Source organism: Lupinus angustifolius, chromosome LG06 (genome assembly GCF_001865875.1).
Source record: "Lupinus angustifolius cultivar Tanjil chromosome LG06, LupAngTanjil_v1.0, whole genome shotgun sequence".
NCBI lineage: Eukaryota > Viridiplantae > Streptophyta > Magnoliopsida > Fabales > Fabaceae > Lupinus > Lupinus angustifolius.
Genome location: NC_032014.1, coordinates 6,560,851 through 6,621,798, shown reverse-complemented (window position 1 = coordinate 6,621,798; position 60,948 = coordinate 6,560,851). Strand labels below are relative to the sequence as shown.

The window sequence follows — 60,948 nt, the reverse complement described above, 5'->3', positions numbered from 1 at the left end:
AGAACAAAGATCTTCCTCGTGGTCCAGAACCACCACGTGAACCAAAATCACGTGCTTTGCCATGATTACCACAAAAATTGTCTTTGAAGCCTGAATTACCATGAAAGTGGGATTGAAGTCCCTTATTACGTCCCCTAGGTACATAAGGTGACATAGGAGATCTAACAAGATAATGTTGCATTTGAGAGTTAATAGATGAAGGACTAGAGGGAGATGCAACAACAATATTAACTAAAAGTGCATCAGAGATTGATTTTGTGTAATTTCTCTCTAAACGAGCTTCAAAGGTTAGAAGATAGGATTGTAGAGTATTAATTGAAGGAATATCGTCTTGACTTTCAATAGTGGTGATTAAATTGTGAAATTCTTCACACAATCCATCAAGAATGCAATCAATGTGTTCAGCTAGGGTTATAGGAGATCCGTCAAGATTAAAGAATCAACAATTACCTTGATCTTCATGAGATACTCTGAGACAGTGCTAGAACCCTTAACATTTGACTTTAATTGAACGTTAAGTTGCATACCTTTGGCCTTTGTTTGAGCGTGACAATATTCACTGATATTGTGCCATAACTGAAAGGATCATTTGATAATGTTCTTCTGAGCTTATATAAGCTGAATTGACACGATAGAGAAGACGATCCTCTTGTCGTAAGTACATTTTCTGGAATATTGTCACCAGAGACAAACCTAATTACACAGTTTCATGTGAGAACATCTACGGTGAATTGCTTCCACACAAGAAAGTTATGTTCAGTGAGTTTCATTATCAGAAGATGAAGAATGAGAGAAGGAGAAGAAGTGCATAGAGGAGAAGCCATGGATGGAGGAGGAGAACCAAGATCTTCGATGACATGAGCCATTAAAGGCATGATACCATATAAACCTAAGAGAGAAGAGAAAAAATGTAACTGCTCTCGAGAGAAATGTAACTATTTTTGTTACAATTACTTTCATATTTTTATTATGAGAAAACTTAAATGAATTACAAGAGAGAGAACTACTATTTATAGAGTTCCAAATAAGGCAAGACCATTTGATAAACTAAACAGAAAAGTACAAACACAAAAATAAATATAATCCTAACAATGTCACTACCAAACTAACACATTGTTATTATATAACAGCGAGTTCTAATAATAATGATTGATTTGCAAGTAACATATATCACTTTCTCATAAGAGTATTTGATAAGAGAATATATGATTGAAAATAATTTTTGAATACGAACTTGTTACCCATCCTATAACATTGTAGATATATGTTTGTGTATGGACTATGGAGGTATACTTTATGTCAATGTAACTTAGATAATAATGTGTTTGAGTAAATAATTTAGTTAAGTGTATGTTCCATAAGCTTCTTTTAAATAAGTTAAGAAACTTATTTTATAAGTTTCTATCACTTATTAGAACAAATTAAATTATAGGAAGTTCATAAGCTATTTTCATAAGTTGATTTACAGAGGATGTTCTCACAAGCTAAAATAAGTTTCTTACGCCTTTCATAACACTCATAGTGTATGTGCATGTAGATATGAATCATATTCAAGTTAATGTATGCAAATGTGAGGAATGTGTCAAGTAAATATGAAGATTAATAGTAAAAGTAATGAAGTCGTTTCTTCATATGGTTCTAATTCTAACCACAGCAATGCCCTGAGCTTGGTATCAGTACCTCATATGGTGAAACTCCAACACCACATCTGTTCCTAAGTTTAGGAGATCAAAATTCTAAGTTGTATATGTTCACACTGTTTTGGTAATTAAGATATTTGAGTTGGTTAAGTCCTAGCCCCTGCATATAGTACCTTGCTAATGAAGAAAGTTCTTTTCTGTGGATCAAGAGTATTTGGTTGGAGCCAAGACTTGCAAGCAAAATGAACATTATTTTCAATATCTATACTTTCCAAGTAGAACTCACTGTCATAACCATTAATGACAGTGACAGTTCCAGGAACCCCAAAATCTGAGTCAACCAAGAATTTTACATTATAGCTGTTGAGATTTCCGTAAGGTCCAGATTCAACTCTATGGTATTCAGACCACTCCAACACTGAAAATGCTTTGTAGGTTATTTGGAAATGCCTTTTTATTATTATTGACACTTCTCACAGTAACCACACCCATCAGCTGAATGCTATTACTTCTAGCCTTATCAGAGATGGCTAAGTCCATGGGTTCAATCTTACTGAGATCTGCCACGGTTGGTGCATTTGGCTTCACCTTCTTTTCAACCCAATTTTTGTGATACTCAGTGAATTGGAATGACTAAAAGAAAAAATATTGGTGTTCTTGAAACAGACTCGAATGTAGTTTGTTACGTAGCATGGAAGTATCCATTAGCGTTATACTCTTTGTCCCAGCCATTTTGGTCACAAGAATAGAGGAGAATATGACACTGTTTTAGTAACTTTTTTATTTATTACCAAAATAATCCACCTTTATGTAAATCGTTATAAGATAGACATTTTCCTTAAAAAAAAATTCTCTCAGTTCCACCAAAATCGGCAACCTTGTAGGAGATTATATTTTTTAACATTTTCCTATGAAACTTGTTAATAGGGAAAGAGTTTCCTTCTTTATTTATTATTCCTCCCAACTAAAATAGTTAACAAGGTTGGAAGTTTATTTTTTTAATAATATTTACTCTAATCTTCAATGAAATTGAAGATTTACTTTTTTTTTTTTATTTCCTGTTGCAAACACAAGTAGATTCTATCCAAATTGTAATGCTAGTTACAAATCAGCATCCACATACCTCAAACCATTTATATTTCAAAATCACCATTCATAAACTTTTATAGCCCAAAATTTATGGCATAATTTATGACAAAATTAAGATTTATTTACTCAAAGAGTAAGTTTTTTAAACTTACTCCAAGACTAAGACAAAGTTTTTTAAACTTACTTACTTATCATCCTAGAAATATTTTAGAAAAATTAAGTGATTTAGATCTAGTCACTAATTAAAACCATTAAATTTCCCTATAATTGATAACTAAGATGTGAATTAAGTTTAAAAAATTTATTTTTGGAATAAGTGAATCCCCTTCCCTTACTCACCTACATACTACTTAAAATATCTATACTATTAATAAAGGGAAAACACAAAATAACCACCTATCATGGTGTAATTTGTGTTTTCCTATTTTGCCCTCAATATCTTTTTATTTCTACCAAAAAAACCATATAATATTATTTTCTTATTTTATCTTTATTATCTTCTTATTTTAAAAGTGTATTTAAAAAATTGAATATTAGACCAATTGAATAAATTCAACCGTAAATTTAGCGCAAAAAATTATATTTGAATTTATAAAATACAAACTATACATTACAAACGATAGGAAAGCGAGTTGACAGGCACGACAGTGCATGTCAACACGCTAGTTAATTATAAATGTCTTACATGTTATAAACTAGTTTATTTATTATATTATTATAACAATGATAACCAATTTTTTTATCTCATCTGGTAGGATCGATTGATTACATAAATCAAACGACTGCATAAAACTATATTATAAATTATGTTCATTCACAAAACATTAATATATAAGTCTTCACCATGTTTCTATAATCTTTCTTAATCTCCCTTTAAATTTGTTTATTATATTATATATAAAAGGAAGAGAAAAACAGATCAGAGTATTGATATTTTAGAAAGAAATATAACTATTAGATTGATGCCTTCAACAATTTTTGTCTTTGTTAGTTCAATAAGAATATCCATTTAAAAAGACAAGAAAACACAACTATTTTGATACAACACTATTTTTTACATGAGACAATTCTGTCATAGTAGGAATATCTATATTATATTGTGGCTAATGATAATTTTCTCTGTCAAACATGTTTTATGATCTAATAATTAAAAACCTAAAATAGATCAAACAAAACTTTCCAAAAGCCCCAGTTTGATGGGCTTTCTACATAATTCATGGGCTTAGATCCATCAGAAGAAAAAAAGAAGAAAGAAAGAGTAACAAGTGTTCCTGCGACGAATCAAAAACCTAGGTTGGTGTTTTCTGCAACAACAGCTTCCTTCAATGGCGAATAGTAGGTGCCTCCTCAATTCTTTAACGCGCCAAGTTACAACCTTTCTCTTCAGAAACACATACCCATCTCTTCAATCATTCTCCGTTTCTTCTCATTTTCCGAATCCATCAACACCTCTTCCTATTTTCACTAGACCCATCTCTGCTTTTGCACAATGGTCACACCTACGTTACTTCTCTTCCGATAAAATAATCGATCACAGCAACAAAATCGAAGATGAAGACGAAGACGATTTTGAAGATGAGGAAGATTATGAAAGTGGAGAAGAGGGAGAGGATTATGAAAGTGATAATGAATCTGTGACAAGTAGAAAGAAGGTGTATACGGAAGAGGAGAAGGAAGCTGAAGCATTGGCTATTGGGTACAAAGTTGAGGGACCCCTTCATAAGGAAGATCGTGTTTTTAAGCCCTATGAGCCTGTTTTTGCTGTTGTTCAGGTTTTTTATTTGAAAACTTGCGTTTTTGTGTATATGATTGTTTTAAAATATTTGTTACTATTGGTGATTGAGCTTTTCTTTTATGTGGTATAGATTGGGTCGCATCAGTTTAAAGTGAGCAACAGGGACAGCATTTTCACTGAAAGATTGAAATTTTGCGATGTGAATGATAAGGTTGGTGATCCTTTTCTTATGCTTACGTACATGTGTACTAGCTAACAACTAGTATATGACTGTGATTGAGTTACGAGTGGGAGAGTGATTTTAAGTTGAAGTCATGGTTGTGGTTATGATGCCTTTATCACAATTACGGGGAAACGTTGTTAATGCAGCCATAAGTGCGATACAACTGTGGAGACTACCGAAACCACAATGCTTAACCCCAATCTAAAAACTTTGTTGGAGGGTGCTTTGCAAAATGCTACTCATCCTGTTGTGTCTGTTGTTCAGTATATTTACTTATACTTATATCTTGTATTTAGTTGTCTTGTGCTGCACAATTTTTAAAAACTTGTATCTCCCCATCTGTGTCATGCTGTATCCGTGCTTCCTAGTCGTGTATTTCATAATCTTGAATCTAGATAAGAATAGAGTGATATTATAAACTTGAAACTAGATAAGAATAGAGTGATCTTATAAACTTCATGTGTCATAGCAATCTCTTCAAATTTCTAAATGTTAGTTCTTATTTCAACAATTTTTATGTCAAATGCTTGTTCTGCTTACAACCCATTTACTCATTTAGTGAAGAGAGGTTTTGTTGTTACTGTTTCACAATTGCTTCATACCATTTTAATTAATAGCTCTTTAAACTACTCTTTTTGTCCTATTTCTAGACATTGTGTGTAGAATATTTATCAGTATAGTATGCCATGAAAATCATATTAATCAATGGCATATTTTTTGTTTGGAGTAGAATCTTTTAAACTGTTTAATTGAACATTCCATTGCACGATTTGTCCATTGCAGCTGATTCTGAACAAAGTTCTGTTGGTTGGCTCAGATAGTCAGACAATAGTTGGTAGACCAACAGTGCCAGGTGCAGCTGTTCATGCTGTTGTCGAGGAGCATGTAAGTGTGCATTGCTGAACTTTCCAGTTCGATTAGATTTCTACAAATTTGGTATGCAAAACCAGTTTTCTACCTTTCTCATTGTGGGAGCTGAAATCAGTTGATGGATAGGTATAGAATGACCATTCCTCATTCTGCTTTTAGCTGCATACTTGCATCTGAGATGCAATTGCTTTTCTTTCCATTCATACATTTGTTGCCCCCAATTATAATGGAATGGAATCAGAATAGTGATTAAATGGCATAATTTCTTTTGGTTGAAGAAAATGAAAAGAATTAGATGATACATGTAATTCATGTATATGCATACAAATTTCCCTCTAATAATATGATAGCCTGTAAGCTTTTATTGCATATTTTTTGGTTGTTAACCATGGTATTTGCTTATAACTTGTAATATTTTTTTCCTTTTCACTATTTCATTATAACTGTTATGTTTCTGTTATCTGGATTGCTATTACTATTGCTTTTCTAATTGCATGTGTGCCCATTTTCCTTTTATATTAGGCATTAGATGCAAAGGTAATTATTTTCAAGAAAAAGAGAAGGAAGAATTACCGAAGAACCAAAGGGCATCGCCAGGTGTGTTGGAAACCAATTAATTATTATTCAGATGTAATTCCATAACAATTTTTGTAATATTACTTATGCTTGATTATCATCTCCAGGAATTGACCAAGTTAAGGATAACCAATATTGAAGGAATTGAGAAACCTCAGAATGTAGTGGTTGAAAAGCCTTCAAAAGCTGCTAAAAAGGAACAGGAAAAGGTTGCAGTCACTGCATAAAAAGGATGTTCCACCTTGGCTGTTAACAGTAATTGCTATCTGTGTTTCTCAGTGATTTTGACGTTTGGATGCACCATGTAGTGAGCATGATTGTATACCTGATAAGGTCGTGTTGCATCTGGTAAATCGTGTTAGGCGGAAAATTTCTACCATTCATGCTTTAGGCAGGTTTTGTAGGATTTTTTACAGAGTTGTTCCTTTTGTAGTGTTCTATTTAGTTGTTCAATGTTTGAACATAAATCCATTGATTCTTAAACGAGTTTCAAGATGTCAAAAAATTCTTTATTGATTCCTGTCATTTTTATTGTTAGTTAAAGGCAAATACGATACTATATCATGCATTGTATCCATTTCTCACAGAAATAAAGTATGGGAAAAAAGGTATCCTGCTGTGTTTTTTGTATAGCAGACAATATCTTGGTATCTATATGGACCAAAGTACAATATCCGCATTTATGTATTATTGAAATCTGTTATATATATATAGAAAGATAAATTTATATGAGAATGAGGGATGATTCTTAGCCTTTGGGGATGTATCTAGTGCAGTAGTACTAATGTACCCATATGGTGCTCCAAGAGTTAGGTGTTGCTCATGCCAGTATGAGACAGAAATTGGGGTATGAATCTATTTACAAACATTCCACTGTCTCTAATTTTTAATTAAATATAGCTTTACTTATAACTGAAGGCAACAATTTATGCATTATAGTTGTACTTTAGGTGAATATTTTGGCATTCTAAACTCTTGAGATGGTGTTGGGAGGGCTTCCTAGTTAATAACTTTGTGCAAAGCCTGAGCAATTAATCTCACAGCAATCTTTCCAGGAATTCCTTGGTCAAAGGAATAAGGATGAATATACACATTGTGATTGATATTATTTTTCTCCAAAGACTTTGTGATTGGTTTATTGAAGGAAGGATTATGCATAAAAGTTCTACATGATGTGCCGTTAATGAGTTGGTAGTTTATTTATTTTGGAATGGCAAATACTGGAAAGAATTCTGTTCATGTTTTTTGTGCTGGATCAATTTAGGCATCCTCCATTGTCTGAACATAAGAAAACGAACTCCTCCCAGAGGGAAATAGAAAAACAAACTGCAGCATCGGGAAACAGCATCAATTGGGGTAAAGTATTAAATTGGATGAAAATATATTTAAGTTTAAGCAAAAGTGCAGAGTTTATGTTGCAGGCATATTATATATTCAGTAGCTGTTTTTAATTATAAGGCTAATGTAGGAGTGGAAGTAGAACTGTGTATGCAAAAATTGTCAAAGGAGTCTATCTATTGCATCATCTGAACATGATCTTTGATTATGACTGAATCACAAGACCTCTATGTATCACAGTTTTCAATCATCAGGTGGGAAATCCTCATCCGAGGCACTTTCCAAGAATGAACCCAGAGTTTTCCTTAAAATGCTGAAAGTTTTATCGTCCTGTGCGACAAAAAGTAATCGATAAGAAATGTTTGTGCCTGACTGAGCAATCTGTGAGATATGACAGTTGACATGTATAGATAAAATTGTGCAGAAAATATAGATACTGTGTACCTGTTTCTTCCTTTTCAGTGACTCTTCCAATTGGGCAATCTTTTCTTTGCATGTCTTTTCTTGGTCGGATATTATACTTCTTTCTTTCTTCCCTGAAAAATGCACCAAGTTAAAAAGAAAAAAAAAAGTTGAAACTTAAACAAAGTAGTATATTCAGTTGCGGTTGTTTTTTCTGTCCATAAAGACGGATGAATTCCAGTAGCTTACTCAGTTGTTCATATCTGCTGAATAACTTTCCCTTCTCCTCTTCAAATTTGGAGATAACGTCTGTCAAACTCAACGAACAGCTGTAATTAGCATCTAACCAATGCAGTGTATGTTTATATCATCTAAAACATGCGCATGTTCATTCTGGAAGTTCAAAGACAAGATCTAGAGTTTGGGATGGTATTGATTAGAACAAACTCAAGTTGAAAGTTTTGCAAAACAATCAGCTTATATTATTCAGACTGATTTCTCTCACTTCTTAAATTGATACGTGTTACCAGAGTAAATTCCTCAATCTGCCTAGCTATGTGTTATGCATAAGATCTTCGCCTAGTCTAGGAATTATCTTCTGTTACGAAGGGGCAGTAATCAAGACACTTCTGCTTTGCAGGTTTGGAAACGTTTTTTACTTCAGGAAAATAATGGTTTTTTCTTTAAGTTGAAGAAATTTTTGACTAAAAGCTGTGTTTGTATACAAGATAAGTTAATTCAAACTAAAAAAAAAAATAGAAGACTGGGCAAACCATGAATGTGCAGGGTCAAAAACCAAAAGTAGTAATAGAAGAATCAAGTAGACAGCACTGACAATGAATATATACATACCCTCAATCTGTTAGATTGTTCGTGGTTCCATTTTCTGGAACATTCCTTATGAATGTTAGTGGAATTTTGCGTCTATATACAAGGTGTTTATTTTGAGCATCTTAAGAGAAAGTATGCTGAGATAACCAGACGAACTAAAAGATAAACACATTATGTAAATTAACTGATGAAATAGTCCCAAATTTTATCAATTTCAAACTTCCAAGTTGTAGGAAAATAGACTCAAGCCTAAATATAGTGAATAGTTTTAAAAACTAGTTTTCTCAGCCATATCACTTGGCTTGAGTGTATGTTAGTGGAATTTTGCAACTTCCGGAAAATGCTAAAGGAGAACTGTTTTTCATAATCATAATCATTATAGTACAAAGTTCATAACAGATTATGCTAATTAGTTCACCCATGATAAAGCTACAGAGAGTGAGTACCTTTCAAGGCCTGCAGAGAAGTGGCTTTCTCCTTGGAGAATTTCTCATGAAGTGCTTGAAACTTAGCAGTTTCGTTCTTCAAGGAATTCTCATACTGCATGCTCGAAATCAGAAACAAAAATAAAAAAAAATCTTGGGCAACACATAATGAATAATACAATGCACAAACCATTGTGCCATCTACAAACCTCTTTGGAACTCTTTGAAAGCGCCTTAGCAAAACTTTGCCTGACATTGAAAGATCCTCAGTTCACTCAAATAGAACAAATTAGAAGTGTGTTTTAATCAGAGTTTTAGGATTTCTAACATATTATATATTAGTGATTACCTGTCTTTCTCAAATTTGGACCTCATTTCCTCAATCATAGCCTTGATCTCAGAGGATACACTACAGCAAACAAAACACCAATCACAAAAAAATGTCATATGTAACAAATTTTATAGTTCCGTTTCAGGAAATTCTCTCATTTGAATTCAATTTTATAAGTCAATAATAGAATATTTTTCTAGAAACCCTAAACCCTAAACCCTAAACCTCAGCGGTCAGAGTCGAAAATCAGTAAAAAAAGAAGAAGCAAAATCTAGATCCTTCGAAGCATCGCAAACATTATGTCCTTTGCATTCTAAATTTTGAATTCCAATTACAACGTTCAAATTTCAACATATAGCAAAACGATTAAGCCTAACGTTTCAGATGCGATTGAAACGCAAACACAAATACCTGGAAATAGTCTCTTGATTCTTCTTCTGGCCATCTTTCTGAGCCTTATCTTTGATAAGCTGCAGCGCCGACACGATTCCTTTGATGTCACTGCGAAATTTTGAAGGCACAATTCGTATTGCGTAAGAAATTTTGATTATGAATCCAACAAAACAAAAAGAAGTAGAAATAAGAAAAACTGGAAGACGAACTTGGAGAGATCAAAATCGAAATCAAAGTTCTCTGTTCCAGATCGGTTCTTCTTGTCAGATTTGGTTCGATCGGTTTCGGATCCTCTCTTCTTGGACTTGGTTGCAGACATTGCGAGTGAAGCTCAGAGAAGAGAAGGTTTCTAAGTTAGGAAAGAAACGAGCGTTTGCGCGCGCTCAGATGGCTGTTCTCAATTTTCAAAAGTTTCATGTTGGTGTCTATTTATAATTGCATTGCAATTGCAAGTATTTTTCTGAAGTTTTTAATATTAGCAAGAACGTTCCCTCACTCTTTTCCTTTTATTTCGGAATTCGTGATTGCTGGTTCAAATAATTGTTATTCCTATAAATCTAAGTGAATTCTATCAACTTCTTGTTGTTAACTTGTTTGAAGTTGATTCATAGTTTAGAATATATTTTTTTCTTGTATAATTTTTCATAGTTTGATTTTAGATTCATTCATTATTATGAAAATACTATAAATTCAGTTGTTCATTATTATGAAAATACTATAAATTCAGTTGCAAAGAAAAAAAATAACTAGCATATTTGGCAAAATCATAATTCCCAGCTTTATAATCAAGGTATAGTGATCAACACTCTTCCTATCAATATTATTTGCTTTAAATAATTGAACGGTTGAACTTAGTACAGTATATAAGATCTAATAATCCATGTATCATTATATTAACACTTTATCAGTAACAATTGTCTGAGTAGAAGTAACTGTTGACAATTCTTTATATTAAGATTTAATATGTAATCATAGATAATGTTAGTGTTTTTTATGTAATCATCCACCGTTTATATGTTAATCATTGACTCTCAAACAAAAGTATTACAAATTAATAATAAATAATTTACTAACGATAATACAATATATATTTTAAACTCTTTATACTAACCATGTAAAATTTCAATATGAGTGTAATAGGTATTCATAATTAATATTGAGAATTATACAACGTCATCTACAATTCATTTACTATTATTATTTATTGTTATGATTTGTAAATAAAACCCTTTACATACATATCTCTCTCAGCATAAGTATTTTTTATCTATTGCTGTCGAAGTTTAATTCCATTTCTTTTCTGTTGTTGAAGTAAAATAAAATCCTAAATTCCTTAAAGCCGAAGAGTAAAGGAAGAAGAAATAGCATCACAAAGCAGTTTATAGCACTTCTATTTTTCTCCCGCGCAGGCATTTCCTTTATGACCTGACCTGCAAATCAAAGATCTGAATCTGATCAACATCTAAATAGAAGAAATGTCGAGTTGGTTCGGTTCATCGTCTCCCGCTTCCATCAACATGATCGTCACCAATACTCCCTCGCAGGACCTCGCTCTCACCAACTCTGCCTTCTGTTCCCCCTCCGATCTTCCTAACTTCTCCGTCCCCGGTTCCAACAGTCTCTACCTCGCTCTCGTCGGCGATTCCTTCGTCTTCTCTCTCTCATATCCTTTTATTTTATCACATTTCCATACATTTCCTTGAAGCATAGAATTTATTTGTAATTTTGTTGTGTTTAATTATGGAAATGCTGATTAGTGGAAAATTGGATTGGATTGATGGTTTGTTTATTAATTTGTGGCCTTAACTGAGACATACTGGTCATGAAACCATACAAAGTGGCCAAATCGCGTTGAATTCCATTCAACGTCGTTGTGTTAAAGTTTCTGCTGCTGAATCCATCCCTGTCACCAGGTTTGTTTGTTTTACTCACTTGTGTTTGACATATTATTACTATTACTAGCAGGGTTGGATCTGAAATTAGCTACAGAGGGCAGCAATTATGATAGTTTGGAGTAAACCTAGATTTTACTCCTCTGGATTCTGGATTTGGTTCTCATTTACATCATATTGGTACCTAAATGACAATTAATTTCATTAGTTTTGTCTAGTTGTGATCAATTTAGTGGAACGTGAAGGATCTCTTTCATGTTGTTAATTTTTTATAAATGGTGAAGCAATGTGATGTTAAGTATATATTTGGAGGACCAAAATGGACGTTTTCTTTAAATAAAAGTTTTGAACTTTTAATATAAGTTAATCATATATACCTATGTTCAAGTTGAGGACAATCCTCTGTTTATATGTAAAAATGAGTGAATCAGATTTCCACCTTTGTTAACTTAACGGCTATATAATTTCACAAGAATAATAGGGGGCAAATTACAAATTAGTGCAAAAGCTTGTATGTTTGACATTATTGCAAATACTGCTTACATGCATTTAATATAACAACAACCAAGCCTTAATCCCACTAGGCAGGAAAGAATAGGGTTGGAGCACAGCAACTATCCCTTTGAATCTACCTGAGTATTAGTGTTGACCTATTTTAGATTCTTATGATTTGTATGTTGTTTTAGATTCTTGCCACCTGACCACTTCAACCTAGCAATGTTAACCCTTGAGTTGGACTTCATTAAAAGGGGGAACAGGAGTGAACAGGTAAGTTGATTTGAAAGAAGTTCGTTATGTTATCGGTAACATTTTCCAATTGGACCGTTGGAGTGCTTCATCTTAGAATTGCTGGTGCTGCTTTTTCTTGTAGATTGATGCTGTTCAACTGGCTAACCAACTTAGGAAGAGATTTATAAATCAGGTATGATCTTTCACAAGGCCATTTATGCCCATTAGTTATAGCTAATTCTGATGGTTTGCCAGTTATTGTTTATTAACTATTGGTTACCTTTTGATTAATTAAATGCTTGCTATATGTTTCTGGCTATTAACTCAAGTGCAGAGTCTTATGGTTGCTAGATGTTAATAGTACTAATCGGTGAGTTATATTCTAAAAACTTTTTGCCTAGATTATTCACTGTTGGACAAAAGAAAGGAAAATGTATCTGGTTGTTGTGCCGCTTCTTTTGTTATTATTTGTATAAAAAGTGTCTATCACTGCACTTGTCAGAAACAGTTACTATATAAATACGTAGTAATATGGTTAAATAGATCAATAAGCTATAGTTACTCTAAAATGTTTATGCCAAGGCAATTATTGCTATTTTTATTTGATTTTGTATGATAGCTTTTCCTTTGTAGTTTGTAAGTAATCAGTAATAAGTAAATAAGTAATAAGTAATGCACGGATCTACTTAGTTATATTTCCCCCTACATCTTCAGTAGGAGAAAATAATATTCTATTCTGGTATTATGTTTCATAGCACTTTTATAGTATTCCCTTTCATAGTATTTTTACTTGAATCATAAGTTAATATAGTTGGATGAGACAACACATTATTGTGTTGTTCATCAGATTGCACATGATCTTGTTGTTTTGATGTCTCATGCATGTTATTATGTTTCTAAGCTTTGTCTCTTATCACACACTCTTTCAATGATTTGTCAAATTATTTCCTAATTCCTAGGAAGGTTGGGAACATTCTGTATTCTAGTTGCTTCTGTTACCTCATATTATATACATTTTTTTTGTTTGATGTACTATACTCATGTTTAATTTGGATCTTATTTTATGCAGGTTATGACAGCAGGGCAGAAAGTGTTATTTGAGTATCACGGAAATAATTATAACTTTACAGTCAGTCAAGCTGCTGTTGAGGGACAAGAAAAGTCTAATTCTAGTGAAAGAGGGATGGTTTCAGGTGACACATACGTTGTTTTCGAAACAGCACGTGATAGTGGAATTAAGGTGATTTCCTTATTTGCTTTTGACATAAACTGGTTTGCTCTGTTCTTTTCTTGTACATTTTCAATTCTTACATAGCTTAACTATCCTTTGATGCTTAATTTCCATAATTGTGATTTGGTGATTGTTTGGTTAACCTTGATTTTAGAATATTCATTTAAAAAAATCAGGTAATGTCTTCTACATGTTCAGGAAAGCTAAATCCAGTAATTTAGTACTGATCAATATTATATGTGCTCCATGTGAGATAACAGTCAATACTTTGCTAAGTACAATAATCAGTTGTTATGATAACTTCTTAAACTGTATTCTATTAACTGCACTTATTCTTGCATTTTTATTGGTTCATGCTGTTATTTGCAGATTGTCAATCAGCGAGAGGCTGCCACTAGCAACATTTTTAAGCAGAAAGAGTTTAATCTTGAGTCTCTGGGCATTGGAGGCCTGAGTGCTGAGTTTGCAGATATATTTCGAAGAGCTTTTGCGTCTCGTGTTTTTCCTCCCCATGTTACATCTAAGTAATAAATCAGATACTTTGGCCCATTTAATTTGCTGGTTTTATAATGTATCATGTTCTTACTTGGAAGCATTTGATATTTCAGATTAGGGATCAAGCATGTGAAGGGCATGCTTCTTTATGGGCCTCCTGGAACTGGAAAGACCCTTATGGCACGTCAAATTGGAAAAATTTTGAACGGGAAGGAACCAAAGGTTTACAAATTACTCCTTGCACTTATGTAATAAATTTGAATATCTAGTTATATACATCTACAAGAAATTATTATGTATGGAATTATTTTGACTCTGTAATGCTGAGAAACTGAATTAGGCTGAGAGAAATTTGAAGAAAGAAGGAGAAAGGGGTCAAGAGAATCTAAATCTAAATCTAAATACTATTCATGTTGTCTGAAATCAAAGTTGCAATGTTTTTGTAGTTTAGAATTAACAGTAACTACATAAATCTAAACCTCAACTGTAATTACCCACATCTAACATAACCTGTTAGTCTTGACTCAAGCTGTTATAGAACTTCTAATTATAACAGAACTGTATGTTGTTTTTTAAACTAGCACCTAGGTAAAATTTAATGAGTGAAAAGCAGCTCATTTTACGTAAACGCTTAATCAACATACTCTAACAGCAATAATAAGCAATTAATAGGGATAAGCCATCCATTGTTTCTTTTTGTAAGATTAATGTTTTTACCATTTGGTACATCATACATTTTCTACCATTTTCTTTCTAGTCAGATTTGGCAAAATATGACTGTTTCCATGTTGTGACAAATGATGATTGTTTCAAATAAGTTATTTTCTGCCGTAAACTGACATCTTAGAGATGTTGACCACTATTTACTTTGAATTAGTTGGTGTTATATAATGAATCCGGGCTTGATATGACAATATTGAATCCCATTGTTTGTACTTCGTAGTCCACTCATGACTCTTTCTTGGGATGTGGCTTGCATGCATCTTATTTGCATTGATGTATCTTTCCCTTAGCTCATTTCAAATCTCACCTTGCTTTTATCTCTTCTACACTTACTGGATTTTGTGTCACTGTTTAAACTTTTTTGTTTGTTGGAGATTCCTTAACTAATTGACTTTGTTTGAATAATTTTGAAATTGGTATATGGAAAATGTGTAAATTTGATTTCTATAGGTTGGGATTTGATAATGATCTTTTTGATAGTTGATGAATCTTAGTTCTTTTCTGTGACCTGTACTAGATTGTAAATGGCCCTGAAGTTTTGAGCAAATTTGTTGGTGAAACTGAAAAGAATGTGAGGGACCTTTTTGCTGATGCTGAACAGGAGCAGAGGACCCGAGGTGATGGATATATAAGCATTGCATGTACTTTAAGTTTAAATTTCTGATAATTCACTTTTTTTTTGGTTCACTATTTTTCCAGGTGATGAAAGCGATTTGCATGTTATAATCTTTGATGAAATTGATGCTATTTGTAAGGTGTGGGATTTCTCAACTTTAGATCAACACGAATAATCCATTACCTTGCTATTGTCAATTTGTTGTTTGACATTAATATGCAACAGTTCAGTTAGCCTTAAATGATGGAATCTTTATCTTCTATCTGTAGACTGTAGCTTAAACTTTCATTATTGCAGTCACTATCAATTTCCGTGCAAAATTTGTTTTCATGTACTAAACTAGTTGAAAATGTGTTATCATTTGTTCTCTGAGCCTGTACATTAGCGTGATCATTGGGAATATCATGACATTTCAATATGGGGCATGAAAATATTGCATGTATTTCTCCGTGATGACAAGCATTGAATTTGAAGATTATTGTGATTAAAGGAATTACATCCATAATGACAATACATATAATCACCATGTTCCTCTTCTTGTCTTGTGCAGTCAAGAGGCTCGACTCGAGATGGTACTGGAGTTCATGATAGCATTGTGAACCAGCTTCTTACCAAGGTCAGTGAATGTACTAAATTATTGTTTTTAATGAAAGTAACAGTTTTCATATAGTAGTTGTCAGTTAATCTCAGAAACTATTTGCTTGGTTTGTAGATCGACGGTGTGGAGTCTCTAAATAATGTTTTGCTTATTGGAATGACCAATAGAAAGGACATGCTTGATGAAGCTCTCTTAAGGTCTCTACATCTTCCTCCCTGTTCTAGATATTTGAATATTATTTATGGGAAGTATAAATGTAGTCAGTCAACAAAGATATGCTATTGATTGTCATTCACTGGAATCATGAACAATCTCTTGCCATTTTGATTGCTTGCTATTGATTATAGTAGCTATTTTTGAATGTGGTGCATACCTTTTAGTTATTTATCGTCTGATTATGTTTTGTAGACCAGGGCGGTTGGAGGTCCAGGTAGAGATAAGCCTTCCTGATGAAAATGGTAGATTGCAAATTCTTCAAATTCATACTAATAAGATGAAGGAGAATTCCTTTCTGGCTCCTGATGTGAACCTTCAAGAGCTTGGTATGTGTTAGTGATTGTTAATCTAGTCTTATATATATTTTTGTATATACTTTATAAGTTGTACACTTCTCAACTGCATTATACGAATATTTCTTTATTGAGGGATATTGTATATAATTTATCCTTAACTCTTTAATTTGACAGTTGCATCACATGCAATCTTAAGTGGACTCTGGAAAACTAAAAATAATGGTTCAGAACTGTTTCATTTGAAAGCAGTCTATAAACCTGTGACTATATATTTTAGGTTTGAATTAGTTTCAAGTCGTCTAAGCATGAACCCACTGGACAGAACTAGCACAAACTTGGACATTGTATTTGTGGCAGAGCAAATTTGAAGTGTTCAATTCACTTCCATTGTTGTTTGGCAACACGATTTTTTTTTTTAAATTTCAAATAAGGTAGTGAGCAAAGGAAGTTTTTTGTTCAAATACAATTTGAATGAGTGCAAAATGCCTATATAATTTCCATTTTAAAGGTAGTGTTGACTTGATAAGAAATGATATACAAATTTTGAATAATTATTACCAATTTGGATGTTGTATGGAACTGAACGTTAGCAGCAAAAACCTAACAAGAAAATAAACTCATTGTATTAGAGATGAGAATTTTGCGTTATGTAATAGACACATTAGACATGAAAGGGTTAGGAATAAATGCATTTGAGAGAAAGTTGAGGTAGCGTCTATTATAGAAATAAAGTAATCCTGTTGGATTACAACCGTTGATCCAACAATTAATGGTTGATTTATTATACACTTGTGTGTATCTTATCAGAATCTCGACTGCTGATTTTTAAATCAATACTTAGATTTGCATTTTGTCTTCTAAATTCCACTATAGAGGAGCCAAATCAATCTTAGCTTATGTGGTTTAAGCACACATGTTTAGAAGTCAAAAGCCCCCGTAAGTAGAATCGAGTAACTCCACCCAAAAGCTAGCTGATATGAGGAGGATTTCCCTAGTAATAATAAATGTCTCTCGGATCATATTCTCAACCAATGTGGGATTTCATTACTTTAGCACAAACCTCCACGCCCGCATGTAACTCATCTGGAGAGTGTAATTTTGCATGCATGAACATTTGTGGGTGTCCCAACATTAGAGTAGAGACTCTAATACCATACTAGAATAATTGGACTGAACTCCACCTCAAAAGCTAGCTCATAGGGAGGGGATTTCCCAAGCCATTATTGATGGCTCTTCCCTCATATTCTCAACCAATGTCGGATTTCATTACTTTAACAAATGATTTAGAGGTCAATGGTTTGTCTATAGACATGACTTATGATAGCAAAGTATGTTGGATTATTTTCCATTTACCTAAATTAGTGAAAAAATAGTTATTCAAATTGCATCGGTAGAACTTTGAAGTTACAGGGTTTATAATGGGCTTGCTTTTTTTTGTTATGTGAAGCTGCTCGAACAAAAAACTACAGTGGTGCAGAACTTGAAGGTGTTGTGAAAAGTGCTGTCTCGTATGCTTTAAATAGACAACTGAGTCTAGAAGATCTCACTAAGCCAGTAGAAGAAGAGAATATTAAGGTGACAATGGAAGACTTTTTGAATGCAGTGCATGAAGTTGTCCCGGCATTTGGAGCTTCCACCGATGACCTTGAAAGATGCAGGTACTGCTTTCAGTTACAAGGCCTTAAATTTTTGGAAGTGGATTTATTAATTTCATTTTATTTATTATCATCCCATTAATCTGTGGAATAAATAGTGGAAATAATTTATTAAGCTGTGTAAACTAAATTCCTTCTCTTACATCACATAATGAGTCCATGATTCTTTCAACAATTCAATATTGTGTTGCTATTCCCTATTTTTCTGTTCTTAATGTTTCAATTATATGGGCTGAAATATCTGCTTATATATGTAGTTGATTGAAATATAAAATGTGGTAAATTGGGCCATAGACCAGCAATCTATATAGTTCTTGTCAGTCTTCGATATGTGTAGGCAAAATTTTGTTCTCTTGCTGGAGAATTCTCTTAAGTAGTCTAATACAAGCTATTTTTCAACCATGTGAATTAGCTAAACTACTACATATCGATAATGGACTGAAAAATGATGGGCAAGGTTCATATAGGCCTACTGTGTCCTCACTTTTTAACAAAGGACCAATAAACATATGCTGCTTCATTACAGGTTAAAATATGTGAACTCTTTACTTCTATGATCCATAAGCGCATTTTGGAAGAAATTTTTCACTTAATTACCCTTTGATTAGCCAAAAAAGGAAACAAAAGGATATAAAATTATTATAGATGTATGATAATTTTTAGGATTAAGTATGTCCTTGCATTGTGGGCCATATGGTTGACGAAATGACCTGAAGGTACGATGTATTTTGACTTTGTTTCAACTTTTGGTTTGCTTTATGACCCCTTCAAACACTTCATCAATCTTGTATAAAGGCGGCGCAATGCACAAGACTAAAATATCTGTTGCACCGAGGCTCACCCTCTACTTCTTCAATCTTTTATGCTAAACTGAAAATATCAGCAGTATTATTCTCTTCCATCTTATATCTTTATTATTGTGGCAAACAGGTAGTGCTTCCTCTTAATCGTACTAAAATAATAGAAGCATCAAAGTTAACAATTTTAAAGCTATATGATATATAATTTTCTGCAACCTCTTCTCATTATTTGAATGTGAAACTTCAAGTAATTTGATGGTTTGAAAGGTTTTGTGAGTTCTTTTGGATGGAGTTTGTGGAGGTCCCTTCTCCCTTTCAAAATTATCACATTTTGTTTGTGTGAAATTCAGCCATTTTATGATGTTTAAGTTGTTTCCAAAAGTAGTATTTTATGGTTTGTTGCAAATTGGAAATCTTAGTCTGTCTCAAAGTACAGTAGAAACCAACAAAATTGCTTTTATATGTAATTATTTTTTGTTGTTTGATTTATAGACTCCATGGCATGGTTGACTGTGGTGATCGACATAAGCACATTTATCAGAGAGCAATGCTACTTGGGGAGCAAGTTAAAGTGAGTAAAGGAAGTCCACTTGTTACTTGTCTTCTTGAAGGTTCTAGGGGAAGGTATGCATGGATTTTCAAATTTTAATCTTCATTTGACTTTTTAGATATGATGTTCCTAATTACTTTGTTGTTACAGTGGTAAAACCGCACTTGCAGCGACTGTTGGTATTGACAGTGACTTTCCATATGTCAAGATAGTAAGTTCTCTAATTATCTTGAATATTACTCTCCAGAAATGAGTATCGTTTCTAACCTTTATTTAATTATGGCCATCTGTGGTCTTCTGCACTTGGCTAGGTTTCTGCTGAGACAATGATTGGTCTGCATGAGAGCACAAAATGTGCGCAGATTATTAAGGTTTGTCTTAACTAACATTTTGAACATTTCTATTGAATACTGATTGTATATAGCTTCTATAAACTCAGTTACTGGCATTTGCACATGAGATTCTTTTTCTGAGTCAACAGTCAAGTTTATGCATTTCCATTTTTTTAATGTCTTTAGTACACCAACAATTACATCGATATAATTGTTATTTTTGTATTCTGCTAGTTAGTTTGATGTGGCATTTAAATCCCAAGGTCTAATGATTTTGAACAGGTTTTTGAGGATGCATACAGGTCACCATTAAGTGTCATTGTTCTTGATGACATTGAGAGGTAAGATTTTGTGATTAGTCTTTTATTATCCGTAACTGTAATTCCTCTTTTATGTATGACATTAATTGGCTCTTTATACTATAACGCAGGTTATTGGAGTATGTGGCCATTGGTCCCCGATTTTCAAACATAATTTCTCAGACATTACTGGTCCTGCTCAAACGGCTTCCTCCAAAGGTTTCTGTTTATCCTGCCCATCTTCAAATTGCTCTCCTATTTCCCTGAGCAACTTCAAATTGCTCTCCACATGGACAACATACCAAATGAATATTTGTAATTTTGGCGACATATAATGTTTTCTTTGATGCTGCCTAACTCTTACTGTTATTAATGTGCATTTCATACCACGTCAGGGCAAAAAACTCATGGTTATTGGCACAACAAGTGAACTGGATTTCTTGGAATCCATTGGATTTTGTGATACTTTCTCTGTCACTTATCATGTCCCTACCTTGAACACAAATGACGCAAAGAAGGTAAACATACTTTGTCCTTAACATAGTGGTATTATATGGCTCACAGGCTAATTACATGCTATTGACTTGTCCACAATGAAAGGTTCAATTGTCTGTTATTGCGGATGCTTTTCTGTTCCCTTGCTAAAAAAACCAGTTGTTTCATCTGTTCAATTTAAGTGATTGTATCACTTGCTAGTTAATGCTTTAAATTGTTTTTATGAGTTTAATTTTTATCATACATGAATAATCAAGATTAGAAGTTACTTACTAGTTATAGACTTCTTAAAAAGTCATGCATTTATCTTCTAAGTTTGACAATCCAAATAAGATCTCATGACCAATATTCATTATTCCCATCTCTCACAATAACAATGTTTTCTCACCTGATACGGTCCCATATATAGTTCAAAATAAATGTTGAATTTCTGTTTCTTATTTTTGAAATTTCAGGTCCTAGAACAGTTGAATGTTTTTGCTGATGAAGACATTGATACTGCTGCAGAGGTGTTGAAGGATGTACGTTTAATCACCTCTATGATGTTTTTCAGTTGTTTATTTCTCTTACATTTGCCTGATTTGTAAAAATATTATGACCCGTAAGTTTATCTGAAAGATCTTTGTTTTTTAAATATGGGAGGGGATCTATTTACTTCCAAGAGTAAGTTTAAACTTCACATCTTAGCCATCAATTCTAGAGAAATCCAATGGTTTGAATTAGTGGATAGATCTAAACCATTAGATTTCTCTAGAATTGATGGCTAAGATGTGAAGTAAGTTTTTTAAATTCACTCTTGGAATAAGTGGATCTCCTCTCTTTTAATATTAATATTGTTATTATGATTATTATTATTGTTTAGTATGCATATCATATTCAATCGTATACAAGTGTTTGACAAAGATCATATATTACATATTGGTATTTGTTCTAACTTGTCTATTTTGTGCTGAATTGTTATTCTCAGATGCCTATCAGGAAGCTATACATGTTGATTGAGATGGCAGCACAAGGGGAGCAAGGAGGATCTGCAGAAGCTATCTATTCTGGCAAAGAGAAGATTCAAATATCTCATTTCTTTGATTGCCTCCAGGATGTTGTTAGAATATAATTTCCTGTCAGTGTGTCACATTAAGTGCATTCACAGGTTCTGTGTATTATTCTCATTGTGCTGCAACCTCATTTTTGTATATTTAATTCCTACATATTTCTATTCACGGTTGCTTTCTCATGCTGATAGTATTTTTAAGAGGGGAGAAGTTGTAGTTCCTCCAGGGCTATGACTTGGTTTGAATAGAGCTATACTCTAAACTGGTACTACCATTTGTTTTGGGCATTCAATATACAAACATCTTATATTGAGGTTTCTCATAATTAAATATATTAATATTTTGGAATATGGCTCTTGTGGGAATCACAAAAAATGAGTATAATATATTTGTGTTGCCAATTTAAAGATTTATATAAACTCTATATATATCATTCATATATATTTTTTTAGAGTCATTGATGGATTAAACAGTGTATGATGCAATAATTATGTATAAAATCATATATTGTAGAGTAAATTACACTGACACCCCCTGAGTTTTAGTGAAATTACACAAACCACCCTTCACTTTTCTACACATACACAAACCTCCCCTAATTTTTGTAATTATATTGTATAGACAAGTCTAAATAATATACAAATCAATGTATCTTTATTATTTTTTGTTACAAAATGCATCAACAATTCTAAAGAAATATTGTTTAAGTCGCTCTTATAATATAGTGTAACGAACCAAAAATTATAAAGAAATATTGACTCATATATTATTCGGACTTGTCTCCACAATATATCATGTTTTGTTTAACTTAATTGCGTTTATCACATTTTTTGTTTAAAATATTACACTTATTTCTTATGTAGGGGTGGTCAGTGTAATGAAAGTACAAAAATTATGGGAAGTTTGTGTAGGTGTAAAAAAGTGATGGGTGGTTTGTATAATTTCACTAAACTCAGGGGTACCTAGGCAACCAAATATGCTATGAGAATATGGGGTGGGGGGGAGTACATTATCTTAACTTGCGTATCTCCAACTTAGCTTGACATAAGTGATAGAAAATACATTAGACTAATCCGATAAGATAGACTAACATGATAGGAATATTTTATCATATTATCTAACCAAACTTTGAATTGTACATAATAGTGCATAATATCCTATCAAGTATGTCTTACTCTACTTACCAAAGGAACACCTAAAGGTGAGGTTTGGACCAAAAATGCTATGTAACTTATGTTTGTGGATAGTTAAAGCATGATTTTGTTACTAAAAAGAAAAAGAGCATGACTTTTAGGACTAAAATTATTGTGAATATTGGTTCAAAGGACTAAGAGCTCATTTAATAAATACATTAATTGGGTTAACGTTTTCCTAACTTTTTAACACTACTATGTAAGTTCCGTGAGCTAACATTCTTCAGAGTATGCAAATTTGTGTTGATCCCACAGGTAAATACAGAAATGAATTCTCTAACTTCACAAAATAAAATTTGTGAAGATTTTAATGTATTTTTCATTAAAGTCCAAAACAAAATTTTCAACTTGATTTGTACCAGGTTAGTGTACCAAGTACGGTCAGCACCAAACTTAGAAGTATATAACCTCTAATGCAGTCAAATCAAGTGGGCACCTTCCCCAGTGGATTCAACAAATGGACGGTGGATTGCATTTGCATGCAGTTTTTCCAAAGCAAAGAGTTTTCCTTTTCCATGTTAAAATATTCAAAGCAAAGAGTTTAAACTTTGAAGCAAATTAATGATCCCAACACTTGCATAACTTTATTAGATTCAATGATTCACAAAAAGCTAGCAATCAATAGGAGATAAATCTCAATTTTGTTCTAAAAAATGTTCTAACCAAGTTGTAATTAAATAAATCTTTCACCAAATTGGTCACGCATTAATCTTTGGTTTGATTTTGTTTCAAGCCTCTAATGATACTGTACTGGCATTATAAGTGTAGCATCTGATTTTGTTTCATTTTGCTGCGATTGAGGTTCACATCAAAATATTAAAAATGATAACCATTTTATTTGGAAGGTGAAAGAATTTTATTTTTATTAAATAGAAACAAAGATACACCAAAAGTAACAAAATATACAAACAGTGCCACAGCCCCAAAAAAAAACAATAGCAGACAGCAAACACCTAGACCAAGATTAACAATAACATTTCAAGCAAACAAGCTGATTTAAAACTCATTCAAATCAAGAGATATTTGAACCTTTAATTTTACTTTTAATCCAAAATCACAATTTGAATTTAATCACATCCAACAATTCCCCCATACATACATCCTCCATAGATAAAGATATTGGAAATACATACACATCTTCCATAGATAAAGATATTGAAAATATATTTTTTTCGTTTAAATTCAGAATTAGACTAATCCCAAAAATTGATGAAGTAAGTAACGAGAAAGTAGTAAGATTTAAAGTTTGTGACTTATTGAAACTAAATTATCAAGTAGTTGAATGTATTGATGGAAAGGAATCCTGTGAGACAAATTATTACTTTTGCAGTTGCATTTAAGAATAAAAATGTTATCTTATTGTATCTAAAAAATAAAAATATTAAATCATGTTATTTTTTGTCTTTTGGGTACTTGAGAGAATTAAGGATGTATTTGGTACTTAGTGTCATTAAATAAAAAGAAAGCTGTCAAAACAAATATAAGGAAGCAAGGAGAAGCATGATATATAGGTGGAAACAATGTTGTTCTTTCCTAACATTGTCTTAAATTTTTTGAACCAAATCATAAAGTGAGTGAGGGGGACTAAGCAAACTTCTGGTGTTGGATTTGTCTTTACAGACTTCTAGTGTGATTTCACTGAAGAGGCCAGACCCTGATTTGGTTGAGTTTGAAAACGATGTGACCATTAGAGAAATGTTTGTTTCGGTTCATCATTAGAAAAATTAAATACAGTGAATCAGTTTTGCAGCCAACATAATATTCACTCTTTATATTGAAGACATTTTAGTGACTATATTTTAGAAGTTGATTAGGTGGTTAGGAAATAAGATAGTTAAAGTTAGTTTGTTAACTTTGTATTATTTTTGCTTGGATCACAAGCTATTTTATTTGTATCAATAAATCATATTATTTTCACATTTCAATCCATGAAAATAATATAGATTTCTACATTCTCCTCTCTTTAATTTCTAATACTGATTACATTTTTTAGTGATTTATTTGGTGATAAATGTTTTTGGAACAACTAGCTTTGTAATAAATAAATATTACAAGGAATAAGTCAGTGTCACATAGGGTGTAGGACAAAATCAAATCTGATGGTTAAAGTTGTTTTCATTTTAATCATTGAGATATTTTTTTTATTTGATAGAATGTATCTTTAAGGTGTTAAAATTTCAACTTAGCTCTTGATTTTTAATAATACTATTGCACTATGGTCAGGCTTTGCGGCTATTCTGATTGTCCCTATCAATGTACTTTTTATGGACCCATGTAAAGGAAACTGCAGATGTAATGTGGAATAATAACACTTGTTTGATATTTTATATAAAAAATTAGGGGTGGTTATTTAAAAAAAGAAATGAGTTTTATAAGTGATGCATCATTTGATCATCTTTCTTTTACAACCATTAGCTTTAAAAATAAAATAAATTAACAGTAAAGAAGAAAATATGAAAAAGGAAATTATAATAGAAATGACTGTTTTACGTTTAATGAAATTATGTTACTGTTCTCCACCATTTTTCATCACTATTAAGAAAGTCATGACTCAACATGTCATGTCTACACTTAACACATCAAATTTGCATGTGACTTAACATTGATGGAGCTAAAAAAATGGAGGGAGTAGGTCATGAACAATAATTGTGGGTGTAAAGTAGGAGATTAATTTCTTTAAGAATAATTTTGTATGAACACAAAATCTTGAATCACTGAAAAATATAATAATGAGATATAACAAAATTTCTTTGTGTGCAGTTTTTTATTAGAAACATCAAATGTTAAGTCTTTGTGCATCAAACTTTTGAATGATATTTCGTTTTATGTAGCAATGAAAACAAGTATTATTCAAGGCTTCTTTTGTGCTCTCTTTTTTCCTTCTTCTCTGGTTCAGTTTGGCTTAGCCCCCAAGTTAATTAAGGAAATCAGTGTTTAAAAATACCTATTGATTAATTAGTTCCTAAAAACCTACGCATTATTATAAGAAAACAATTATTTTACACGCGTGACACTGTCATCCGGTAAAGTCATAAAATTCCTTACTCAGACTAATATAAAATATCATATCGGTTAAACAACATGCCTTCCTTGAGTATATACTTTAAATTAATTAATTATTATTGTCATGAGAAAAGCAAGTGTGACACGTACAAAAGGAAGAAGAAAGTTCAAGAAAACTGAAGAAAAATAACTAATTTTTTATAAGGAGAGATATCCTTTACTTAGCCGTCAGTAACCATTCGAATGAACAAAAATATGTTATTTCAAATCTTGTTTTAATGTATGTATAAAAAAATATACCAAAAAATCATGTCTCTATGTTAACATGGATATCGATTGAAAAATTTAAATATTTATTATTATTATTATTATTTTTAATAAGTGATTCATTATTAATTATTATTATTTTTGTTTCACTATCATTAATTCAGGAAAACATGTAGGACAAAATCTGAGACAACAAATATTTATTTCATTCTAACAAGTGTCACTATTGACCTCTAACCTAGTACGATATATGAAGATCTAGTTGGATCTTATACTATTAGATCATCATACGAAAAAAGAATCAATTAATTAGAAGACAAAAGGAAACAGTCTACCTTGGTAGCAACCAAGTAGTGACTAGCTAGCCAGCTCTATATAAGGAAGATTATGTGGAATATGGACCTGTTTTGTCAGCAACATTTAAGAAGAACTAGCTATACATACCTATATATCATACACCCAACATATAGATATATATTATATGGGTGATAATGTTTTGGATCTCAACCTTCTTGGTGTTGGCGAGTTGGCTTCTCATCATGAAGGCCATACTCTAAGGCCAAGGAACCCTGCACCCTTTTTGTTGAAGACTTATAATTTGTTGGAAGAAGGTGGTGGTGGGGTGAATGGTGAAGCTGAAGCTGAAGATGATAACAAGAAAATTGTGTCATGGAATGTAGATGGAAAAGGTTTTGTTGTGTGGTCTCCAGCTGAATTCTCAGATCTTACCTTGCCTAGATATTTCAAGCACAACAACTTCTCAAGCTTCATTCGACAATTGAATACCTATGTAAGTGCTTTTCCCTTTTTACTTCAACAAAAATATCAGTTTGCTATCATATCTTTTCTAATAAAGTTTAGGAAAATAATTTGATATCATTTTCTTCCATCATTAGGCTTAACTATATCACTTTTCTTGGGTTAGTTTTACAATAGAGAAAGAAATTTTATTTTTCTATTTCCTATGTTGTAAATGAGATGAGTACAATTTCTCATGAATCTTATGTCTCTTTTATTTTCCCATTGAAGAAGTTGTGAGCTTTTTGTTGGGGAAGTTATAATAGTTGATGCTTAATTAAGATGATAGTTTTTTTTGGTGAATATTAGGATGTTATTTATTGACTGCATGTCCTTCAAAAAGAAAATACAATTCGTGTTTTTTTTTTAATTTGTCCAAAAGAGTATTGGTCAAAAGTTAAAGCGATAACATTGACCGATCAAAGATCATTTTTATTGAAGCTTTTGAGTTTTCTCTTCTAAATCTTTTTGTTGATTTTTCCCTCTATTTCGTCTATGCTTCTTTCATCTTCTACCAACTAGAATTCTATTGTTATGGTGTTTAAATCATTCCATACTTAAATCTTTATATATTTTATTTTTCATCTTCTACCAACTAGAATTCTATTGTTATGGTGTTTAAATCATTCCATACTTAAATCTTTATATATTTTATTTTTGATATTACCAAGGGTAAAGAACTGATGATTTTCGAGGTATATATTTATCTCTTTCAACAAGTATTACTCTTAAGAATTAAATTTTTAAGCTTTTGATCTTTATGAAGATCTAATGAAACTTTATACAACTAGAACTTTAGTATTTAAATCTTTAGATACATGTAGTTATTCTTATTTTTCACTATATTTAATATACTGTCCTCATGCCGAGCTACAGTATCCATTCAAGAGTTACTTTTAAGTGTAAAAGTTTATTTTCTTGAAAATGAAGTAACATATGACTAAAACTAATGTAATGAAATTAAACCACGTGCAGAAAATTATGAATTTGGTCATGTCTGCGAAATACAAATATAGTAGATTTGGTCAAATCGATTATCTTAACCCAAAGTCAAAATAGTCGTACCAAGCATGCATATATGCTAGCCGTATTATTTGAACAGGGAGCACACTAAAGTATAAATTAATATAACCTTGCTTTTGGAAATGATGACATGCATTTTTCAAAAATTTATAAAATATTACTTAAGGATCTTAACTTTTTCTTAAATTGCCCTATTTAATGCAGTGGAACTTTAGAAGTTAAATGTTGAATGCATTGGAAATAAATTGTAGAATTCAACAATCACAACTTAAATTTTATTGATAATATAACAGAATTTGAAATGTATTTAGAAAGAAGAAAATGGGAAGAGATACTGACTAATTTTCATTGTGTAACCTAAATTGACCAATGATCAAACTAATATCTTTAGAAATACGCTACATTTCTTTGATAATATTATTTGTCTTATCTGATCTTTCAAACTTGCAAAACAGGGATTTAAGAAAATATCATCTAAAAGATGGGAATTCAAGCATGAGAAATTTCAGAGGGGTTGCAAGCATTTGCTAGTTGAAATCACAAGGAAAAAGGGTGAGCCAAGTGTTTTTCCTTCATACCTCAAATCATCTTCAGAGGAAAATGGAATGACTAGTTCCATGGAAGTAAACAATAATCAACAAATACTTATGGAGGAGAACAAGAACCTAAAGGAGGAAAGATTGGAGCTGCAAATGCAGATAGCTGAATGCAAAGCAATAGAAATGAAATTGCTTGAGTATCTCTCTCAATTTGTGGACAACCACCAAAATAAAGTTAGGAGATTATGTTAGTTTATCATTACTTAATGAAATGATGAAAGAAGTAAAAAGGGGTTTATATCATTGATTAATGCTTGTTTTAATGATAGGTATCTCATCTAAAAAATAATAATACATTTCCTATTCTTTATGAGAATTCGTTTTAGCTGTTTTTTAACATTATTTCCTTCTGCTTTTTCTTAGTCATGGGAAAATGAGAAAATGTTTTTTACACCAATATGGGACACCAATTGGATAAATGTCTAATTGGCCATGCACTATAACAAGGGAATCTTTACCTCACTAAGGGCAAAAGCAATAAGAATGCTTTATTGTTTGAAATCACTTTTTAAAAAGGAAGCTTGAGGAAGCAATTGAAGAAAATGTGGGTGTTATCATCTAAACATAAAAAACTCTACCATGAGTCAGAAAACTTGCATTTCAGAATCACTCTCAAACAAGAAGTGAATAATTTAACCATGTAAAATAAAACATTATAATGTCAACAAACACAACCACCTCACAGCATTATCACAATTAACATGTAAAATGTGATCAAACTCATTCCAAGTTCCAATTCACATAGCCAAAATGGCTTCTAAGACACCTATGAGCATTGATAGGTTAATAAATGATTCTACTCAGATAAGGTGGATTTCAGCTCACCATTATTTCGCAGCTCCAGCACAATATCACAACCACCTATGAGCTCACCTTTGTAGTAGAGTTGAGGAAAGGTAGGCCAGTTTGAGAATACCTTCAATCCCTGTCTCACCTCCTCATCAGTCAATATATCGAAGGACCCAAAACTCACATCCTCCCCTTTAAGGGCATTTACGACTTTGGAACTAAATCCACATTTTGGAGCATCAGGGTTACCCTTCATAAAGAGCATCACAGGTGATGAAGCAATCAATTTCTTCAGACGATCTTGAAGAGTCTCTTGTGGAAGAATCCCTTTCTCCTGTAAATTTTTCTTAAGTTCTCCACTTTTTTGCATCTCCAAAACAATGTCTGATCCGCCGATAAGCTCCCCCTTGATATATAGTTGAGGATAACTTGACCAGTTTGAATAAACCTTCAGCCCTTGACGGATTTCTTCATCAGTAAGAATGTCAAAACTCTCAAAGTGCACATTCTCTTGCTGGAGAATTTCGACCACCTTCCTACTGAAACCACACTTTGGTTCATCTGGTTTTCCCTTCATAAACAGCATAACCGGGCTTGAATTTATCAGGTTTTCCAGCCGAGAGGTTAAGGTTTCACTCAAACCGGTAGATTTTGAAACTCCACCCTTGGCATTTCCTGACTCTGTTACTTTCGCTTCATCGATGATGTCAACCCCATGGTCTTTGAAAACATCCTTCAATTCCCCACTCTCATGCATAGCAATTGCTATGTCACACCCACCAAGAAGTTCTCCTTTGCAGTAAAGCTGAGGATATGTGGGCCAGTTAGAAAACTTCTTCAAGCCATCACGAACTTCTGGGTCTGACAGGATGTCAAAACTTCCAAACTTGACCTTTTCTTCCTTCAAAATGTCAACAACTTTCTGGCTAAATCCACATTGTGGCTCTTCAGGATTTCCTTTCATAAAAAGCATGACAGGGTGAGAATCAATAAGCTGCTGCAATCGTTTTTTCAGTGGAGCAGTAGGCCCTGCTTTAACATGACTTTTTTCCTTTGAAGAATCATTTTCTTTTGCAAATTCTTGCACTGTTTCAATAATAGAAGGTCCTGCAGCCAACCCAAGACTGGCAGGAGAAGCAGATTGTCCAGGGTTAATTGATCCAGCTACTTTAGAAACTTTATTCGCCAAACTTGATGGATCTGCTCCCTCCAATGTATCAAAGGTCTTGCCACCCTGACAAGAAACCACTTTTAATCAACTCATAAAATCAAGCAGAGAAGGTAACAAGTGAGTTTCTTTAATTCTAACTGACAGATCAAAACATAATAGAACACATCAAAACTGAAGTCTTTTGTGAACATGACGTTTTAATAAATATCTAAACAGAGTTTAATAACATATCTGCATAACATTTGAGATACAACACAAACAAATTGCAAATAAAAATCTAGTTTAATGTCTATATGCGATTTTTTCTTGTTTAAATTGTGTACACAGGGAAAGTTTCCTTAGTCAATGCATCAAATGATCATGCATGACTATCTTCTTTCAATGCTTGTGGGCATATACCAATTACCAAGTACAATAAAGAAAATATGTGGAATCTCTCGCATTTCAATGCAAAACAAGTTCAAACCTATAATCATTTGATGACCTTGTGCAGTTGAGAGACTTTCACTTTACAAAGAATAGTGATTGGTTCAATGAATAGCAGATATGTCTTACACTCATACCCGTTTAATTTCATGAATCCTTTTGTTACAAGTAAACAGACAGTAAATTCATGATGTTTCACCTTTAGTAACCACTCTGGGGATGGAAATTACTTTTCTCCGTAATTAGAAGTTCCATACTCTATTTCACACAAACATCAACAGCATGCCATTAGGAATCAGGTATAGAGTCTAACTCATGGTTGATAACAAGACAGGTCCAAAGTAATACCCACCCCCACATCCCAAGTACCAGGAAAAATCCAAACATCAACCAGACAGAAAACTACACTCTATTGTTCAACCAGGTTGGTTACTGCTCTAGATTGAATTTATGGGTCAACGTGAGCGGCCCATTTACAGAAGGTCCTAATCCCTAAACAAGGGCAAAACCGCTGGGGTATGCAATCTTCCTACTTACACTCGTATACTGAGTAATCCACTAACTTGAGTCTCAGAGTGCAAAGCTATTGCAGGTATTCACCCCCTCTCAACCGGAGAGAACCCATGCATGTACCAAGATGCCATGGATGAGAATGTTGCATTGGATGACTGGACAAGCTAAAGAAGATAGGATTGGAAATGAATATAGAAAGTTGGAGCAGCTCCTATCATAGAAAATATGGTAGAATCACAGCTTGGGTGGTTTGGGCATGTTTAGAGGATACCATCAGAAGCCAGAAGATCAAATAGAAGTTAGTCCAATTTCCAAGATTTCCATAGAAAGAAAAATCATAGGCAAAACTATCAGGAAAGATTTATTGATCAATGTTTTCTCGATAAACATAATTTATAATATAACACTATGTCATTTGAAGGTAAAGAAAGGCGTATACATCAATATATAGAATAAGTAGAAGAAAGGCATAAACTTAATTAATGAATACCTTGCAGAAGACAAAGAAAGGGACAGCAGAGACAGAATAAGCCTCGGAAATCTCGGGTGCCTCTTCCGCTTCAACCTGAAAATTCTCAATAAAAAGAAGAGAATAGTGAGTAATTGGGGATTAAACAAAAATCCTAAGATAAAAAGGAAGAGAATAAAAGAGAGAAGAACCCTTAAGAAATGGGCATTAGGGAAATCAGTGGATAAGTGAGAGAAGACTTGATCCATGTGCTTAGAAGCTTCACACCATGATGCCCAAAAGTGAACAATAACTGGAACACCACCATGAACAAGGTTGTCAATTTCACTCCTTGACTTCACATCTTTCACCGATCCACCCATTTTCTATCACGATTCAACAACTATTACGACTTCGATGCAGTTTATGGTAATGGGTGATTACAACGTTAGTTCTAGTTCCTGATAAACCCTAACCAATGCAGTCAAAAGATCTTGCTTTGCGTGTTTCCCACGCCTATATGGGCCTCACTAACACGTGTCCGGCCCATTCCAGATCATACTAGAGTAGCCCATTAAATCGATATACGTTTTTGTTTGGGTGATTACAATTGCATTAGAAAAATAGTCACCTCTTTCGTGTATACACAAACCTTTTTTTTGTTACCTTTTAACAGTACCAAAAAAAAACATTATGTATGCACAAAAGATATGGCTATTTTTTAGATAAGAAATCAATTTATACCTAGTTTAAGTTACATAAGTTATACTCAATTTCAACCATTCATTTTCTTAAATCCAACAGACCAAATTGGTTAAACTTAAAAGTTATTTAAGATTTATTTTTTTCTCTCATCATTTATTTCACTCACTTTTATAGTATGTTTAAATAACTGATATTGAGTATAACTAGGGTGGGTTGTATGACGCTCATGCCAATACTATCCAATAGGTAGAAGAGAATAAGGAAAATCCATAAAATTAAAGAGAATAAGAGGTAGAAGAGCCCACAGCAAATAAAGTTCAGATTTTAAAATGAAAATTCATTTAATATTTCATTAATAAAAAGCAGAAATAATTAAATAAAGAAGACATAGGGTTTGAAGCAATGAGGGGAAACTCCAAGAAGGAGAAAACTGCATGTATGGAAGTGCATGAGTTCAGATTGATATGATGGGTATGGAAGTGTACATAAGTGAATAACAATAACAATTAAAAATGCATTTATTCATCAATGGAGGCTCATTTAAACGAAAGGGTTAGTGAGAAGAAAGGATTGAGGAGGCTTGTCACCACATATCAGTGTGAAATTGGCGTACTAAACTTCCTTCTGAAGAAATATTTATTTGCATGTTAGTCTTGAGGCAAAGTAATCAAAGTATTTTTTGCATGCATGTGATGAAGCCAAGAGGTTATGCGCCACTACTGTACACCATATCTAATTTATTTATGTTATTCTTACTGCATTCCAATTTTCTACTACCATTATACTTCTGCCATTTCAAATGTTCACACAAGTGATTGTAAGTAGTGATAACTGATAATCATACTTTAAGTGTAACTCCATGCTTTTGATTTACTTTAAATCGCAAAATTAGTGTTTAATGAGATGATAATGAAAATAACACAATTGAAATATTTATTTATATCTTAGAAAAGCTGTCTTTTACAATGTTCGCATACATGTTTTTCATCAATGAGTGAGCATAATAAAAAGCACTAAAAATCGTTATGAAAAACGTGTATCAAATAATTGATAAACTTATTAGTTTTGGTACATTTATATTTAATATCTACACTTTTTATGACAGTACATGTCATTTTGACCCTAACTAACAAAATTGCAGAAGTAGGCAATATAGAGAGAAACTACCTTTAAAATACATTCATTCATTCATTGATGATGAGTGTTTCTCAACAGATTTCATATTAAGATGACAGGAACAGAATGTGTACATTTATGAGCTGTACAAGGAATTTACAATTGAGCTAAGCTTAGATACAATTTACCATCTCAACTTCACCAATAACATAGGGTTGGATCATTTTGGTAGAAGTGGGAAGCAAGCACTTCAACCCTATAGATTATATAACACTAAATTCCCTGAATCTAAGTTCAGATTTTTATGCCACTAACTTGAACTCTAAGGAATAATAACTAGCACAGAGGTTAGGTACAATTCTTTATGTGCTTGGAGTACACCTATTATACTTTTATTAGAGAACAGAAAGAACTGTACCTAAATTTTGTTCCATCCAAGACAACAGCATACATTAAAATGTGTCTGTTGCAATGCAAATCACTTACCTCAGGTGGGAATCATAAGTGTCAAAAAGGGAGTCTGGAAAAGTCAAAGGCAATTTATTTATGTATATAAAAAGCCTTCTAAGATTCTCCCTTGTCACTGTTGCCATGTCTACTACATCCTTCTTATCAGTGAATACCCAGAGATCACTGGAGTTCACTCTCTTGAGACTGTCACGGCAAAATGGGCATGACTGTGACTTTGTTCGCCTGCAAAACAAATCAAATTACTTAAACCTGTCCCAGGGTACGAGATAACAGCTGAAGGTTGACATACTCGGAAGCTTTTGCTATACACAGATCCAAGTAAGGATCAGACCCCTACGTGTGTTGCGTATGTGGTCATGTGGGTACTGGGTCTCACAAGAGACTGATTCCAAGATTCAAAATGTGACCTGAGTCACAAGACAACATCGAAAGTTGTGCAAAGGCTCCCCTTCATAATGTGGGATGATGGCAAAAAACTAAAACATATTGTGGGAGATGGGACTAGTTGAACACTAAAAAACTACAACAAATATATAAATGTCCAAATTCAAATTTAAAATTAGATCACAAGTATAGAGAATTGGTTGGATACTCTGGAGCATAAGTCATCAACCCAAGAAAAATGAAATAAAGTTCTGGTGAACCACAACATAGAAGACAAAATTCAGGGCACCCTTAGATTTAACTTGCTCTGCTCTTGAGCAAGTTGAGCACAATACAATATAACTTGTACAAATATAGACTTCTAATTCATCAAGAACCTGGATATGACAAATCTTCCATCCTGCAAGACATGTATGACTCGAGTGAAATAATGAATAGCCACAGAGGGGGCAAAACCACATGCCTTTTTCCTCCACCAATTAGAAGGTTAAAGTGCGTTCGCGGTCATTCCAATTAGACAGTTTACACTGATCCTTTGAACCAAATATTCAATCTAATCACCAGATGTTAACAATCTGGCTTCATGGCCATAGCCTAATACTTCCATTCTTACTCCCAATTAAGGCATTAAACTACAAATAAACCCATAATAGCGCCACGAGAAGATAGCACTACAACATTCTTTATGAAGTTGCTAGAGCATTAAAGCTAGTTCACTAATTAAAACCTATTTGCTATTTCATTTGTCCAAGATAAGAAAACCCTTTAATCTTGCCCCTCACATCTATGAAGTATGAACAATAGACTAAATAAAACGATAAAAGGCAATAATCAAATTGATCATCACTAGACTGTGTCATTCAAAACTAACAATCTGGATATACCGGGAAGGACAAGACATCAAAGCCAGCTAAAGGGATAATTAAATCAATGTTTTAGGTCTAAATAAATCCTACTCCATGTGTCAAACAAGACATAAGTACTACAACCAGCCTAGAGGCATTTAGGAGACATGCAAGATGACACCCTTCCAGGCTCGGGTAACTACTTCATAAGTTGCCGTATGAATTTCGATCAACTTCTTCTCACCAATTCTTTTACACTGCATTATTCGGTTTTTTTTTTGTTTTTTCTGTAAATAATACTCGGTTGATTTTAATTTGTGGGATTATTGAACATTTACATTCAGGCAGCAAAACAGATCAGTGACAACCCATACCCTTCTATGCATGGCCCTTTACGTTATCACGCCTGCAATCAATAATGGGATTCCAGAACCAGTTTCACTTATAGTAAGTCTCGTTAATATTCCACCACATACAATCTATGTCATGGAAAAAGCTATTTCCTTTAAAATGTTATAAAAAATCTATGATCTCAACAAGCTGAATAAACCTGAAATCCATGGAAACCAAATCAGGATAAATGGGTTACATTTCATTATTGGTGAAACACTGTAATCATTAATTAGTAAACTATAATGCACGAAATCAGCAAAAACTAAACAAAAGCAACCATGAATATAAGACTCAATTGTTACAGAACACAGAATATAAATGCAGTAGAAACACCGCTACTCTATATAATGATACCATGATCATAAAAGGGGGGAGAGAAAGAGAGTACCACTCCCAGTAGCATTTCAGGCACATGCCATGATTGCAGTTGGGCAACACAATCTTACTATTCATCTCCATGCATATTCCACATTCATCTTCTCTTTCAATGTCTATGTTAGAGTATTGCCTATGGTCCTCATCATCTCTTCTACGATACCTCTCCATGCACACAGCCTTTTGCTTGTTATCCTCTTTATCAGTAACACCTTTCTGAAGTTGCATCAAAGAAGGATAAATGACTGCTACTCAAAGCAGAAATTGAAAATGTGAGCAACTCTCAAAAACTAAATGGCAAACTAAAACTTCTATTAGATTCAAACAAAAAGAAATATATACCATAGAATTCTCTAATACTTGCTCTTCTTTCTTGGATAGACACGGTGGTTGTCCCATCCGCATAAACCTATAGAATGAGAAAAACTCTTCACCCTGTTCTATATAAACGTCCAAAACCCAAAACAACTTACCTTGTAAATTAAGATTCTTATCAGTCCAAGAGCTCCAGCAAGATGACAATGAGTCCATTGCACCAAAAAAAGAAACAGGTGTGCAACTGGACTGTATGCCATTCTCATCTGAAGGTATGCACCATCATACTCCATTGGAAGATCTGACGCCCTGCACATAGGATTTGCATGATGAAACAATAACTTGTATAATGGTAATTGATAATTTAAAACAGTTTTAAGACATGAAACCATGGCTAAGTTTCCTATAATTGTAGCGGGAAGTGGTAAGGCATTAACGCTTAGTGATGAAAAAGCAACAAATTGAAATCAAAATTGCAACATCCCCCTTTCCAGCTTGGCATCTGTATTAATTATTTCATGCTTAAGTTATACGTTTGTTCACATTATAGACAAATGTGCTGTTGGTTCAGTGAGTTGTTAGATTGAATGCTCAATTCACGCGATAACTGAATACGTAATAAGATTTCTAGCTTGAGGACTCTTGGATTTTAGATGAATGCTTTAACACAAAATGAACAAGAATCAACTGCTTTAGAGGCTCTGGCCTAGCTTCTATTAGAGCTAAACAATTTAGCAATGAGTTTTAAAAATCAATTAGAAAGAAATCTTATGCAACAACTCAGTTAAGCTTGGAAAGGAAACAAATCTGAAATACAGACTAACTTTAACTTCTGCATATTTGTGTCTGGTCCATCCATTTATAGGTTAATTGGACAATAAAAGTGAGGATGTGCCACAAAACCCATATTATGCAATAATCCATACACAGTCAAATTAGTCAGGGGAATTCAACACCTCCCAACAGGTTACAATATCACACATACGACCATAATGGAAGAAATATTGTCAAATGTCAACCATGATAATGAGTTACTGGCTAACTTGTCGGTAAATTAAATGTACCCTATTGTGAATTATGAACACTGACAAGAAAGAAAGGCAATACATGAAATGAAAAAAAAAATGGGAAGGCTAAACCCCAGAACTTCATTCTACCCATTTAGAAGAATCTCACTCAACAATCATCAACGTTTTTTCTCTTCCAAATGGAGACAAATATATTTTTTTTCCTTTAAAAAATTCAAATGAAAAAAAAAAGTGTGACAGACCCAAACGGTGAATATAACATGAGTTTTGTTTCCAGTTTCTGTCTTTTATAAATAGAACATAACATGAAGTTTAAGACATTTTTGGTATAAGAAAATTAGAACACACAATTTTGTTGTAGCTATCTAACCTTACGTTGAAAACAAAATGAAGAAGTTATGATGAAAAAAGAAAGGATGATGAAAGTGAGGAGAGAGAAAAACTGACAGTGTATTGGCGTGTTGAATATCAGCTTCAAGGAGTTTCAAGGAATCCCTGAAAGATTTTCGCATAGAAGAAACATACATGTTGAAGAAGTGTGAGAGAGTGAAGAGAGAGAAAGAAAGGTGGTTCTTGTTGCTTCTAAGATGTTCATGAAAGCCAAGAGGGTGAGGTTCATATATTTTATATTTCAGAATAACTATCGTTGAAATTGAGCTGTCTTCCTACATTTATTTTTTCGGAATATAAAGGAAGACATCATTCAAAATAAGTGATTTTATCTCATCATATCTATACTGTATTAAAATCTAACGTACTTTTTTATATAATAAAATGTTGGTCAATGATAGCACTCTCCTCGTACCCTATCAGCTGTCCTTAGGACATAGAATACTACCATGGTACCAATGCATTTAATTATTATAACTAACTGTCAGTAAATTTGTTTAATCCTTTACAGTTTCATATTTATCCTTTATCTCTATCAAATAGCAATAATATCTTTTTACGGATTAACTTTATTAATACTACTATGTGGATTAACTTTATTAATTTTGTATAATTATATTATTTTTTATATTTGATACATTTTTATATAGTTATTTTATTGGGTATATTTTAATTATAATTTTATGGTTTTATTAGAATGTTTTAAGGTGAGAGATAAAATTTCAAGAATAAACAAAAATAAAGAGTTTCTCCAAATTGAAGTAGAAAGCTTAGAATAGAGAGAATCCGTTATTATATATACTATAAAGATCACATTCCTGAATGATTCTATTTCATGTCCCAAGCCAACTGTATCGCATTCCTTTTTGTTCATATAACAATATATAATAGGTTTGAGACGGGAAATGTGACACAGTTGAGGACAAAAGATCATTGTTCAAATACGATGTTGTTTAGTTCTCAACTCTAATTAATCAGTCAAACTTAAAAATGATATTTTTTTTGGTTTTATGTCTTATTGGGCATTGATTATTTTTTTGTCCATGAATTAGAATGTTGATAGCTTATGGAAATATGAGAAAATAATTTATTTGAGTTGATGAAGCAGATTAATACTTGTTGATTCAAATTTTGAGATATTTAATCTATGGATATTTGCACTTATATGATATTTAAATCATCACATCTTTTCCATATGAAAATTGTTCACTGTACAACTCACTCTTCAAAATACACACTGTATCTTGCCAAGCACTCATAAAGGTCAATTGAAAAGAGAGAAAACAGGTATTATTAATCTTTTTGTCAAATTAGGTTATCCAAATTCAAGTTAGGCAAATCTATCTAAACACAATCTATGGGCTACATAATGACAATAAATATTTTTTAATAATCTTTAAGAAATAAATTACAACTTTGTGAAACATATCTTTTAAAGTATAGTAGTTTTTTTTGAAGAATATATTATTTTTACTTCAGTTAATGACTAAATATAAAACGCAAACACGGTTTTCTACCATTTAAGAAAACATAAACCCATGACTTAGATTTACTCTCATTGCCAATTTAGATAAGATTTCAGTCATCACCCAGTCTTCATGACTAGAGTGAATTACTATTATAAGCACGTCCCCATTATTAACGGTTGGAAATAACAATAGCAGATCTGAATAGTAAGGACAAGTGACGTTCATAGCCATTGATTCAAAGTCAATGGTAATTAATGTTTCAGTGGATGCTTGCTCAGGCTAAGACACTGATAGAAACGAGTTAGTATATCTTAAGAATTTGACAGCAACAGAACAATAGACAAAATGTTCTAGCAGAATTATATTGAGGAAATACAAGATTTTAAGGAATAATAGAAAACTAGTGCAGTGTAGTAAGAAAGAAAACAGAACATCAAGATCCTCTACTCTGTGACAACGGTCACCCCTTAGTTCCCAATCTAAATGTCTGCTGAAAACTAGCCCCCCTTCTCCCTATTTATACCCCTCGAAACCGCAACTGCCTACCAATTAACTCCCCTCAACTGTCAACTTCCTTCTTTTCCCAAACTGCCTAAACCCCTTTCTTATTCCTAACTGTCCAACCCTTTCCATTTCTTTCTCTGAAACACCCTCTTAATTAGAGGCCTATCAATATCATCTCCAACGAGCAATACCTTGTCCTCAAGGTGGAAACCATGGAAGGTAGTTCGAATCAATTCAAAATCCTCCCAAGTATTTTCCAGGGTCAGAAGGGCAACCCACTGGATTAAAACTTCAGTGTGTCCATTCAATAGTTTGCGAGAACCCAAGACTTTTGAGTTGTGACATGAAAAACAGGGTGCACCTTCGAATAGTCTGGTAGCTGCAGTTTATAAGCAATTGTGCCGACACGCTCCAAAATGGCGAAAGGTCCATAGAAACAGGAACTCAATTTCTCATTCACCTTTTGAGTCAAAACAACGTAAATATGTCTCCAAGTAAAACAACGTAAATATGTCTCCAAGGTCCGATTAATCACTTCCGTTTGACCATCAGTTTGTGGATGATAGGCAGAACTGAATCTCAATTTTGTACCCGATACGAAACAATTCTTTCCAAAACATACTAATGAAAACCCTATCACAACCCGACACAATGGATGATGGGAAACCATGTAATTGAATCACTTCTTTAATAAAAACTTGAGCTACATCTTTGGAAGTATAAGGATGTTATAAAGAAATGAAATGTGCAAACTTACTAAAGTCCACTGAGACATCCTCCCACACATGGTTCGGAATAGGCAGGGGTTGAAGTAATCCGCTGACCGGATTGCCTGATACTTATTACGCTGACCGGATTGCCTGATACTTATTACGCTGACAAACTATACACTCCACAACAAATTTCTCTATGTCCCGCCTCATCCCTGCCCAATGGAACACCATCGCCATCCTCTTATATGTTCTAGCAACACCTGAATGTCCTCCCCAAGGAGAAGCGTGAAATTCAGTTAACAGTAGAGGAATGCAGCCTGAATTCTTGGGCAGCACTAAACGTCCCTTATACCATAAGCATCCTTTAGCCAAAGAGTATAAGGGATGTGACTTAGGATCTTGAACCACCTCTTGCATTAATTTTGTTAATTATGCATCTGTCATGACCTCCTCAGCTAACTCCATCAAATCCACACTGGTAATCATGGATATGGCCTTGCATTTCGTCACTCATGATAGGGCACCACCCTATTTTCAGAACTCGGTTTGTAATGAATTTCAAAATCAAAACCTAACAATTTGGTTACCCATTTTCGTTGGGCACCTTCTAGCACTCGTTGGTCCAACAAGAACTTCAAACTTTTTTGATCCGTACGAATAACAAAGTAATGTCTCATTAAATATTGGCGCCACTTCTGGACTGCAAACACAATCGCCATTAATTCCCTTTCATAAAATGATTTAAGTCTAGCCCTCTCCGATAGTGCCTGACTGATAAAGGCTAGAGGTCGACCTTACTACATCAGAACTGCCCCGATGCCAAAACCAGAAGCATCCATCTCGATTTCGATGTTCATTTCTCAAAAGCTGATTGTGCTTCCATGGACCAATAAAACTTGTTCTTCTTGAGCAACTGTGTCAACGGACGAGCAATGATACCATAGTTCCGCACAAAACGTCGATAATCCCACTAAGGCCCAAAAATCCACGCAACCCATTAATGTCCTTATGGCGCGGCCATTGAGTCATTGTTGAAATTTTGTGCGGGTCCGCTTGGATCTCATTCCCAGAGATGAGATGTCCCAAATACTCCAACTATTCTGCCGCAAAACAACACTTGTAATTAACCCACAACACATGATCTCGAAGAATCTGGAATACCATCCACAAATGATTACAATGTGATCCTATATCACGGCTATAGACGAGAATATCAACAAAGAACACTAACACACACTTCCACAGGTATGGCTTAAACACATCATTCATCCGCGCTTGAAAGGTATATGGAGCATTAGTAAGCCCAAACGGCATTACCACTTACTCATAATGCCCTTCATGTGTGCGGAAAGTGATTTTTGGAATGTCCTCTTCCTTCATACGAATCTAGTAGTATCCAGCCTTCAAGTCCAACTTAGAGAATAGCGTAGCACCACCCAACTCATCAAACAGTTCTTCAATTATAGGAATTGGGAACTTGTTGGATACAGTAATCTTGTTGAGAGCCCTATAATCAACACAGAACCTCCAACCCCCATCTTTTTTCCTCACTAAAATAAACGGACTCGAAAAATGACTTACAATATGTCTAATCATTCCTACAGCCAACATTTCCTTCACGAACTTCTCAATCTCTTCCTTATACCTGTGTGGGTGTCTGTAATGGCGAATGTGTGGAATTTCGGATCCCTCCTTCAGTACAATAGCATGATCACACGTTCGAGGTAGGAGGTAGCCCTTTGTGCTCTTGAAAAATATCCTCAAATTCTTCAATAATCGGTTGGATGCTAGTGGGAGTTTGCGCTGTAGGAGAACACAACACGCTCATCATACCGAACTCAACATAATAAGCTTCTGCTTCATTGCGCATCTCCTTCATGACTGCCTTGATTGATGTCACTGTTCTGGATAAGGCGGGGTCTCCTCTTACTTCGATTATTTTTCCATTTTCCTGAATTTCCAGCAAGTACCGCCAAAATCCGCACTGAATTTATCCAAACTCTTCATCCATTGGAATCCCAGAATGACATCTACTCCAACCAATTCGAATAAGTAAAAATCTTGGACAACCTTTAGAGTAGGGAGTTGTAATTTCACACCCCTACAAACTCCTTGACTACCAAGACGTTGTCCATTTCCCACTTCTATAAAGTACCCTTGTGTATTTTTTATGGGAATCTTCAATTCCTCCACTATTCATGGAGCTAAGAAATTGTGGCAAGGCCCAGAATCCACCATGACTATGACTTTCCTACCCTTCACAGTACCCCATAGTTTGAGGGAGTTTTTCGATGTCATTCCTACACTTCTACAAAGTACCCTTGTGTATTTTTGGTCAAGAATCTACGGGCTACGGCAAGCACCACAAATCTCCTCTATCAAATATGATCAATATGCAATTTTAATTAATCAGAGCAGTATAAGCTAATATGTATTGAGAAGTTATTGTATTAAATAGAGATCATAGTCATACATATAAGTTCCTATCATTGTAAACACTAAACATTTTAACATTCTAAAATTTTTGCCTTATATATTTACCTGCATCACTGTATATTATTATGGCAAAACTGGAGAATGCCGGAAGCAGCAAAATTGCAGCACAGAGATACACACTTTTGTCTACACACCATTCACCGGAGAAACTTTAACTGGGCTTCAATTTGTGCAGGTCTGCTTCTAAAACACTGTTATTCTCACTCTCATCACGACGCTCTTAAGCTTCCTCCTTTTGCCAAGATACAATCTCACATAAAAATTGAGAAACAACAACAAAATAGCACCATTAAGCACAGAGTTGAAAATCCAAGCACCAATCCCATTACACCCACTTTTGAAGAAATGCAGCAAAAGCACCCCAACATGGGAAACCAAATTGAAACCTGGCAATTTTATGGCGGCTTTTTTTAAGAAAAAAACAACTTCTACTAAAAATCACTTCTCAAATAAAATATCTACCCTCCTCTGACCCCACTAGGTGGGATCTTCGTGCATTGGGCCACCCTTCTTATGGTTGTTTGTTCTCATCATCTCATGAATGTAATAATTAATCTACAAGTAAATCATGTACTGGATTCTAGTTTTTTAATTTACTACTTTCATATATAGCCAACCAACATTTAGAGCTAAAATCAGCCATATCAGAATAATCATGCCATTAAGAAGCAAAATGCCCAGATCAATTGAGTAAGAGATTTATCCAGACTGGCAAATCTTACTTTGGTATCGGCTGGCATGTCACTCAAATCATAGTTGCAAATGAAAGTGTGAAGGGGAGTCTTTTCCGATTACTTAGCACCTGCAGAGGGCAATCACATGTAATAGTAAAGCATTATTCCAAAAAAGATAGTAATCCTCACATATGTCTTGAAAATGGAACAAAATGTGAGGATATATTTGGTGAGTAAAGAAGGGAAAATATGATAGGTATGTACAGAATCAGTGAAGCCCAGTCCAAATACACCAATCCTTCTCTACCACCTAAAAGTTCTCACCAAACATGACACAAATGAGCCTAGAATGTAACAGTGACTCTAACAACACACTTTCTGGAGCATGCAATCAAAGACAGCAGGTCATTCTCATTAACTGAGTTGACAAAAGAGCCACTCTCTTCGAACCATAAATCAAAAAAAAAATCTTGACCAAAAAAATATGATAAAGATAGCAACCATACAATTGTCAGCAAGCTCAAAAAGATGCTTGGTGAAAAAGATGCTCAACCATACAATCAATTCTTTATATAACAACTGTCAGTTTAATCATTTCAACATGTATTCAAAAAGATGCTTGTTGAAAAGCAATAGTATGTTCTTTTCTTTTCACCACCGTTTCAGATACTGCCATCTCAGCAGGCTCAATCATTTATGCTTCAAAGCCAAACATGTTCCTCTCCCAAAAGCACATTCTTTTTCTTTTGTTCCAGTCCGACCCCCATCATCTCCTTCCCACATAGCTGATATTGCCTACACTAGTGGCATCCCTGTCACACTTGGACAACTGTGAATAGCTATGAAAAGAGTTCACACCTCAGTTGCATCTAGGGTCATAAAGGCTCAAACATCCAATCTTTCGGAAACAAGATATCATACTACAAATGCTTTTAAGGTAATATATGCTCCAAATAACATGCTTATTTTACATAATAAATAAACATTTTATATCATAGTGGCATTTAAGGACATTGTGGCTCAAACCCTCCAGAATTTAGATTATGAAGAGATTCATGCTGCCTTTAGGTTATAAAGGCTAAAAAAACACAATCCAAAATTTACATTACAAAAAAAGAAATTCACATTATTTGACAATGTTAGGGTTAACAACGACTATCCTAGATTTACATTATGCTTAAAGAATCAATATTGCATTTGACATTTGCAGTTAGGATCATCAAGGCACAAGCAGAACATATACCAACATTCTATCCACTTTTTATATCATTTACAAAGAACTCATACTGCATTTAGGGATCATAAAAGCCTTAAGCATGTAATTCTATTACTACATTATGAATAACAATTGCATTTTGCAAGATCAAACATTCCAACAAGAATTTACATTTAAGCTTTATGTAGTATAATGAAAAAAGAATGCTTACTGCAATTTACATTTCGGTTCATCAAGGGACAATCAATACCATCATGTATACATAATCCATATAGCTGTTGTATTTAGGGACATCATAGTCCCCCCAAAGCATAATATCTGAATTTCATACCACAATTGCATTGAAAGTGACCAAAAGCTCGAGTATACCATCCCAGTTTTACACAATTCATATTGCAATTGTATTTATAATCAGCTCTGCCAGCCAATAAGGGTCTCAAATGAGTTTAAATTTCAAGGCAATTATAATATACCATCTGAATAGATACTAATTTTTCATCGGTCTTATACATACCTAGTAGAGAAGATTGTCTTTAAGCTGATTCTTGTTTTGCTTCTACTTCCTTGTCAAACAGCAGACGTACATTGTTACAAAAAGGTCAGCAATGAGTCAAGTATACAATCCCAATCTTACACTATAAATTAAGAATTTAAATTGTAATAACATTTCGGATCATTTTGCAAATTAGGGTCGCATCTGAATTCAAAATCATAGGCAACTAGTGTCAAACATATCATCCAACATCATATTACGAATTAAGCATTCATCTTGCAAGCAATGTTCATCCTCACAAATCAAAACAACCACCAAGTAAGTGCAGTGTAGTAATGAAGCGTGTGACATACCAAGTAAGTAAATATTTTGAGAAGTTTATACCTTATACAAACTAATTCTTCACATTCCTATATGTGAGACATTTTTCCTCCACGATTTGTAAGCAATGTTTCAGACCAACATTTCAAACTGAATCAATTAATAGTAACATGTTATAGCTTTAACATGCAAATAGACGTCATTGCTAGACAATTTCCTGGATCACTACACACATTTTGTATTCAGCTACTAACTGACTATGGCACCTTATAAACGTGGTGAAAACTGCAGCGCATCACTTCGCCATGTACAAAGAGTAGTGAACATGGAATGTTAATTTTCAAGTAATAATAATCAACACATCTCATGAAATCTAAGGATGATACCAACATATTATCATATTTAAAGTAAAGTGAAATTACCTCTTCCCATGTGACTTAACCGCAAGAAAGTAATCAATCTACTAATTGTAGAACAAAAACATGTTGATTCTAAATGATAATCGGGAGCTGACTTGACATTAAGAATTTACCGACTGGGGAAGCAAGAGTTGCACACATCACTTAAATTATTTCCATGCTTTAGTACATAATCCTTAAGGCCTGACTTAAGAAGTTCCAAGATTTGATCCTGAGATATGTAATTGTGTGCACTAATTTGCAAGAAAAATCTTTTCATATTGTGATCCAGGCACAATCTTCTGCCACCAATTGAAGTGCAACGTTCTAGACAAAATCAAATTGAGTCACTAACACTGCCAAAGTTTTGATCAAGGGATGTATTAGTAGCTCCAAACATAGTATCAAACAATTGATGAACTCCTTATGTCTATATTTCTTTTAAGATTTCTTTCAATAGGTGTCTTAAAGTTGTTCACTATTCTTCTCCAACTATCCGGACTCAGTCTTAAGGGATGTATTAGTAGTAACGACTTAGTGAGATTTATAATTATAAGTCTCTAAGATCATGAGTTCAAATAATGAGTAGCTCCCTTTTAAGAATAAGATATTGCAAGAAATATTTAAGCTTAAAGTGTGACATTCAAAAACTTCATGGCCTAGATGAGTTGCATGTAAGACTCAGGGGTATTCCCATATCCTCTATTCTCCGGGAGCTGGAGCATTAGGCAGTAGTTCTATTTGCAACCCACGAATAGCAGGAAAGTTGTGTCCATTAAAAGAAACAGCAGAAAAGCACAAATTGGCATAACATGTGAAGGAAAATGACAATACCCAATAAAGCCTACCTGCTGGTGTTCTAGGAAATGTTCCTGTATTAATGCTAATAGGCATAAATGTCAAATACAGCTAGGTTGGATGCTTCATCAATTGTGTTACTAATCTCGGCAATGGCCCCTTCTATCCAAGCTATTCGGGTGCTTCACTTAGAGCTGGCGTTACCAATTTGACCTCTTGGAAAACAGTGTCTTCATTTTAGTTTTGATGTGCAAAATAAACCAACAGATAATACTAACTGTTGAAGCATGGAAGCATTCAGGATAGGATAGTTGATCATTTTCTATGACATTTAACATCCATGCTTCTAAAGTAGGTCAGCATTGATACCAAATGAAACTAAATCACAATTCAAAAGAATGGATCAGTACATTGTTACTATTTTTTGGATGAACAGAATAGTAGTACAGGCAAGTGTGCACTGGCCCATTGTGGTTGCAGTGCTTCGGGAAGGACTGGTAACCCAATAGTCTGTTGTGGTTTTGTTTTATTGGCTTTTGCCATTTCTGCAGCTTACATTGCAGAAAAGAGACAAGTTTGATTATTTTCGTTTTTACTTGAAGATAGAATAGTTACAGGTTATATTATTATCATGCTGATAACAAGTTTGTGCTACAATTCAGCATAACAAATGCCTTAGCAAGACCCAAAGAAATATGTTTTGAATTTATTTGTAAAGTTTTAAAACAGCATAAATCAATTCATGCTGCTTGTCTGATGCATGACAGAACACAATCAGAATTCACTATACTAGGAGACACAACTCATAGGTTATACATTGTGTAACATTATAAAATAATTTGGTGGGTGTACCACTAAAACAGAATGGTTATGATGGCATGTATTATATATCCTAAAAGAATATATATTTTTTGAAAGGAAAGTAATACTTATTGATAGTGTTGTTGGCATAGAGCTAATAACCTACTCCTTCCTCTAGTAACCTCATCAAAGAACTCATTCACTACATTTTCAAACAACTGCAGGCAATTCATAAGTACCACTGAGCTATTCTGAAGCAAATCACTATTCTTCTGAAGCCAATCACCCATTGCATCACCCTGCAATATATCAGCTTTCACATGCATAACTAACTTCTCAGCCATTTTGTACTCAACTAAAACTGGCAATGAACAATCCTGAATTTTAGTGCCTGAATTCACAGTATGGGTTGCCAATGTGCGGAGAAATTTGCATAACGCTGCAAAACGTGCAATAAAATGTGAAGCCAGATCAAGAACTGACGCCTGCATAATTTGAAACAAAATTAAATTGCATTTCTTTATTTTACTAAACAAAATAAGTAATGCCACTTGTCAAACTGTAACAAAAGCAGACCTGAATAGTAAGGACAAGTGCAGTTCATAGCCATTGATTCAAAGTCAAGGCTGTTTAATGTTTCAGCAAGGATGCTTGCCAGGCTCAGGCACTAAAAGCTGAAGAATTTATCAAAGTAGACTTTCCCAAGCATATCCAATAACAACCTACCTTGCATATCCAGAATCAAATCCCTGACCTCTTGGGCATTTCATCCTTCCATCTCCCAGTACATTTAAGCCTAAAAAGCAGTACCACAGACAGACACTTGCCTGTCCAAGAACAATTAACACCGAAGGTTATATTATAATTCTCCCATATGAAAGATGCATTAAAAGGTCGATGGAAATTTGGGTGAAAAGTAGACCTTAGCAGATTATCGAAAAAATCAGATTTACTCATCAAGGCATTAAAGAATCAATATTGTCAAACATCACATACTTTGTTACGAAAAAGCAACTCCTTTTGTAAGTCACTACCTCAATCCGGCACTAACCAGGACTTCATTCATCCATGAACAAGATGGGAAGGAAAATCATTGGAGTGTCCATGCTTGGAAAACATAACAATGATAGCATATTCAAGGCATAACATAAAAGGATTATATAACGAATTTGTAGTATAATTTGCATTTAGGGTCATCAAGGCAAATTATATATAATGAATCTGTAGTATAATTTGCATTTAGGGTCATCGAGGCAAATTATACCATCTCTTTGCATAGTTAATAAAGAGTCCATATTACAATTGTATTTTGGGATATCATGTCCCCCAGCATAGCATCCCAATTTATATTATGAACAAAGAATTCATACTACAATTTGCATTGAAGACCACCAATGACTCAAGTATACAATCCCAATTTTGCACTAAAGATTGAGAATTTAAATTGTAATTGCATTTCCGGTAATTTTGCAAATTAGGGTCGCATCTGAATTCAAAACCATAGGCAACTAGTGTCAAACATATCATCCAGTATCATATTATGAATTAAGCATTCACCTTGCCAGCAACGTTCAATCTCGCAGTCCAAAACAACCACCAGGGTTTCTATAGCCACTTAAATTTAGTTTCATCAAGATCCTTGAGTGAAATCATAAAAGCATACCATCTATTTTTAATATTATGAATAAAGAATTCATACGACCAAGTATATAATTTCGATCCAACCATCCATCCATTATGAATAAAGAATTCATGTTGCAGTTGCATTTAGGACCATCAACCAATTAGGATTTAACTCATCCATACTCCAGATTGTAGGCAACATGAGACAAACATACTAATCTCTTTTATTATGTGTACCAATTATAAAGGGTCAGAATGGGCACTCAAAAAATAAATCATTATTTATCAATCTTTCTTGATTATGTTATTTGTATGTTTCTTCATCCGTTGCAAAAAAATCAACAGAAGCAACATGGTAAAAAACAAGAACTCAAATATTAAAAATGTAGAGAAAAGAAAGAAAGGTGTGGCACTGATAAAGGATTGGAAAGCCATAGAATAAATCAAATTTCATGTCTTTCTCACATTTCATTATCAGATACTAACAAGTTCAAGAAAATTAAGGAAAAGAAAGAAATGAAATTTCATCACTTTCTCACCTTTCTTTATCAGCTGAAGTTCAAGAAAACCACAACGTTATTAGATTCTAAGAAATCACCTCAAGATTTATAGGAATTCATGCAAAAGATTGAAAATTAAGAAAGAGAAAAGAGATAGATGTGGCAGTGATAAAAGGGTTGGAAACACCACCTCTCATTCTCTACTTCGTGTTTCATTATTAGCTTAAGCAGCTTAAGTAATTTCAAGAAAATTAATGTGACTATCACAGAGTAAGAAATTGCGTCAAGATTTGAAGATAGAAAACTGAGAGAAAAGAGAGACATGTTTCTTGCAGGAGACTGAGAATTGAGAACTGAGATAGTATATAACACCACCTCTCTCGTTCGCTCTATCTGTCTCTCTGTCCCTCGCAAGTTCTGTCCCTTCTCTCGCAAGTTCTCTCTCCGTAGTCATGTTTGTAGAACAACTTATGTAACAATGTCGAATAAAGATGTCTTTATATAACAATAGAACACCGACCTATGCACTGTTGTAAATCAAATATGCTTAATGGGCCTTGTTCTTAAAAAAAATAAAATCCTAATAATACGTATTTTATATTCTTTTTTTTATTTTTTTGTATTCCATGTGACACTTTTATTCAAATGGATTTCTTCTTCTTTCAATACTTTTGAATTTTCCCATTTTTAATAATCAACTTATTAATAAAATATATTTACAGAAAACGTTTGAATAAAATTAAAATTAGAAAATTGAGTCCTGAAAGTGAATAAAAAAATTAATTGGTACTTACAAAAACTCCCAATAAAATCTAAGTTAATTATAAACTTTTTTTCCATTTACCAATACTTTGACAATTAATTTTTACAAATATGTTCAACTCATTAGTGACAAGTTTCCTCTAATTTTTAAACTTATAGTTTTAAATTATAATTTTAATTATCCATTAATCACGTACCTAATATATTTTTTAAAATTAAGTAATTCAATATTTAACTAATTTTAGTATTAATTAAAGTTGATGTTTATTCCTCGGAAATTCATAACTTATAGACCTTCTACCTTCACGTGGCATTGCTCCGTTAGGTTTTCGCCCATTGCGGAAATTCCTCACTGCTGCCTCCTCAATAAAAATAAATTTTCGAATATTTAAAATTTTGTAACTTTGAAAAAATTGCATGGGTATCATATTTATTTTTTCCTTTTTATTAAAGAATTTGTATTGGAAATAGAAACTTAATTTTGAGTTTTGTATGCTCAAAGAAAATGAGATATGTGAGATCTAAACTAATTATTAATGAACAAAGAAAGAATATATCACCTATACATATTACATTATATTGTACAATAACATATTTTTCAAAGCATAAAATAAGTAGGTTATATTTAAATTTAAACACATAATTTTTTAAATATATTTTTCCCCATGAAAAATAATACTTTTTTATCTATATGCACGAGATACCAAAATATATTACTTTGATAAAACTCATATATTTTTCATCCATTTGCACGAGATACCAAAATATATTACTTTTTTATATATAAATACTATTTGATAAATCCCACATATATAGAGATGATGGCAATGTAAAAAAATGTTTAATCCTCTCCATTCATATGTTATTTCAATCCTTGACTCAATAATTTTATAAAAAAGCTTAAAGGCATTTACCAAATTAAAGGCATTTACCAAATATGTAAGAATTTTATTACAATATCTCTCATAACTTTTATGATAATTATAGATATGCGATTCACTTACCCCAATAGTAAGTTTGAAAAACTTATTTGACATGCAACTCTAGGAAAATCTTATAATTTGTATCTCCTCCCTAATTATATCACAAGATGTATAATTGGTTAGCTTAGTTAATGAATAAGAATAGCCACATCCCCCATTGAAGGTCAAAGCTCCAATTTTTTTCCTTGAGATGTTACACTCATATGCACCATGACATGGCAGTCATTTATAATCTAATCATTTCAACATATGCAAATGTTTATTTATATTTTAATCTTAACCATCCAAATAAGATGCAGTAATCAGGTTTAATCTCTCACTTGCAATTTTCAATTTGGTTTTTAATACAACAAGACTTCAAAACCAACAAGGTACATTCAAATACACATCGGCATCAGATTTCAGCATGCTCCTCGAAAAAAAAAATGAAATAAAAGTAAAAAACACTATAAAATAAAAAATGCAAGCTTTGACCTGTCACTCAGAGACAGAAAAAACATACTAAGCATGCAAAGATGCTAGCTATATTAGGATAGTTAAATATTCAATTCCAACATTATCATTCAGCTTGTTGAATAGGAAAATCCTTAAATATTTTGAAAAGGATTAGCAGATATCATTCATATCTAAAAACAGTGAGGGGCTGTAGAACACAAGTGTGCACACATCAGAAAGAATGCAGGAGATGAATTTACCTGAATGGCACAAGAACATAAAAGAGCCCTGAATTCTTCTCCCTTGAGTAGTCCAAAGAAATTTTGACAGCTTTTTTGACAAGATTTCTCTCAAGCTGAGACATTCTCCTTGGTGTTAGTATCCCAGCCGTACCAACATGTCAAGGAAATATATCTCATAAAAATAATAAATTTTAATAGATATACATTACCATATTTACACAATGCAGATATGTCCATACTTATATTCATGTTTGAAATATGTATATAGCTTGTCTAACATATGTATTTAAGTAAAATGTAGAATGGTATATGGTTCTATGAAGAAAATTAGGGTATATACCTCAAGGAAAGTATGAAAATATTGTCTCTGATGAAGAATACTGGATATTGTTTAACAGTCTTGGATAAAGCAAAAATAGTATTTGTTCATTGCAGGATATTCAAGTAATGCAAACTATCTTGCTGGATTATGCCCCCTAAATTCAAGTAATGCAAACTAAATTCTGACCATATCTTTTCCAGTCAGCACTCTTTGATACATGATCAAGAGATCGTACAAGGTGAGAAGTCCTTGAAATACAAAACCTGATATTAAACATTAATATTATCCAATTAATAAGCAGACATGTAAAATCTAATGAAAAACAAAAGAGAATGGAAACATAATTCAAAGGACTTGTTCAGGAACCTCTATTTTATCACCATTTCACTGACACATGAAGCATTTTCCCTTGATATATTACTCATTTCTATAACTACTTCCATCACCAGTTTAGTGTGTTGACAATTTTCAGTGCAGGAAGCTACTCCACTCCCAACTTTGAGTTGTTCCCCACTGTAGGTTCAGAAGATGTAAAGTAAAACCAAAGCTATCAGTGATATGACTTACGGATCTCAATTCTCAAGGCACTTTTTTAATGAAGCGTGTGACGTACCAAGATAGGAAATATTTTAAGAAGTTTATACCTTATACAAACTAATTTTTCACATTCCTATATGTGATACATTTTTCCTCCACGATTTGTATGCAATGTTTCAGATCAACATTTCAAATGGAATCAATTAATAGTAACATGTTATATTTAACATGCAAATAGACATCATTGCTAGACAATTTCCTAGATCATTATACACATTTATATTATGCTACTAACCACCTATGACACCTTATAAACGTGCTGAAAACTGCAGCGCATCACTTTGCCATGTACAAAGAGTAGTGAACATGGAATGTTAATGTTCAAGTAATAATCAACACATCTCATGAAATCTAAGGATAATACCGACATATTATCATATTTAGAGTACAGAGAAATTACCTCTTCCCATGTGACTTAACAGCAAGAAAGTAATCAATCTACTAATTGTAGAACAAAAATATTTTGATTCTAAATGATAATCGGGAGCTGATTTGAGATTAAGAATTTACCGACTGGGGAAGCAAGAGTTGCACACATTACTTAAATTATTTTCATGCTTTAGTACATAATCCTTAAGGCCTGACATTGCTCAAGGGTTCTCCATGTTAAATTTGCAATACTGCTTCAGGGGTGTATCAATGACATGGAAGTGCAATTTGGAAATCTGATTTGGTGGAATAATTAACTGTTGATAGCAAATGAGATAAAAGAAAATGCCATCCACCAGATGCATCGACATACTGGAAGGTATAGTTGTTCAAGAGAACGGGGGAATATTTGTGAATACTGCACTTATGTCAATTTAACTTACAAGAATCCTTATAATTAGCATATGCAAAATAACCAAATAAATAAATAAGTAGAAATAACATGAAAATTTGATAAGTAAATATAAACAGCAAAACGTTTATGTGAGAAAGAGCGATACCATGACACCGACAAAAGACGCCGTCAATTTTGGTATGCATTGAAGATTTTCTAGAACTATGAACCAAAAAAGGTAATTAACCAAAAATAATTAAAGTGAAAATATATGAAATAAAGGAGTGCAAGGAAAATAGATGCAAACATCTCTTTCACCATAAAGTGTGACAATCAATTTGGTCTTAGATGACACTGTATGAAGTCTGAACTACAATCAATAGAAGGCTAATAAAATTCAAGCTTGGCAAAGCTCCCTACATATTTCTTCCTTCTAATGTTTATCTCTATATCCTTTTTGTCCTTTTTATTTCTTCCAATTTCTCAGGTGAAGATTTTCCTGTTTTTGGCATGTGTTTTAGCAAAATATATACATTCATACTCTTCACCTTCTCTATGTAGCAACATCTAATAATATACCAAATTGCTGTAGACAGTGCCCTATCGTAGAACTGCAAAATATATACAAGAATTCCCAATGAATAGCCTAAGTCATGTCTGAAGTAGTCAACACTTTCTAATAACTGAAACATTTGTTATGCGACAGAGTTGCAGGCCAGTGTTTGCTGAAAGCATTTAATGCTCAGTGTTACACCCTTGTCCCAACCAGAAAAGTATGTCCCAAAAAAAATTATCTTCATTCATGATAAATACATTGGTAGCAAATGCGCTAAGTGTCTAACATGACCGAGGCACACCAATAAATAAGCAATTTCATCAAACAGATTTATATTGGAAATATTTTCAGCTTGTTGTTTCTATAAGAAGCAAAAATAATTTTAAGGTACATTCAAATAAACATTGGCATCAGATTTCACCATGCCCCTACAACGAGGACGCTTACATGCCACATTATATTGCACACTAAAGAACATAAATACAGTAAAAAATAAAATAGAAGTAAAAAACACTATAAAATAAAATAAAACAAAAACAAAAACACTATAAAATAGGCACAACTCATTTAATTTAATGACTTAGAATTCACACCATCACATAAACCTTAAATTTGAGCTTCCTTGAAGCACAAGAATGGATGGCTGAGTTTCTAAGCTCTAATTACCTAAGGAATGGAACTAAAACATCAAAAACAAAGAGGATTAAACATGCATTTCAAAATTTGAGATATAAGGAATAGTAAGGACAAGTGTCGTACATGCTCATAGCCATTGATTCAGAGTCAATGCTGTTTAATGTTTCATCGGGGATGCTTGCCAGGGTCAGACTCTAAAGCTAAAGAAATTGTCAAAGTAGGCTCAACTCCTTCCTCAAGCATATATAAAATAAAACCCTACCTTGCATATCCAGAACTGTCTCCCTGACCTCTTGGGCATTTCATCCTTCCATCTACCAGTATATTTAAGCCTAAAAAGCAGTACCACAGACAGACAATTGCATGTCCAAGAACACAATTATGAACAGATTAACACCGAACTTTATGTTATAATTCTTCCAGATGAAAGATGCATTAAAAGGATGGTGCAAATTTGGTTGAAAAGTTAGCAGATTTTCTAAAAATCAGATTTACTGAAACTCGTATCAATATAATCAAACAATTCATACTTAGCAATTAAATTTACAAATTAGTATCAATAAAAAACCCTCATCACAGTTAACAGAAAAGGAATGAGACCCTCTGCAGTTAACAATGAAGAAATTGAAAAAATCAGAATGACCGATGAAAGCCAATCATTAACAGAAAAGGTGATAGTTGAACATTAACATACAAGACTTACTCTTGCCTGTACTGAGAGCTAGGAAGTGAATGGAAATCCGCAATCAAAACTGCAATAACGTTGTTAAGCGAAAGTGAAACAAGAAAAGAAAACATCGGCTGTTAATTTACAGCATATTATACAGAACTTTCTAGCAGAGTGCATATGTGAAACAGAAAATTATATTTCCTTTATCTCTCTCTCTGGCATATACTTGATGAAAACAGAAATAGAAAGAGGACTTGATACCAAAAACTTCCTTACCAATCCTGAGCAGCACTCTGGGTGCGCCCACCAAAAAACTCCAACCAAAACCGGCTTTTGTAACATACATTACCAATTCATGCAAACTAGATAAAAGAAACAAATCATAACTTCTATTATCTGGCACAGTTGAAAAATTTAGATGCTTTAAATTTAAAGGAATATTAAGAAAAATCTAGGATGTCACATACTAAAAAGGATTCATGAGAGCAATTGCACACTCCCAAGTATTGGCTTTTACTTTACTAGTAGAAATAGGAGGGGGGGAAACCAATATTGTTTTCAATATAGTATGATTCTTACTAGAGTCATACCATACAGAAAATGAATAGACAGCTTGTTGAAGAAAATGCAAGAGCAGCAATTACAGATCAACATTAATCTGATAGTTCTCCACCGGCCCAAAATTTGAACCAGAAAAGATACTGCAGTTTCACCACCATGAGCAGAGAACAACTCGAGCAAGTGTACTAATATCACTTGGAAGATCAAATAGATCAAAATTAACCCTTTTTGATTTATCAGGAACTAGACAAGGATACCTTGTGCACATCAATAGTTATTCCAACTACTTGATTGTTCTTTAAGTCATTGGTTCATGCTATGCTAAGGTCCACTTAGGTGGTTGTCCACACATACTAGACGTAGTGTTCCAAAATATAAGATGGAGAACAGCCTGCTGCAAAGATGATACCCAGTGGTGCACCCTCCACCCTGTATTTGATGGCCCCTCATCTGGACCATATGAGGACATGTACTGTCCTGCACAGTAAAATTTGTCATAAATCAATTTCTAATAGTCAATTGTTTTGGGAAAAAAACTTAATGATAAGTATATTAAGTACCATGGATGTGAGAACATCAACCATTAGAATCCTAAATATGCATTAACACTTCAACACTATACAGATTAATAACACTATGATATATCATAAATGTATGTGTAGAGAGATTCAGTAGATAGGATCTTACAACCTCTCTCTAATAATCATCTATTCTATGTCCCATATCTCATTATCATCACCATATATATAATAGAATATCCATTTACAACCTCAAACATTGAAACCCATTGGAGCCACGTACCTAACAAGCTTGAATCATAGGAAACTAAACACAAGAAATTAATGCAACATGAGCAAGAAGGCACCGAAACCTTGTACCCGTATAGGGCAGTATGAGTTGGGAAAAACTATTGGTGAAGGAAGCTTTGCAAAGGTTAAAGTAGCCACGAATGTTGATTCTCGCGACCATGTTGCTATCAAAATCCTCGACCATAACCATGGCCATATTTAAGCAATTATGTACAATAATCATCTCACACTACAAAGTACCAACATAACCATGGCCAGTTGATCTTAAAACTAAAAGGTCAAAAAATTAAAAATTGTAGGATAGTAGAATAGAGATTTTGGACAGGGACCACGGGCTGCCACATATGTACACAAACATACCAAAGAGGACAGATGAAAGGCAAATTATTTTGACAGACAAATTGATACCACATAACAATCACACACAAAGATGCATAATCCCTCATCTAACAGTGCACTGTCGTAGACATTGAACATCAGCCTTCCCAAACTCAAAAATAGTCCACAAGTTTATACATCCTCACAATCAGCTTATAGAACCTATTAATGCAAAAGAATTTTATCCAAATGATAAAGGAATGGCTGACCACGTGCACATGAATCAACCGAGTGAAAATCCAATGGTATCAATTTAACTTACAGGAATTCTTAGAATTAGCATCTGCAAAATAAATAAATAAGTAGAAATAACATGAAAATTAGATAAGTAAATATAAACAACAAAACGTTTCTTTGAGAAAGAGAGATACCAGGACACCGACAAAAGACGCCGTCAATTTTGATATGCATTGAAGATTTTCTAGAACTATGAACCAGAAAAGGTAATTAACCATAAATAACTAAAGTGAAAAAATATGAATTTAAGGAGTGCAAGGAAAATAGATGCAAACATCACTTTCACCATAAAGTGTGACAATCAATTTGGTCTTAGATGACATTGTATGAAGTCTGAACTACAATTAATATCAGGCTTATAAAATTCAGGCTTGGCAAAGCTCCCTACATATTTCTTCCTTCTAATGTTTATCTCAATATCTTTTTTGTCCTTTTTACATCTTCCAATTTCTCAGGTGAAGATTTTCCTGTTTTTGGCTTGTGTTTTATCAAAATATAAACAGTGATACTCTTCACCTTCTCAATGTAGCAACATCTAATAATTTAAGTGGTCTTCTGCCTGAAGCTGTAAGTTGCTTCTCATTGAGCCGGGTTTTCTTCGATAACATAAGTGGTCTTCTGCTTGCTGCTGCTTGTGTGCAGAAGAAAGCTATCTTCATGTACCTAATTACTTCCTCCTCCAATAGCTTCCCTTCTTCATGAAGTTGTCAAGCCTGTTATTGCAAAAATGATCATCATTAGAACAACACACAATATATTTAGTGTCATTGTCTGAGAGAGGTATATAAAAATGGATCCGTCCCAAGCCAGTACACGAACACTTTACCTACACACAATAACACCAAAATCCATACATTTCTTAGCTAGCAAGGGTACAAAACCACTACATGCAAAGTCCACAATTTTATAAATCTTCAATTGTATTTCAATTGAGTTTTTATATACGCAATATATAGTGTTGAATATGAACATATTATTTATATATATATATATTTAATATTTATATATATAAGTTCATTGGGAGGCTCACCATGAGATTTCTGCCAACAAGAAAAGTACGGGAAAACTATGGAGTGTATATAATGGGTGAGATTTGAGGACAGAAGTGAAGACTGAACAATATTGCTATTATATCTTTCTACAAAATAATGGAGGCTCATTCCAGTTACTGTCAACTGACAACTCCCCCCTCCCATCTAGGGGTCTCTTCAATCTTCAAACATTCCAGTGACACAATAATATGCATTGATGGAAGAAACTACGAATATCTCCTCAATCTATATTTATCTATTGTGTCACTATAGAGTATAGACATTTTACCCATCTTTGTTCATCTGTAAAGAAACAGAGGAAAACCCGTCACTGTGCATATTGCGAAATATCATGTGTAAGATGAATAGAAGTTCCACTGAAAACATAACAGAGGTAAGACTACAATTCATCTTTCCACTCACCATCAAATCCTTGTTCCACTCACACAACAAAGTGGAGGAGGAGTGGACTTCCTTTGCTTTGTTGATTTCCAAATGCTTGGCCAGCAAAGGTATGAAACTTTTATAATGAAACTAAGAATATAATACATTTCATCTTAATAGCATAACACTTAAAATGTTCGAATAATATAAGATAACTTATCAACTAGGACTATTCAGAACATCAAAAGAAACCCGAGCAATTAGCATGTTCTGGTCCAGTGGTCCTGACTCCTGACCTTTGCTCCTCTTAAACACTAGCTCAACTGAGACTGATGATGCCACAAGTCCAAGAATCATTTGAGCTGTCATAACTGAACGATGCATCCATGACACCACCACCCGAGTTAGTTGGTCCAGATAAGCATTTGCGCTTCTGCCCAAGATTATGAATGCCTTCATGGCAAAGTAATAGTTTCAGTATGAGTTTGTAACTCTCGTTCACTTGTTCCTGTAAGATAATCACATAAGCTTTTCAATTATTTATCAATTCTATAGCAGATTTGAAAATCAGGAAATGCAACAGAACTATTCAAATTAAAAGAAGTCAAACCTTGGTAGTTTTGAGTAAAAGCCAGAAGTTGAGTTCTGCATTCCATTGCATTAACTGGAACCACCTCTCTAATAACAGCAGCCAGTGTTGAAGGAAGAAAACTCATAACCCTAGAATCTGGAAACAATTGCCGCGGTGGAATCTATCAGTAATCTTAGTAACCTGATTCTGATATAAATGTGAGAATGTCCATATTTATATGGTTTTAAATTGCAGTTCACAACTGCAATAACGGCCTTTCCAACTGCATCTACCATATTTTCCAGTAATTATAATAAATAGATCACATATTTCTTACCTGCAATAACAGAGAGAAGAACTCTTTCAGATCACCGATGAAACTCCCAATGCGACCAAACCTTATCACAAAGTGTTCAAAAAAGGAATTTGAGGTCACAGGATTCATCCATTTTAAAGTGGACAACACTAGAAGTTCCATTCTCTGTATAGACTTTGCTTCAAACACAAACCTCGATTCCCTCACCTAATATCAAATTCAAAACCACAAAACACTCCACAGACAAAGGCCAATCTACCAAAAAAAGAAAACATGCAATATGTCATATCAATTGAACAATATCAACAAACACCTGCACTTTATTAATGTTTGATAGACATGTTTAACATGACGAAATCTAGTAGAATATGAGTCTCATTTTGTGTTTGATGCTTTCTAACATATAATCAAAACAAGACAACGGACTACAAAATAGAACTTATTAAGGACCAACAGAATATCTATCTCAGGTCACTACTTATTAATCGATTATGACATTATAACATGAAAATCCAAGAAACAACAAATACATCCAAATGAAGCACCAAAGCTAAATATAAGAGTATGACCTACATCTTAAGAAATGAAGAGTTAAATACTTACTTTAT

At 33.4% G+C, this 60,948-nt stretch overlaps 6 protein-coding genes, 1 long non-coding RNA gene and 1 pseudogene across 10 annotated transcripts; 3 read left to right on the top strand and 5 right to left on the bottom strand.

The window, feature by feature from the left end:
* On the top strand, positions 3,980 to 6,670 carry LOC109349359 (50S ribosomal protein L21, mitochondrial). The gene is made up of 5 exons (XM_019590124.1): positions 3,980 to 4,501; positions 4,595 to 4,675; positions 5,471 to 5,572; positions 6,080 to 6,154; positions 6,241 to 6,670. The coding sequence occupies exons 1-5, from the start codon at positions 4,055 to 4,057 to the stop codon at positions 6,358 to 6,360; spliced, it is 825 nt and encodes a 274-aa protein (XP_019445669.1). The 5' UTR covers positions 3,980 to 4,054; the 3' UTR covers positions 6,361 to 6,670.
* LOC109349451 lies at positions 7,419 to 10,254 on the bottom strand. Its single transcript, XM_019590256.1, has 8 exons — positions 10,063 to 10,254; positions 9,872 to 9,961; positions 9,479 to 9,538; positions 9,339 to 9,378; positions 9,151 to 9,244; positions 8,123 to 8,182; positions 7,916 to 8,007; positions 7,419 to 7,801 (listed from the first exon to the last, which is right to left on the bottom strand). Exons 1-8 carry the CDS (start codon positions 10,170 to 10,172, stop codon positions 7,715 to 7,717), a joined length of 633 nt encoding a protein of 210 aa, XP_019445801.1. The 5' UTR covers positions 10,173 to 10,254; the 3' UTR covers positions 7,419 to 7,714.
* LOC109349358 (vesicle-fusing ATPase-like) lies at positions 11,164 to 22,140 on the top strand. The gene is made up of 21 exons (XM_019590123.1): positions 11,164 to 11,516; positions 11,671 to 11,766; positions 12,432 to 12,513; positions 12,617 to 12,667; positions 13,544 to 13,714; positions 14,075 to 14,229; positions 14,314 to 14,422; positions 15,441 to 15,540; positions 15,623 to 15,678; positions 16,090 to 16,155; positions 16,252 to 16,334; positions 16,546 to 16,679; positions 18,097 to 18,307; positions 19,597 to 19,728; positions 19,805 to 19,865; positions 19,966 to 20,025; positions 20,269 to 20,327; positions 20,417 to 20,504; positions 20,681 to 20,803; positions 21,236 to 21,301; positions 21,748 to 22,140. The coding sequence occupies exons 1-21, from the start codon at positions 11,329 to 11,331 to the stop codon at positions 21,889 to 21,891; spliced, it is 2,235 nt and encodes a 744-aa protein (XP_019445668.1). The 5' UTR covers positions 11,164 to 11,328; the 3' UTR covers positions 21,892 to 22,140.
* Positions 26,626 to 29,040, top strand: LOC109349357 (heat stress transcription factor B-2a-like). 2 transcript variants are annotated; one of them, XM_019590122.1, is made up of 3 exons: positions 26,626 to 26,903; positions 26,934 to 27,082; positions 28,569 to 29,040. In XM_019590122.1, the coding sequence occupies exons 1-3, from the start codon at positions 26,774 to 26,776 to the stop codon at positions 28,902 to 28,904; spliced, it is 615 nt and encodes a 204-aa protein (XP_019445667.1). In that variant the 5' UTR covers positions 26,626 to 26,773; the 3' UTR covers positions 28,905 to 29,040. The 2 variants fall into 2 exon arrangements, with proteins under 2 accessions (XP_019445667.1, XP_019445666.1); XM_019590121.1 differs by having other exon boundaries at positions 26,626 to 27,082.
* LOC109349356 (monothiol glutaredoxin-S17) lies at positions 29,296 to 32,530 on the bottom strand. Its single transcript, XM_019590120.1, has 3 exons — positions 32,272 to 32,530; positions 32,102 to 32,176; positions 29,296 to 30,735 (listed from the first exon to the last, which is right to left on the bottom strand). The coding sequence occupies exons 1-3, from the start codon at positions 32,440 to 32,442 to the stop codon at positions 29,509 to 29,511; spliced, it is 1,473 nt and encodes a 490-aa protein (XP_019445665.1). The 5' UTR covers positions 32,443 to 32,530; the 3' UTR covers positions 29,296 to 29,508.
* On the bottom strand, positions 33,963 to 38,285 carry LOC109349355. Of its 3 annotated transcripts, XM_019590118.1 has the most exons (5): positions 38,139 to 38,285; positions 36,822 to 36,972; positions 36,691 to 36,757; positions 36,362 to 36,596; positions 33,963 to 34,573 (listed from the first exon to the last, which is right to left on the bottom strand). In XM_019590118.1, the coding sequence occupies exons 1-5, from the start codon at positions 38,216 to 38,218 to the stop codon at positions 34,363 to 34,365; spliced, it is 744 nt and encodes a 247-aa protein (XP_019445663.1). In that variant the 5' UTR covers positions 38,219 to 38,285; the 3' UTR covers positions 33,963 to 34,362. The 3 variants fall into 3 exon arrangements, with proteins under 3 accessions (XP_019445663.1, XP_019445662.1, XP_019445664.1); XM_019590117.1 differs by lacking the exon at positions 38,139 to 38,285 and having other exon boundaries at positions 36,822 to 37,686; XM_019590119.1 differs by lacking the exon at positions 38,139 to 38,285 and having other exon boundaries at positions 36,362 to 36,593; positions 36,822 to 37,685.
* Positions 58,767 to 59,740, bottom strand: LOC109349352. Its single transcript, XR_002107961.1, has 3 exons — positions 59,493 to 59,740; positions 59,069 to 59,372; positions 58,767 to 58,864 (listed from the first exon to the last, which is right to left on the bottom strand). It is a non-coding gene; the product is annotated as an uncharacterized LOC109349352 (long non-coding RNA).
* LOC109350410 overlaps positions 59,742 to 60,948 on the bottom strand; it is a 2,139-nt pseudogene continuing 932 nt past the window's right edge.

Bases quoted from the DNA above. Each gene is read 5' to 3' on its own strand.
- LOC109349359 (XM_019590124.1), top strand. From the start codon at position 4,055: ATGGCGAATAGTAGGTGCCTCCTCAATTCTTTAACGCGCCAAGTTACA. The intron at 4,502-4,594 runs GTTTTTTATTTG...TATGTGGTATAG, and splicing joins CTGTTTTTGCTGTTGTTCAG to ATTGGGTCGCATCAGTTTAA. The intron at 5,573-6,079 runs GTAAGTGTGCAT...CTTTTATATTAG, and splicing joins ATGCTGTTGTCGAGGAGCAT to GCATTAGATGCAAAGGTAAT.
- LOC109349451 (XM_019590256.1), bottom strand. From the start codon at position 10,172: ATGTCTGCAACCAAGTCCAAGAAGAGAGGATCCGAAACCGATCGAACC. The intron at 9,379-9,478 runs GTAATCACTAAT...TTTCAATGTCAG, and splicing joins TCCAAATTTGAGAAAGACAG to GCAAAGTTTTGCTAAGGCGC. The intron at 7,802-7,915 runs GTACACAGTATC...TTTGTCGCACAG, and splicing joins CACTGAAAAGGAAGAAACAG to GACGATAAAACTTTCAGCAT.
- LOC109349358 (XM_019590123.1), top strand. From the start codon at position 11,329: ATGTCGAGTTGGTTCGGTTCATCGTCTCCCGCTTCCATCAACATGATC. The intron at 20,505-20,680 runs GTTTCTGTTTAT...ATACCACGTCAG, and splicing joins TCAAACGGCTTCCTCCAAAG to GGCAAAAAACTCATGGTTAT. The intron at 20,804-21,235 runs GTAAACATACTT...TTGAAATTTCAG, and splicing joins ACACAAATGACGCAAAGAAG to GTCCTAGAACAGTTGAATGT.
- LOC109349357 (XM_019590121.1), top strand. From the start codon at position 26,774: ATGGGTGATAATGTTTTGGATCTCAACCTTCTTGGTGTTGGCGAGTTG. The intron at 27,083-28,568 runs GTAAGTGCTTTT...CTTGCAAAACAG, and splicing joins TTCGACAATTGAATACCTAT to GGATTTAAGAAAATATCATC.
- LOC109349356 (XM_019590120.1), bottom strand. From the start codon at position 32,442: ATGGGTGGATCGGTGAAAGATGTGAAGTCAAGGAGTGAAATTGACAAC. The intron at 32,177-32,271 runs GTTCTTCTCTCT...GAGAATTTTCAG, and splicing joins CTAATGCCCATTTCTTAAGG to GTTGAAGCGGAAGAGGCACC. The intron at 30,736-32,101 runs GTATTCATTAAT...GTTTCTTGTCAG, and splicing joins CTTTCTTTGTCTTCTGCAAG to GGTGGCAAGACCTTTGATAC.
- LOC109349355 (XM_019590117.1), bottom strand. From the start codon at position 37,055: ATGGTTTCATGTCTTAAAACTGTTTTAAATTATCAATTACCATTATAC. The intron at 36,597-36,690 runs GTATATATTTCT...TGCTTTGAGTAG, and splicing joins AAGTATTAGAGAATTCTATG to CAGTCATTTATCCTTCTTTG. The intron at 34,574-36,361 runs GTACTCTCTTTC...TTTGTTTTGCAG, and splicing joins CTGAAATGCTACTGGGAGTG to GCGAACAAAGTCACAGTCAT.